Source organism: Lytechinus pictus, chromosome 7 (assembly GCF_037042905.1).
Source record: "Lytechinus pictus isolate F3 Inbred chromosome 7, Lp3.0, whole genome shotgun sequence".
Classification (NCBI taxonomy): domain Eukaryota; kingdom Metazoa; phylum Echinodermata; class Echinoidea; order Temnopleuroida; family Toxopneustidae; genus Lytechinus; species Lytechinus pictus.
This window is the reverse complement of record NC_087251.1, coordinates 14,966,253-15,038,341: the sequence shown is the minus strand read 5'-3', so window position 1 is coordinate 15,038,341 and position 72,089 is coordinate 14,966,253. Positions and strand designations below refer to the sequence as shown.

Sequence of the window (72,089 nt, the reverse complement as noted above, 5' to 3'; positions counted from 1 at the left end):
GTCTAATAATGTTAAAGACAGTGTCTCTTTAAATTCATTCAAACGTAAACTCAAACTTATCATGCTTCATTCCTATAATTCTTCGCAACGGAACTAACAATTCATTATCTTGATTATTATCCTTACATTTTTTTTTTTTAATCTTTTTTTCATCTTATATTGTTCAGTTATATCATTTTTTGTTACTTCACCAGATCAAGCTGGTTTGTGGTCAGCCCTTCCCCGATTCTGACTTTTCCTCTTTAAAAATAATACTCATTATGTTATCTTGTCTTGTACTGTCCTGTCTCTTGTTTTGTCTTGTCTTCTATGTCTTGTCATTCCCTCTCTCTTTCTGCTTTTTCTTCTGTCTATTGCTCAACATATCCTTCACAGCGAAGACCTCTTTGTATGAATAGCTTTGCATTTGTTCTGTAATTATGTTTACATCAATATGATTTCGACCTTTTTGTTCCTTCTCTTTTTTCTTTCCTGTATATACACGGATATATGAATAAGTCGATTATATTTTCTTCATTTCCAAGGGGGATCCACACTTTACAAGCTTTGCTTTTTAGTGGACCCCCCTCATTTCCATTTATGCTCAATATTATACTGTTTTTTGTTTTACGAAGTAAGAGTGCTCGTCTGTAAAATTGTACTTGATTTGTATTACTTTATATCACTTTGTATTATGTTTTGAATGGAAATGGAATAAAGAATTGAATTGAATTAACGATAATGTTCCCTACTTAATTGGTATAGAGCATATCGCTTTAACATACTTCTCCTAGCGCTTTAACGATATGAGAAGTTTATTTTCAGTTATAAAAACTGCTTTACAACTGATGAAAGTTTTCTGTAACATTCTATCACTATTTGTTTGCACCATGGCAACTGTTCATTAATAATGTATGTTGATTGAAATCACCCCGTTCATGATTGTGACGGTTGGGTGCGTGCAGGGCCCTGGGAACGATTTTTTCAGTGGGGGTGCTGAAACCTCTCCTCAAAGGTGGGGGGATACAATTGAGTTTTCCATTGTTCTTTTATACACACACACACACACACACACATATATATATATATATATATATATATATATAATTCGAGCGCGAAGCGCGAGCTAATTTTTTTTGGAAATTTCATGTAATTTGTCCTGAAAATTGAACATTTTGAGCAATGTTTGTGGTCCTGAACAAGATGCGTATATAACAAATAATAACTGCGAGCGAGATCAGCGCGAGCAGATATTTTTAATATACGCTCATGCCTGATCGAAAGGGATCTGTTATGAGGACTGTTTCCAGTTACCCATTATGAAGACAATGCATATATCAACAATCAAATAATGCGAGCGCGAAGCTCGAGATGAAAACTTGACATTCCGACATAATACTGGAAATTCTAAGCACTTTTTTGTAATCATGAACAGGATAGACAATAACTGTACACTTGATATGCGAGCGGAAATAAAAATGAGATTTCAGATCTAAAAACAGGACATCTTAAGCACTTTTCTAGTCATGAACAGGATATGTATTTATAACTATACAATTGATGCCAGCGCAAAGCGCGAGCGGAAACAAAATTGAGATTTCAGACCTAAAAACAAGACATTTCATTCGTGTTTTGTAAATAAAGAAAATGATGGGTAATTGGATATCTTCCTACATTTATAATTTGAGTTCGAAGCGCGAGCAGAATATTTTTTGTATTCAGATCTGAAACTTTATAATTTACGCACGTTTAAAGGGGTACTCCAGACTGAATGTAATATGGTTTGAAGAGATAGAAAAATATCAGACGAACAACAGAATGAAGATTTGATCAAAATCAGACAAGGAATATCAAAGTTATTGCAGTTGAAGGTTAACATTATTCCGGTGAAACAGCTTTAGGCATGTCTTCATTAATATTCAAGGAGCAAACTGATGATGCCATATCCCCACTTGTTCTTTCGTATTTTATTACATAAAATTGGGTTTATTCAATATTTTCCCTTCAAGAACCGAAACAATTGAATTGACAACTGAATTAGTCCATTAGATATTCTTTGCTGAAACTTATTTCATTATAAGGGAGACATATCATTCACACTGGTATGAAAAAATGAAACAATTTTGATTCCATGTAATAACATAACTTAAGAAAAAGGATAGTGGGGATGTGACATCAACCCACCTACTAAATATTCATGACGACATGCATATCACCGTTTTCACAAAATATTGATAAACTTTAGAATTAAATAACTTTACTATATGTAATAAGATTTTGATAAAATTAGTTTATTTTGATAAAATGTATTTGATGTAAATATTTTTAGCCCGGAGTACCCCCAAAACAAGCTGCGTATCTGAATAAACATGCGTGTGCGTGTTTAGCTTCAGACCTAGTATCTGGGCATTCTAAATACATTTTTTAATATAAAAATCAATAATGCGAGCGCGAAGCGCGAGCAGAGAATATTTGATATTACGATCTGAAAAAGGGTGAATTTAAACACTTTCCAAGTACTATGTCGGAAAATTCTGTAGGGGGGGGGGGGGTTCTACAAAACGTCGTTTATTTTCAATACATTTCTGTCATTCATCATACCTACAGATTTTCAAAAGGTACCTATGGAAAATAACACACGCAGCACCCCAAAGAAAATTTTGGGGGTGTTTTTCAGCACCCCCACTTCCGAGGGCCATGGGTTAGGGCGTAAAAGACTGTGAAATTTGATTTCTATTGTCTGACTTGTAATATACAAAACACCGGCGGTCGGGCGCGCGCACACTTGATTCGAGATAAAACCTGCAGTGGAATTTTCAAGTCGAACCACACCCATGTCCCTCTCTGCTATCGAGTAGTTTGCATGGTTATCACGCTGTTATCACGTATTGCGCGCGACCATGTCTGTATCAGAGGGCCGAAGCTTGATTGAGGAGGGCCAGGGATATATGTTATTGGAATATGTGAAAGACAGTAGTAAATGATATGTGATTGACGGATGTGATAATTATGTACATTATAACATATTTAAAAAAATACAGGGGGAACCTGATTTGGGGTGCTGCCTATGGAAAATAATACACGCAGCACCCGAGCACCCCCGCTTTCCAGGTCCATGGGTGCGTGTACCATTACGCTGCAATGAGCAAATATCGTACATCATTGTATCCTTCATCATGGAGGCAAAACTTTATTTCAGCACGTCATAATGTTTTTCCTCCATGATGATGGATACGGGAACAGAGCTGCGGGCGTGCGAAATTGACATGTAAAAAATAATAAAATGATAATTTGGCAAGAAAGGAGAATAGGTGCAGAATAAAGGCAAGGTTTTTTTTTAAAGAGGGGATTACTTTGAATAATGTAAATGAAAGCAATAATTTTTAATCAGTTTTCTTTGATATGACTGGCCATATGACCAATGCCTACCCAAAAACTTTTCACCGGGGGGGGGGGGGGGGGCAGCACGCGTATGCATAAACTTTTTTGCATTGTGTCAAGTGAAATTGTAGGTTTTGGTGCATACTTTTGGTGAATTTTGTGAAAATTTTCAGTAAAAAATTTAAGTTTTCTGAATTAATGGGGGGCAACTGCCCCCTGCCCCCCCGCGCTGATGCAGCTGATGAACATGTGATTTGTGTTTTCATGGATCTTATAGCAAGGTTTTCGACTTATTAGACCACTAAATCCTTCTCTCAATGCTGGCCTTGTGTTTCGCATGGGGGGGGGGGGGTGTACGCATGGGTGTAGGCCTCGGACACACCCACAACACACCCCCATCGTGTGATTTTCTTTAATCAAGACTTATTTTCTTATTAAATGAAATACAAATAATGTTTTGAAAATACATAAAGTCTAATGTAGAAATTTAAGCATATTTTTTCTAAGAACAAAAGATAATAAAATACTCCAGCGCTTTTAAAATGAGTCCCACAAAATTGATTTCGACTGTCGTTGAAATTAGTTTCTGAAATTGAATCGAGAATAGGTGCCGACGCCGATCCGAAACTAACTACCGGTATACGTATAATATAGCTAGGTAGTAGCTAGTACATAGTAGTAGCGGTACTGCATTTAGACATTTTGTAGTCTAGTTCTAGACGATATTAAACGAATTTATTTGCACCGATATATACGTTCTATTCCGTGCGTACGCCCAGCCGAGTGTGCGCGCAAAACCGAGAACCTGTACTCCGAGAAAATATCGTCTAGACCAGTTGCTCCGCGGTGACGTCACTCCCTCAGATTTTTGAGGGAAAGTCGTTAAAAGTGGACACGCCTGCCGTTCAGCTGCTAGTCTTTGTTAACAGCAGGGAAGATTGCTGGGTTGAGAAATATGGTGTGATCTACCGATAAAATGAATATTAATTACCTAAGAAAGGACTTTTTGCTGTAAATAATTTATAAAAGAAATCAAATTAAACACACAAAAACATCATAAATGAATCGTATCGTGTATGTTTCCCCTGATACCTACAATAAGGTTTTTGAGCGTAGACTATCGTATATGGATTACATAATCAATCGGATCGCACAAAGCAGCACAACATAAGCCATAGACTTGTGTACTGTACCGTCTGCCGTGCTGTTGTATCAGGGAGACTCCCAACTCCCTGGTTGTATTGTGTACTGTAGGCCTATACATAATTATACAGCACGCGGTTTCCAAATTCAGTTTCTTGCGTGTTTACCAAATCAGACAAGTCCTGATCACTTATCTTCGTTTTTTTTCATATATGGTGTGATGCCGACGGGAAATTAACGTCATTCTATCAGAGATTCCATCCTGCATATGTCCAAACAGTTGGGAACAACGACTTTGAAGATCCTACAGAACAAAGCTCTCGAAAGTTTCCTCCGAGGCCACGATGTCTTCTTGAATATACCTACTGGGTATATATGGAAAGAGGGTAGCAACTTTATATCCTTCAAAATTGACACTTTCCTTGATTTGGGTTAATTATGTAATTTCTTCATGATGCCAGTTTAATTGAAGTCACATGGCCCCAAGTTTCCTAAATGGAGTCACTTAAAAAGCAAGAAATTCTATATTTCCACATGTAAAATGACAATGACAATTTTACACAGTTCCTCATAAACTTGTTCCACAGAGTTGCTTCTTTTGTTCGCATGACAGTAATATATAGCAGGAAAATAATGGCAAAGTCATTAAAGGTCAAGTCCACCCCAGAAAAAAATGATTTGAATAAATAGAGACAAATCAAACATGAATGATGGTGAAAATTTCATCAAAATCGGATGTAAAATAAGAAAGATATGACATTTTAAAATTTGGCTTATTTTTCACAAAACAGTTCTATACTCAACTCGGTGATATGCAAATGAGAGAGACGATGATGTCACTCACTCACTATTTCTTTTGTTTTTGTTTGAATAATACAATATTTCAATTTTTACGAATTCGACAATATTAGTACCCCTTTGCTCGAACCACAAAATGTTAGAATAATGGAATTACATGTGTTCAGGGAGGATTGAAACTTTGTTAACAGACAATGACGAGAAAATCAAAATATTTCATATTTCATAAAATAAAATACAAAAGAAATAGTAAGTGAATGATATCATCGGTCCCCTCATTTGCATGCTGACTAAGATGTGCATATAACTGTTTTGAAAAATTAAGCGAAACTTGAAATTGTTATAACTTTATTATTTTACATCCAATTTTGATGAAATTTTCAGAGTTATGTTTGTTTGATTTTTCTTTATCTATTCAAGTCAGCTTGTTGGGGTGGACTTGTCCTTTAACTGGCAAGTTTGGTCTGAAATGTACTGTTCTTTCATAATATGGCTGACCAAACAATAATTGGAATTTGCAGTAGAACAAGAATACAGTAATATTGTCTCCCTTTTGCATATATTGAAGTGGACTGAGTAAACTCTCTCTGGAACAAAAAATATCCTAAAGAACCATGACCAAAACAAAACTCACAAGTCGGTCATATTTGTACGTACAGTATAGCACTTTAAACAGTGGCGTACCTAGAATTTTCCACAGGGGGGGGGGGGGCAAAACCGTCCGCCAAAAAAATTGACAAGCAAAAAAAAGTCTTCAATCACAAATAAAGGACTTCGTACCTGGAAAAAAAATTGACAAGCAAAACAAAAAAAGGTCTTCAAGCTCGTCAGGGGGCAAACAAGGCTTTTTTTTCAAGCTCGTCAGGGGGCCAAGATAGTCCTTCGCCCCACCAATAGAAATAATTGGGGGGCAAACATATCGTTTTGCCCCCCCCCCTCCTCCAATAATTCCGCATGTAAAAAATAAAATAAGATGGTAATGTTACACAGAAATCAGCAAGCGATATTGAGCTACACAACTCGTTCTTTGTTTAAAATCGTGCTCAAATTGTCCGCTTTTCAGATTGGAATACAAAAATGTTCAGCTCGCTCTTCGCGCTCGCACCATTTCTGTAGCAAAACCCCACACTTTTCATGATTAAATAGGTGAATAGAATGTCCCGTTCTCAGTTCTTAACCTCAAAAGAAGTCCCGCTTCGATTTGCAATAATCTTTTGTTGGATATAATCTTGTTCTTTATTAAAAACGTCCATTAAACTGTCATTTTTTTCAGATCGAAATATCAAAATTTTAAGCTCGCGCTTTGCGCTCGCATGTTTTGTCTTTTTTAGATACCCATCTTAATCATAGGTACCAAAATGCAGAGGATATCAAGCTTTCTGGTCAGAATATAAAGAAATTTCAGCTCGCCCTCGGCACTCGCATTATCTGTGTAGTGAGATATGTATTCTCCTCATGAGTTACTACAAACAGTCTTTAAAAGGCACCTTTTTCCTATTTTCAGGTCAGTTTACTAAAAAAATTCAGCTATATATATATATATATATATATATATATATATGAGTGTGTGTGGGTTTGTTTGTTTTGTGTGATCGAGCGCCGTTGGAAAGTTGATTCATGATTTTGCCCCCCCCCCAATGTGAAAAAAATATCGACGCCCCTGTGTATATATAGTAAAAAAATTGCATCTCAATTAATATACACAAGTATCGGCCTCATCGCAATAAAAGGGTTAGTACACGAGATTTTGTGTTACTTTTTGCTTGTTTCTTTCTTTAATAAGTTTTTCAATCTCTCTCTATATATGTCTAAGAAAGATTATATGTCTAAATTCATGTATATTTTATGTTGTAATGATATATGTTTAAGTGGACTTCAGGGAATGGTCGTACGCAGCAAGGGGGAAGGGGGGGGGGGAATTCCCGATCAGTTGTTGTGAAAACACATTTTTTCCCTTAACATTTCATGAAAACTATGAAAAATGTGCAAATGTGAGATGTGTACCAAATACTTTTATTACACTTTATAAAAAAAAATAATCGCCACATGAGCAGCTCGGTCCGTTTACTCTATCGTTTTTATTTTTATTTTTCAAAAATATGTTCGAGATTTGCCCCCCCCCCGAAAATATTATCTGCGTGTGGTCATGCAAAATGGCATGACTGGAAATCATACATTTTGAAAAGAGCATTTGACAGGGTCAGACTTCTGTCAAGTCATCATTACTTTAAACTACAATTAAAACATAAAATAATTATTATCCTTTTTTTATAAAAAAAAAAAAAATCTGACACAAGTCCTTCTCAGATGTGCTCATTATTGTGTCTATCCCCTCCTCTATTTTCTCCTCTCCGCTTATCCGCCTTCCTACCGGTTATTTGTTTAACGGCATCAATCACATTTTTCGTGCATTATATTCTTTCCAGGTTATTTTATATATTTTTTCTCCTTTTATACACATCATTGAATCCAGTTTGCTTGAGTCCACGACGGCATGTGTTCTATCTACGTACAGCAGCACCCATCAATCTTCTCAGGGCATTCTCCCCCTATTTTTTTCTTCTCTTTTTCTGGGGGGGTGGGAAGGGTAGATATTTTTAGGACGGGTTGTTTTGTCCTTCACCAAACTGTATATTTTTGATTACTTTGTATTTATTTTGTGAGTATTTCCCTCTCATTTATTCATTCTTTTCTCATTTGATTATCTGTATTTATACTTTGTTATTTTGTTATTTGTTGTGTTATCTATATCTTGAGGGGCCCACATTGTACAAGCATTGCTTTTTAGTGGGTTCCTCCATTTCCATCTTAATTTAATTTCTATTGAAAAATAGTATATATATTTAAAACCTACAATGTGTTGCCCAAATCGTCTAAGTGTTTTTTTTTCACAACATATGTATTATTAATTTTGTTTGCAACGGATACAAATATTTATGTTTATATATGGTATACAATTTGTTTTTGTTTGATGGAAGTGAAATAAATGAATTTGAATTTGAATTGAATTTGACTTTACCCCTTTTTCAACATTTTCATTTATAGTGCAAAAATATGTGCGCCGCTCGGCGGTCCCCCTCCCCCCCCCCCTTTCGCCAAAAGCTGGATCCGCCTATGCAAACTACATGTAAAAGTTACACTGCAATGGAATAGTTACTAGCAATTTAATTAACTGGCAAGGTACATGTAGATCTGAACATAATGCTCTTTCATAATGGCTGCAAAAATATATTTCATAAATACTGTATTTCAAAGGTAATGAGAAAAGGTGCCTTTATTTATAGATCCAGACCGGACCCGAAAATGAAATTGATAAATTATATACCAATCGAAAGCTTATAAGCTACTAAATACAGCAAGGTATGCTATATTAATTTTCACTGCTTCCCAGCTGAGTATTTTGCTTAAGAATATTCCAATTATCGGGCTTCGAACCCCGCTTAGAAAATAGGCTTTATTGTGCTTTTCACCTGCCTCGAGACCGTGACGTCACGTTGTGTAAGAAGCGTCGTGATTCCATAGGTTTGTACACAGAAACACTGGGTGATTTTTTTGCTTTCCAGATAACGCATTTCATTCTCTTCACTTCTATCACAGAGGGATATCACATATATTTTTACCCACAAGCTTGAATTTATGAAATCTACCGTTTTGAACTATAGTTTTTGCCATATTTATTTCCTGCTTACTTGGCGCAAATTTCAATTCTATCTGCATTTAGATTATGTATAATAACTTTTCCTGACATAGCAATTTAGGCCCAATAAGAGCCAAACAAAGAAATCACAAAAAAGGTAGTGAATAGTTGTAGGTTAACAACAATTTGAACAGTGAATAATTTTGAGTGCCATTTTCATCTGAAAACGAAAAAAAAATGGATTCATAACATGGAAATGGAAGAAAATACCCAATGCTTTTGTACACAAACCTACAGAATCACAACCCTCCTGACACAACGTGACGTCATCACTAGCGTACCTACGGGGGGCAGGGGGGGCACTCTGCCCCCCCTGACGAGTCACAACCCATACAAAAGACATTTACCTGCCCCCCCTGACGAGCTTAAAAGACCTTTTTTTGCCCCCCCCCCCTGACCAGCTTGAAGACCTTTATCGCCCCCCTGATGAACTCGAAGACTTTTTTTTTTTTTTTTTTTTTTTTTTTTGCTTGTCAAATTTTTTGGCGGCCGATTTTGCTCCCCCTGTGGAAAATCCTAGGTACGCCACTGGACGTCATCATTTCCAGGGGGCTGCTCAATCGAAGCGTACTTTGGAGGAGTAGTTTCTTTGATTTTTATTTAATATTTTTAACTATTGGAAGAATCATTACCTTTATTTTAATATATGATTGTTTTACACCGGTCAGGGTCTTTATCGAAGAGGCTTCATGTACATCATTGGCAATATCATTTCCTGGCTACATGTAGCTAGATAATAATGTAGCTGAACAACAAAAATAATTGTACGCATTATCTACATGTTCATGTAAAGTAAATAAATAAACTAAAAGTTCCAAGGACAATTGCAAAGATTTTCTTCCAAAATCTGATGCACGCATCAAAATCCACATTTGTGAGATTAATCTACTTTTAAAAATCAATAATGATTTTTATTCTGTTTTCCTTATCCCTTTCACAGCTCTGTACAAAGTACATGTACTTCTCAACCCTTTTTGTCATACTCTCTGACCATGGGTGTCGATCGGTATTCTTGGTTGGGGGGGGGGGGGTGATTGACACAAATGTTCTTGTGGATGGGGATCTTTCAACATTACCCCCACTAAAATTACAAGTTAGGACATTTGAGAGTGGTTGATATGCATGGTGTTCTTGGAAATTGCTTAATTGTTGCAGTGTACTTTACTTATATAATTTTTTTTAATTCAATTTGTGTTACAAGTAAGCTTATTATAAACCCATACGAAAGAAAAATGACAAAAATTGTCTGGACCATGTACAAAGTGATATGTTTATTGAGCATGATGTATACAACTTCTCTCTTAAATCTAACCCGACTGGCAATATCTTTTTTCTTCTTAATGCATGATGATAAAATGCACATTCGGACAAAAAATATAAGACTAGCACAAATTACAAACTGTGTGGCTTCTCGTGTACCATCGGGCTTACCGTCATTCCTTAGACGATTTTAACCCTGGAATTTAACATGTTTTAAATACTTTATAAGTGCATGAAACAAAAACAAACATTAAAACAATCAAAACTCAACTGTCATGTTATGATATTTCTCCAACATTTTCTTGAACCATCAGTGTGTAATATCAGCTAATGTACATTATGTGTTAAAATGAAATTTACGTACCGCATGAGTGTGCTCATATAGAATGTAAAACTGCCATCCCTTTCCAAACTCAAAAGATATTTCTTTTTGCCAAAATAAGAAAAAAATAATCAAGTTTAGTTATTCAAGTCCATAACAATAACAAGAATAACATGAAAAAAACATCCGATGTTCATATCCTCATATCCGCTTTATAAGAGAATGAATGATTATTCTTTCTGAAACCATCAATTGATTTCACTTATTAAAAAAATTGTAAAAATATGATCATATTATATTGAGCTCACTGAACCTCAATATTTTCATGAGAGGTATCTGATGGGGTCACATGATAAAATGTTTTAATATCAATTACATCCAACCGCATACAACAAAGGCACCATATATGAGCTACTGATCACCAAACGACCATTATGACTTTTTTAAAGTGAAATTTTTGCATTTGATGTGGGCTCACTCTTTCATGACTATAGGCACCTCATTTCCACATAGATAGGTAATGAGGACATCAATGCTCTCCTGCAAAATATTATTGACCAAAAGTTATCGTTCAAGTCAAGGTATTTGGATATACAAGTAGGGGTGACTTTCGTTTTGTGCACATCTTGCTTTTGGTATATTTTCTTGTTCAAGTTACTGAATGCCGAACTTAATATATAAATACCATGACATACATCGGTAAAGTGTGTATAACCAGGCAAATAAATGAAGTGATAAGCCTATACTCTATAGAAACGCAAAGGTATTTTTCTTTTTCTCTGAATTTTCTGGGAATGAATAAGAAAAAGGTGAAATAGAACAACATCTATTTCAGGTAGTCTCAATAATGTCCGAAAATCTTTCGCCTCATGTCAGACCTCATTGCAAATAACTTTTTATGACAGCGATCCCTGGCGATTTACTTATTTTACATAACAAAAATGAAGTGATATTCAAAAGGGTTGTAGATTAAATGGAACAAACATCATGCACTTGGATGTGGGGAGGGGTAAATCTGGGAAAAGTTTTTTGTACTTTTTCAAAATTTACCCCTCTGGGATTTACGTCCATGGGGTTTTCCCTGTTTATCTTGCCACCCTTTTACTCCCGTTTATTTTTCCACCCGTTTATTTTCCCACCCTTTTGAATTAATTGATTTATTAAAATGTATTTATTCACCACTGCCTGGTGGGATAGAACACCCTATCAACAAAAGTTGTTTTTAGTTCATCGGAGTCCTTTTATGTCATGTGTTAAAAATATCATATACATAAACATTTAAATTTTTGTCATCTTGAACCTCCACCCATCTGTTTTAAAGTCCTGGAAAAGAATGTTTTTATTTAATAACAATATACACACATTGCGACGGAAACAAACTGATTGATGGCATACTATAATCATCACTATAATTATCATGATCATACTTTTTCATTTTTCATCATCATTATTATAATTTTTCTACCCTAAATTATTGGATGGGATGATAATACAGGCCATCCCCCCACTTGACATATTAGGGGGGATATATCCCCCCACCCCCCCCCCCCCCCCCCGTGATCGACACCCATGTCTTTGACAGTGAAATATGTGAAGAAGACTTTGAAAATGATATATTTACAAGTGCCCACAGTAAAATGTACCGTGATGTGATCCATTCACAAGAATCCCGGGGGGGGGGGCCACTTACATTGATGAGTGGATACCATGCGCGACCAAAAAAACACGTAAAAAGGATGTCTTTTTCACGATAGGGCACGTTACGTACGTAACGTGATAAGGGTGTCAAAAACACAAAAATAATGAAAAAAGGGTATCCATTTCGCTAGGACAATTACGTGTTTAGGGTCGAATTTGCGGGGATGATAAAACAAAATTAAAATGTTTTATAAAGGATGTCCTTTTTGCCCCAACACTTCGTGTTTAGAGTCCAATTTGCGCGAGGTGTAGAAGATGGGGTCGTACTAAACCAAATTAGGTAAAGCCGACGACCGAAGGACCCGTAACAATAAAACATTCCTGTACTTGTTTAGGGGTTCATTTCAGGGAATATTTGCCAAGAGTATCGTTTTGTTTCCAATACTTGTTAAGGGTAGGGTTTCACATGCCAATACTTGTTAAGGGGTGCATTTTCAGAATATGGAAATTACGTGTTTAGGGTGCTTTTCGAGACCCCATGGTCGCGCATGGTATCCACTCGTGAATGGAACTGGCCCCCCGGGACAAGAATGAGAGTTTAATTACATGTATGAGTCTGAATTTTCAATACCCATACTAAGACAAAATGCCTTTATATAATTACATGTGTAGATGAAGAAGAATATAAAATATATCATTTAAACATGTATATTAATTATTCCATCTGAGTAAAGTGGAAAAACTAGTCTGTATTGTTTTGAAGTTTGAAATTTGGTACATTAGCACCTTCTTTCATATATCATGATGGTAACATCATACCCACAGATTTAACCAAGATATGCACATAGAGTGAAATAACTATTATGCATGTAACAGTAATTTCCCAACAATGAAATGTCTATTTGAACTATCTCAAACTGTCGTATGATACATGTACATGTATTCACATCACATAGATCACGGACGCTCACGTCCCTGCATAGATCTACTACATCAATCCCACGTGCACAATGTATGCACACAGCTGATAACGATTGAAAACGTAAACAACGTTGCACTGTTGTTCGGCGCAGCGAGATTGACAAGTAACTCATGCATATTCATGAGCACTCGTCCGTTGACCTTTGACCTCTGACGTCACCGCGGAGCAACTGGTCTAGACGATATTTTCTCGGAGTACAGGTTCTCGGTTTTGCGCGCACACTCGGCTGGGCGTACGCACGGAATAGAACGTATATATCGGTGCAAATAAATTCGTTTAATATCGTCTACGTCTAGAACTTAACTAGACTAGACATTTTGATGCATAGGCGCCTGCAACAAGCCAGGGGTCGGGACAAATAACGTTAAAGTTAGTCTAGTAGTACATCAAGATTTTGGCAAGGAATCAAACGAGAAACCCTGGGAATATTCCTGAATTTGTATCTACATATATCATACATTTCATTTTGCCATTATAGTGTTTAATTTTGAGAAGGAAAGAAACTGGAAGGCGGAACATGTTGCGTTTCTTTCGACATAGTCGTGCCAGGATTCTGTCGCAGCTGGCAACGCCATACGGACGGCGCTTAGCGGGGGCAGTTCCCGCCGTACAACACCAACCATCCCGCTCGTACAATTTTGGTCGCGATGTGTACGGATTTCGACAATCGGCTTGGCAGCCGCTTAATTTGATAGGCCTTCAGCAACAAGCAGAGGGGGAGAATATTTTTACAGGTAAGAAGATAATACCTTAAGAATCCAATGTCATGAAATATGAATCGAATTCCAAATTCGCTATTTATGAAATTATGCCCATCCGGCATCCGCAACGCGCAGTCAAGAAAAAAGTGTTACTGTCTAGTTAGTGTCTAACAACATGTAACGTACATGTAGTCGAAGACCTCTCAGGCTCTGTCAAAATTCATCATCGCCCTAATTTCCATTTCATGTCAATTAGATCTAGATCTACAGTTCAATCTAAATGTTATTGTTATTGTTCATATTATTATCAAGTTACAACTGAAAAAGATGTTATAATTTGCTATCAAGGCTGGGAATCCAAATGTGCAGCGTAGAGCGCTAAGAAACCTGGTGTGTATCATATTAACCTTGTTCATTGAATGAGTGGTGTGGTATTAATTCTAAGATCCATTTCATCTTGGCTGAAATAAAATATTTTATCATTGTTAAAATCAGTGACGTAAAATACCCTTAAATATATCTCAAAATTGGTATTCTGAGAACCATATCATCTTCATTTTATCTGTGTAAGATGTACACTATTGAAACAATATCCAATGAGAAACGCTCTTTTGACTTTTGTAGCACTCTCATTTATTTAACCAATGAATATCCATTCTGCCAGGACGTGTGGCAAAAGAGTGAGATTGCGTCTATTTATTGAATTTAAATGCGCTAGCGCATCTTTACAGAGATTTCTTTTAAAGAAATGAAAATACTCTCATCTGTTGGGGGGATGTCTTTATCGCGTCATTACAAGCATCATTTCAAAGACAATATTGGTCAAGAAAAGCCTTATGAAATAGGCTAATTCGACTACAGGAATAATGTTAAGGTACTATTGCTCTTGATGATTATATTATTTTTCTTCATTTTCAATTCAACACTTGGAGCTAAATAACCTAGAAATATTGCTGAAATGAACATTGCAGAGATGAAATAAACCCCACGCTATATTGATATTTAAAAGGTTTTTTAAGGTTTTAATTTTTCTTCAAATTAACATGGGCGCAAGCATATCATCTGCGTTACAATGGTTAGAAACGCGATGGATATGTCTACATGGGCTTTGCTCTGTTTAGTTATGCAAGATAAAAATTTAGTGCAGATAAAATTTTAAACTTTACCAGAGAGATAAAATGTCTCTCAGAATACAAATTTCATTTTAAAAGACAAAATATTTTAAAGATAAAATTACCTCAAATACCACCCCTGAAATAAGTGAAAACTGTAATTGACCACTCGACCACGAGCAATCAGAAGCAAGTGTTCAAAGGCTTTGTATTTCCTATGCAAAGAATATCCTAGGCCCCTCTGCATCACTCTAGAGTCTGTGTTTTTTATCCTAGGTAGGATTCTCATATATTTGACAAGTACTAGGTATACTTGTTAATATCTAATAGCTGTACCAGTGAAAAACTGGGATAAGTTTGGGCTTAGCCTTAGCCTTTGGCCCAATAATATTTTCTGATCTTTGAGATTCATAGAATGATGTTTATTTTGGCATTTTGAATGGGGGGGGGGGGGGGGGGTTTACAGATCAAGTGAACTTTTCCTAAACTAATCTCCACTCATTTTTGGCAGTCTAGAGGGGGGGGGGTTGCTTCTTGTCTCTCTCTCTCATGAATCATATTTTGATAGCGGGTCATGAAGATTTAGCAGGTATTATTAAGACAGTGCAGTATTATTTTTCATTTTCTAAATTTGATTTGAAGCCCAGATTAATATATTGTCTTGAAGTTTCTAGATAAATTTCGGGAAACTTTGACTTGTGAGTTGCGACTTATTTGTATTGTGGGGTTTGAGCAGGCCCTCATAAAACAGTAAAGACTAGAAAGCTAGCAACTGCCCTTTCACAAATTTTGAGTTAAGGTTAATTTGATTTATCAGATTGTCTTAATTTTCTTTTCAGACAAAGCTGTAATACAGAATAGGATTGAGAATGCCAATCTGCTCCGCCTCGTAATAGCCTACAGGGAACATGGACACAAAAGGGCAACGCTGGATCCTTTGGGGCTGTTGCAACTCCAGTGCGTATTACAGACTCTACAATGATTTTACAACAAAGCTAATAGAAGGCAGACTTTCTTTGAATATAAATTTATAATGTTGATTTTTAGAAAGATGGTGGGGTTGGAATGGCATCGTATGATATTCATATAAATACATGTATGGAACAGAAGTGATCCAAGCAGGACCCTACTAACGCTTCTTTTGTGGTCAGAGTTTGATGGAGTCTATGATCAGTGAGGGTACACTTTTTATGTACAACACAAACTACTTTACAAAATATTATAATTGACAGATTAAATACCTTGTGTTACCTTTTGTGCATTGCCCATTTCACTTGAAATTTGTAATGAAGCATACTTGCAGTTTGGTATGGCTGCACAATATGATGATAGTAACAAAATATCCTGAAATTGATGTTGATGAATAGACAATATTGGGTCCATGCTATTTACTCTCACTGATATTGTCAATTATTTAGTTTTAATGTGTTCCAGACAGCAATTCAGGACTTCCTGAATAGCTGTCCAATGCAGACATTATCCCCATTGCCCCAATCCAATTCACTAGGGTCCCAGGGAAGTGGTCCTACAAAGTGTCGTCCCCAGCCAATATTTCATTTCCATCCTCTCCACATCTGTATTTGGTATTTGGTCTGTATTGTTAATATTTGATTGTGAATACTACTTGACATTGTATTATAATTATTAAATGGGTACATATCACCTTATTGTGGTCTTTATAACTGGTGTCAAATGAATACCCAGTAATGTTCGATATGATAGTAAAGTTATTAATGATCATTATGAGTATAACATTGCATTGCAGCACCGTGATATAGAAGTTAATTTTTATTTCGATTATCATGTTTGTGAATTCTAGATCTGTGCCTGAGTTAGATCCTCAGCTGTATGGACTCTCATCTGATAACAGTGAACTGTACAACTTGACAGGTGAATTTCATTTTTTTACACATTAATAGCATCAATTTTTATTAAAGGTAATTTTTATTAAAAGGAAAGTAATTGCAGCAAACTCTGAATTCATGGAAAAGTCTGTAAAACCAAGGTCAGCTGCCATCATATCATAGTAGATCAGAAACCTAACTTTGTGAAATCATGAAATCTAAACTGAAAATTGACCACACTGGAGATCACCAACACAGGCACATGTAAAAAAGACCAGGGCCCCATCGTACAAAGACTTACGATTGATCCAATCAATCATAACTCTATGGATATCCATCAGTGTCATATTTTTTTCTACAGGAAATTTGCACAATGTCCTTTGTAAACAAAGAGAAGCACAGTGAATTTTCAAGAAAATAATGAATGCATGAATATACGTAGTACTAAATATATACATCATAGTTGGAAAATACTTTAAACAAACACGTATTTTAGATGTTGACCTTGCTGGCCGTCCATAGTTGTGATTGATCAGATCAATCGTAACTCTAAAGACAGGGTGCAGACATTTGGATTGATCATGCTTGTTATGTCAACTTCTCAGCAATGACACATTTTCTATCAGAATCATTTGGAAAATATTTTGAACAAACATGTATTCTTTACAACTGTTTTGCTTCTTGTCATGAAAGAGTAGATGTTAAAAAATTAAAATTGAAAAATCTACGACAGCAATTACCATGATGTATTATTAAAATATTTTTGGTGTGCATGTGTTACTTTTGGCTTGATTAGGAAATCTGTTTTTATATGTATTAACTTGGTTTTTCCCTTCTCATGTTTTTGTTTTTACGTGTAGGTATTGTAAACATTGGAAAAAAGGAAGGAACAATTCAAGAGGTTATTGAGCATCTACAGAAGGCTTACTGTGGCAATATTGCTGTTGAATTTGCTCACTTACTGGTAGGTGAAATAAGAATTATCAGGCAGTTACATGCTTTTGATAGGTAAAGAAGTTATGTTCATGATTTGAATTAGACATGAATGGACATGGAATGTATGTTTGATTTTGATATCTGATATCATCTCTTCATTATACAAGTGATGTGATTATGCACAACCTGTGTTCATGAGGGCTCAGGTCTCCAACAGGTTTAAAATAACATGTTTCTATCTTGTAAACACTGAGTCTGACTATTGCATAAGTCATGTTAGTGGTTGCAGCAATTATTAAAACTATTAGATATATGTCAAATGTGTGATATTTACATCTTCTAAGGGAATTCCCCCTCAAGGCAAACAGATTTCTATGGTCCAAAGAGATAACAGTTATCGGCAGAGTCACCTTTAGAACCTGAAGGAAGTACATGTTTTGTATTAAGGGCCAAGTCAGTGATTTTTACTTTGCTCTAAGTCAGCCAGATGCAAATATTCAGTAGCTAATGATAGTAAAAAAATGAAAGAAAACCACTGTGTAAGACACATTCCTCAGTACTCTCAGTGATTTCATCGCAAGTGATGGTGATATCCACATTCCGTTGAAGAGCAGACACTTTCAAATGAGTTCATAGGAGTAATAAACATGAAAATTATCTGTGTCTTCGCTTTCATTGTAAAACTTTGGTGAAGTAACTATTTTTTTTTATGTGATACTTTCAGACAAGTGAAGAGAGAGAATGGTTTTCCAATGAAGCTGAAGAGAGCCCTCATTGGTTTGTATCTAATGCCACTCGGCAGAGGATTGCACAATTGATGGCAGATGCTCAGGTTAGTCTTGTTTCATACATGTGTTTTTCAATCATGAAAAAATTAACAAAATGAAAATCCATATTTTATTGTTCGAAATAGAAATCTTAAATAGAAGTACTCCAAAAATTCATTTTGCCCAATCGATCATAGGTCCCGCAGCCACTGTGCAGCACCAGATCGACAATGCTATGTCTTCTTGAATGTTGAATGCCAAACAGGGTGATGATGATGATGCACAGCATTTGTATAGTGCCATATATCTGTCAAAGATATTCAAAGGTGCATTAGAGGAGCCAGCCAATCTGGGTCGCCTACAAGGGCGCGCACACAGAACTGTGACCCGTAGGTCTCTCCTCCCGATAACTGGTTTGGGAAATGCAGGTGGACCACTACACCAGGGTTTCCCCCTACTCTTATTTGAATAGTGCTGTGGGTTCTTAACGTGCAAAGGTGGTGATTCTCCTCTACATGATAGCAAAGTTTATTTTAAGTCCTTTCTGGAATGATCCTCGGGTGTATGTAGCTTGTAAGCTTGAGTATCATTGGGAATGGATACTAGAAAAAATTAATTCACATTGATTTTTTTATTCCCGGTATCTGTAGATGCTTTGTTAAGTAAATTATTACTATTTTTTTTTATTTACTGTTTTTCTTACATAGACAATGACAGCACTGGTTTTATATAGTTATATGGAAGCTTAAATCATTAGGTACTTTAGTGAAACATCCTTTTCTGTATATTCCACAAGTGTAGTTTTGAGTATCCAATAAAGATAAAAAGGGGACAGTTGGAATTTGGCCATAATTAAAGAAAAAAAACATCCCTTTTAGATTACAGTTGGTTAATCCCCTGTAACTTACTATTTCTTTAATGCAAAATGTTATTCGCCATGGACAGAATTGGGAAAAGTAGCCCCCCCCCCTGCAATACAGAAAATGTTATTTTCACCTGTTATGACATAGAAAGAATTGTATTTTATTTTGTTTTGTGTTATTTATCCAGGCTTTTGACCAATTCATGACCACCAAGTTTGCGACTGTAAAGCGTTACGGCGGGGAAGGAGCTGAGAGCATGATGGCATTTTTCCATCAACTTTTTACTCAAGCTGTTTCAGGTATCCATTTCTTTTAATTGATTATCATTGATGAAATCAAGGGTCAATTACCTGCAGCCTCATTTTGACGTTTTAGCCTCTTTATCTGCCCCTTCCCACTGTAGATCTACCACTGATAACTGTGAAAATTACACCCCAGCTGTGCTTACTTTTACACCGCATTATGGTAATGATGATGATTACACCAGTTATGATCATATATATGTAATTACTAATGTAATGCTGATTTGTACTGTCTTACATTAAAACTGTTCAAAGTTATTGTTTGAAAGCAAAACAAGCAACAAGAAACCATACGAATTGCATATCATACCAGCTAACTAGTATAATGAATATATTCACTCTTTTGGCTTTTCATATTAACACATTTTTATTTTACTTTTCCCCTTTCAAAATAGATGGAGTTGAAGACATTGTTCTTGCCATGCCACATAGAGGGCGCTTGAATCTTTTAATGGGACCCCTTGGTTTCTCACCATTGGTGATGTTGAAGAAACTCAGGGGCAACCCAGAGTATGCCCCACATCTGCACTGTGTGGGGGACATACCGACACATCTCTGTAAGTTAATTTGGTTAATTATTCTTTTTCATTTTGGCTCATATGCATTTATTACAAAATCATCCTACAGTTTTACTGGCTCTTGTTGAAGGATGGTGCATTAATAGGAATCATGTATTCAACGAATTGTCTTTTGCAAACTACAGGGTTTACAACACCAAATCTGCTACTTCAAGCAGAAATTAATAAATTTATGAGGTAAAAATGACAAAAGTAGAGTATGCTATAATATATAAGGACTAAGAACTTTATTAATAAAATAAGTGCGTAAATTAACAAAATAAGTGCATGAATATGAGAAACATAAATAAATCAATTAAACAGTAAGGCAAATACAAATGGATGAATAATAATGTTTCATCAAGTCAATATTGATTAAACAATGGCTGTGCCTTAATCATAAGTAGAAAAAGTGCCCAAAATAATGGGATGACCTGTGTATTAAATAAAAAATGACAAAAAAATATCAGATTAGTCGATTAGTTTCATCTCTGTTTTAAGTTTTCATAAACATTATGTTTTGTCATAAGGGGTTAAGCGGTTGCTTATGTTAATGTGTCAAAGTGGAAAAACTTCCATAGATATGATGATTAATTATTGTGCTTAAAATTTTTCAGCTATGTTTGAAAAAAAGAGAACATTTTTGTTTCAATTAAAATTTCCTGGTATTAAGAATGCTATAAAATCACTATATATCTATACAAATAACATTTCATAACTTTCACACTCATCTATCAAACATTGGAACAAAGAAGAAAAACTACCTTATTTGGATAAGCTGTAATTGCCTTTCGAATACCGGGAGCCCTTTTTCTGTTATGGTCTAGGGCCACTCCAATGTTTCTGTGTTGTACTACTGTATTCCTGTGTGTTTACACAGGGACGTCCGTGGATCTGGATGTGGACGGAAAAGAATTGCATCTCTCTCTCATTCCTAATCCTTCACATCTTGAGGTAAAGATGCGATGGGAAAAGATATTTTGCCTGTGGCCCTATTTCTCGTCTCTGTGAACAAACAAGAGAAAATATTCGTATCCAGTTTGTATTTTGTTGCTTTGCTGTGATGTGTGCTTTTCTGTAATCTAAGTGAGGTTCACCTCGAAGAGTGTTTCATTAACATTTGTAGTCTGACAAGTTGTTAATAAAAATAGGTGGTAGTTGTGTGCTTTGTTAATGTGTAATTGCGAAGGCCTGTATCCTGAAGTCTGGTTTTGCTTTAATACACCATGGTCTAATTCTGTGTCAAACTCATGGGAAGCTAAAAAATTCAAACTTACATGTACATTTTTATGTTTTAATGATGAAGAGAATTATTTCAGTATTTATTCATAGTCAGTTACGAATGATTTGAGTGCTATCCGTAGTTTAACCAAAACTTTTGACCACAGAGTGTGAATTAAACCCGAGTTCAGAATATGGGCATAACTGTTTAACTGCTAGATTTGTTCAAAATGTTCAAAAGAGTATCTTATCATAATTTTAGGATTTCTGTTTCATGATTCGTAGAGGATTTATTATCTGCAATTTTGAATTCAGTTGACATTTAGCATTCATACATTATTCATGTTTGTTAATAATCTTTTTTTTTAGAAGATGCATTATTACTGAACACTGCTTAAAATGGAATAAACTTATGCATATTAACCATCTCTGCTAATTTAAATCAAACTTAAAAAAAAAAAAAGTTCTACAAAATGCAATCAATATTGCTGTACATCATACAAATGTTATGTTGTTAGCCCATTTACTTCAATCTAATTTCATTTGAGTTTATTCACTACTTTCTATTTAGCAATTATGTCTAAGAATATTGATGGAGTTTCTTCTTATGCCCAAAAAACCTTTTCATATTCAAGCTTATTTGATGGATTTCCCTCGTGTTTTTGTGAAATAATTGGTTTTATAATGTAACAAGATTCTATGTGGTCATGGTAATAATGATAATAATAACGGTATATATACCCAGGGTAGACACTTCAGTTCCGAAAACTATTCTCCCAGTGGGCCCTGCTATTATGGTATGTAAAATTAATACTTTATTTCATAATTCATTTGATTTAACAAGAAGTTATCTTAAACATAAAAGCAAGTCCAAATGAATTCATTTAAATAAAGTAGATAGAGGCACTCTATATTGGTAATCAACTTTACAATATGATTTCACCAATTAATATGATACATGCATATGTTTTCTTCTAGGCTAACATACCTGTTGGCATTGGTAAAGCTAGAGGGCGCCAGATGAGAAAACAAGAAGGTGACTATGCTGCTGATCCCTCATCTGATTGTTGTCATGGCGATAAAGTCATGAACGTTCTTCTTCATGGTGATGCAGCTTTTGTTGCCCAGGTATGTGGTGGTTTGTTGTAATGAAATGAAAATTGGTTGACTTGTGCACAGCATATTGGTGTGAACACACCAATGAGGTTTAAAAAGACTATGTGTGAACTGTGAAAAGAGTGGGTAAACAAATTGCCCATGACACATAAATAAAAATTACCATCATACCTGATTCTATGAGAAACTAAAAATTGGGTGCTTTCAAAATTGATTGATACCTTCACATTACCATTTGGCCCTAACCACTTATTTCTTTGTCGTACTGTATGTGTCAGAGTGTAGTGGATAGGTCTCTGGACTGTGAATAATTAGGTACTGGATTGAACCCTTTCTGGAGTTCTAAAGATGATGATATATATGAGTTACCTCATGGATTACAAACATCAATGAAGAATGCATTACCTTTTTGGAACCATAAAATATGTTTTTTATTAAAGCTGGAATACCTTCCAGAGAATAGACAATGTGCATCAACGAACGTAGAGGGCAGCAACACACAAGCGTGTTGCTATTAGGAAGGTCCACTCGATACGCGCATACAAATGAAGTGCGCGAGCAATTTGGTAGTCATGCCAACGAAACCATGATCCGATACAATACACTCACGGAGTGACAGCAAAATATAGGTAAACTAATAGATTATGACAATAGTAGATTAAAACAATGAAAACAAAAAATATATAAAAAATTAAATAATAATGTACCAAATTCTTAAAATAATATATCACTAAATTATTGTCACAATTTGTTTGTACATCTTCAGTAAAACAGGATTAAATTCTGTCATAAATAAACCAGTCTGCTAATTTCACCCGGATTTAGCCAAGTCATTTTGTGACCACCGAAAACCTCTCAGAGCACTTTTTTAGTAGATTGTAGAGTTGATTTATTTTCATTTCCTCTTTATCATTATTTTTGCTTGAAATGTTTTTACATTAAATATCATGCTTAAAAATATGAACTACTTGTTCCTGTATTTTTCATAAAATATTACATGGTGGTGACAACAGTTTTATGACTTTGCATATCAATATGATAACAAGTATACGTGAGGTTGATACGTCTTCATCTAAATTTCGCTGCACCATAATGCGCCTACACAATCCAGCACCGCCTCTTATACAAGCGCCATGGCTGGCATGACCGCGTCGGCGCCCCGGGCCGGTCGGTGCTGAGGTAGGGTACGGTGGGCTGCATGCATATGCTAACACAAATTTTTGTAAAATTATGAAATGAAAAAAGTAGATGTGACATAGACCTTCGCCCCTTGATAGTTTGTCTCAAGTCAAGACCCGTCGGAATATACATAGCTCGATAATGAACCAGATAATTGCTGTCTAATATTATGTCTAACGTTAGACTGGGTCTGGGACTTGGCTTTGCTGTTTAGTGGTCGTATTCGATCTTGCCTGATGGATTGCAAAATGTGGGTTGGATTTGTGGATATAGCATAATTATTTTAGATTTTCAGACTACATTCTACACTCTAAGTGAAAATTAAAATTCTAACCTTGAATATTTATCGTTGCTCATCCGCCATAGTGCCACATCAATGACAGACCAAGTCTATATCTTTCAAGTCCATATCTAGCTAAGTCGAGTCGCGTCGAGATTATCATGCCAGTGCAGTGCAGTCAGCATTATCATTCACGCAGCGCAGTACGCGCACCGAGGTACAGGTGACCGGGGAAGTTTCGGCGCGGCCAGACCAGAACATCACGGTCTTGGCTCTGGTGTTAGCTTGTGTAGAGTTGGTAGGGGCAGCGAAATTAAGCAGAAGAACGGTAACACAAATGTCATCAGTCTATGTATTTTTATTGCCATGTAAACTACAAAAATCATGATTACCTTTTGTTTTAAAATTTTTAAAAAATACAAATATGCTAAAATAATATTATTTAACATATTTTCTTGGAGGTCTTATTATCAATAATAAATAGTAAAATTGAACAAAAAAAAAAAATCAACTCTACAATCTTCCAAAAAAGTGCTCTGGGAGAAAATGGTCACAAAATCTGAGCGGAGTGGACCTTCCTAAAAGCAATACTGCAAAGTGTTGCTGCCCTCTACGTTCGTTGATGTGCATATAGTTCCTTGTGGACAGATTTCATTGATTTGATAATTCATCCATAAAGCATAATTAATATTATCAATGTAAAAACAGTGAAAAGTAATTTTGTTATTAAAGTAGAAATATATTGAAAATCATAAAAATTAAGAATTATATATCAAATTAAAGGGGAAAATCAGAAGAACACGATGGTGTACATCATTTATCATGGAGACCGATGAAACTCACTTAATTGATAGTTTAAAGTTCTCTCTCTGAATGCTTCAAACAGGCACAATTACGTCCGCGAAATTGGGGTTTTTTGATGGCGTGTATGAGTGTACGAGAGACGTGATTGGCTCTCCCACGTCAAGCTCCACTTGCATGCAAAACCTGTTGCGATGGTACGTTTTCTCCACACTGTCACTGAATACTTTGATCACGAAATGAAAGAAAACCCAGAAGTTTATCTAGATTTTGGATTTTCAAATTGATGATTTTGAAGATGAAGAGAATGATGATGAAGTTTCTAGCTCTAGTGACGTGGATGGTGGTAAATTAGGGGAATTACGCCTATGATGATGAGTCGGACAATTCAACTTGCATGCCGATTCGCTACCAACTGATCATATGCAGCTGCTAGTGCTAGCTGCACGTACCGCAGGCCAAAATAAATCCATGAAAATGAATTCCAGCCTGACCATCCAGACAGAGTCTCTCCCCTCTGTCAATAAAATAGTACTCTAAAGAAGGAAAATAATGATATAACTGTACTTACAAACAAGTGAATATGTCCGAACCTGAAGGCAAATCAACTCAACGAATAGCAGCAGACGATATGCACCGACGATAAACTTCACGTGGCTGGGATAAATTGTCACTCGTTCTGTAAGATATAATTTCTACGTCATTATTTTGACAAAATTACGAAACTCGGGGAATTATTTATCTATATAAAAATATAGTAACACCTCGTATTATTTTTAAATTACGATAAAACCTTTTTTTGAAGCAAAAAGTTGGGGTAAATTAAAATTAGATGTAAAAGATCATCCCCAACATGCGTAGCTCGTATGTGATTGTAAACAAACCATCCAAAATGCCGATTAAGAGCTGTGCAACACGTGCATCTACTCTCTCAGCCAAGGCGAGCAAGCAATGTGTGTTTGTGATGGTTTGTTTACAATCACATACGGGCTACGCATGTTGGGGATGATCTTTTACATCTAATTTTAATTTACCTCAACTTTTTGCTTAAAAAAAAAGGTTTTATCATAATTTATAAATAATATGAGGTGTTACTATATTCTTATAAAGATAAATAATTCCCCGAGTTTCGTAATTTTGTCAAAATAATGAGATAGAAATTGTATCTAACAGAACGAGTGACAATTTATCCCAGCCACGGAAAGTTTATTGTCGCTGCATATCGTCTGCTGCTATTCGTTGAGTTGATTTGCCTTCAGGTTCGTATATATTCACTTGTTTGTAAGTACAGTTATATCCTTATTTTCCTTCTTTAGAGTAAATTTTATTGACGGAGGGAAGAGACTCTGTCTGGATGGTCAGGCTGGAATTCATTTTCATGGATTTATTTTGGCCCGCGGTACGTGCAGCTAGCACTATAGCAGCTGCATGAGTTGGTAGCGAATCGGCATGCAAGTTTTATTGTCCGACTCATCATCATAGTCGTAATTCCTCTAATTTACCTCCATCCACATCACTGACTAGAGCTAGAAACTTCATCATTCTCTTCATCTTCAAAATCGTCAATTTGAAAATCCAAAATCTAGATAAACTTCTGGGTTTTCTTTCATTTCATGATCGGAGTATTCAGTGACAGTGTGGAGAAAACGTACCCTCGGCCTTGCAACAGGTTTTGCATGCAAGTGGAGCTTGACATGGGAGAGCCAATCACGTCTCTCGAACACTCATACACGTCATCAAATTCGAGTCAATTCAGAGACCGATGAGAGGCCTATTTCGGAAAGGCATTTTAGCGTTTTTTAATTGGCGATTTCCACCTTATGTATTACTTTTGTTATTTTTGAATGACCAAATGATAATCTCCACATCATTACCTTTCCACTGATATATAATAAGGCTATATTCATAATCAATATATTTCTCCTTTAAATTTTCTAAACAATTGTTTCAATTCTTTAATTTCTCCACCAGAAAAATAAACCTCCCTCAAAATGAGAAGAGTCTCTTTTAAGTATTTAAGGAAAAATAGCATTCTTGTAGAATGTTTATTTACCTTTCTATTACACCACAGGGAGTGATTGCTGAATGTTTTGCGATGGCCAACCTTCCTCACTATGCCGTCGGTGGATCCATACATCTAGTCGTCAACAACCAAATTGGCTTCACCACACCATCAGAGAGAGGGCGCTCTTCTCCATACTGTAGTGACATTGCCAAAATGAATGGAAATCCTGTTATCCATGTGAATGGCATGGACCCTGAGGTATCTAAAAACAGACTAATATTCTTATTGACCAAGGAACAACTAACAATATGCAAATTTTGTTGCTATCTAAAGAAGGTTAATTTTGGTTTATAGCACAAATTTTTGTGTGACAAAATATCATTGAATCAATGAAATAACAACTTTGTGATATTGGATGCATATTGTTTTTAAACCACATATTTGACCAGCATTTTGAATTAAATTTTAGTTCACAATATTGTTCTACTTTCATGATTGAAAGTATACATGTACATCTCTGTTGGGATTTTGGTAGTCTATATGCCATTTTGTCTTAATTGTGTGATGAGTTTCCGCGCTTGAATGCAACTATATAATTTTGTAATATAATTGCATCCCTGGGGTATGCTTTATTGTCAATATTCCAGGCTGTTCTATCAGCTTGCAGGCTTGCAGTGAGCTACAGACACAAATTCAGGAAAGATGTGGTGGTTGACTTTCTGTGTTTCCGTCGCTGGGGTCATAACGAGCTTGACGACCCCTCCTTCACCCAGCCCATCATGTATGATAACATCCGATCAAGGCTCAGCATACCAGATGCATACATCCAGAAAGCTGCCGTAAGTAGAAGTTGATCAAAATGGTTGGTCCGTGCACTCTTGAGCTACAATCACAAATTAAAATGCAAATTTTACAGATTGTTGTTACTGTGGGCCAGAACATTTATATCTTCAATTTTTTTTTCATTGCAAGCCTAGCCTCTGTGTAGTGTACTGTGCAATTTGACCTAGGAGGTAAGGTCAACTTGGAAATGCAGTGCAATGTACACCAAATGGGAAATAGACAGCTACTATTACATAACAGAAGCATGATTTATATCTATGAAGAATCGCCTTTCAATGCACACCCTTTTTAGCATTTCATGATTACATTTTTTTTTCTTGTCACTTTTCCAACATGTGACCTAATTTTACCACACTGATGTACTGCATTATGACCTGTAATATATTACCATATTGGTATGATAATAACAGCAATGATGATGATGATGATGATATTATTAGGAGGATTATAAAGATGCATGATGATGCAGAGCTGCTATTATGAAAGAAAATAGTATTTTTAGGACAAATATGACAGGAATACAAATGAATCAAAGGCATCCAAAAAGCACAAATTCGGGGCCAAAGGGAGGATCAGAAAAATAGGGGAAAGAGCAACTTAGGAATACAAGTACTAATGTTGTATGTAAACAAATAAGCACTAACATGTGCGCTCGCGTGTGCACTTCAATACGTGAGTTAAAGATGGAGTTCTTGATATTTGTGTTTATGTGCTCTACTTAAGGTAGTTTCGGCAGCAGATGACATTAGAATAAAGTGAACAGGTAAAAAAAAAAAGAAAAGGGGTAGTTCAGAAAAAAGATTTGATGGGAAAAATATAATTTTGGGGATATAGATTACTAATTTTCTCTTTCAATGGTTGGCAGTTTTGATGATGATGAATGACATTTTCTTTGAACATAAGGAAAAGTGAAATCTATTTTTTTATTTTTATCATTTCTAGGAAGAGGGATCCATCAATAAGGAGGAGATTAACACAAATGTGTCAGAGAAGATGCAGGAATGGAATCGATGTCTGAAAGAAGCAGACTCCTCCCCCGCCCATGCCTATGAATCCATACGTCAGGGTCAATGGTCATCATGTGATCCTCCTCCATTACACATTGCATTATGGGATACAGGTGAGATTGGTTGAAGTAGAACACTGGGAGAAGGAATAGAGTTATCATTATGGGAATATATTAATGATTTACGTGAAGAAAATTGTATATGCCAAGGCAGATAGATCTTCTATGCATTTCATCTATTTGTGCATGTGCGAGGGAGCTCAAGTAATCAATCATTGTTGATTTAATACTAGAGAATCTGCTAGGCTAGGTATAGCAAGCTTCAATTTGGCTACAGGTTTTCTCTGTGCACGTGGCTGGGTGTAACAGTTCCCCTACATGTAGGTGTGTATATGAGAGGCCCCCAGAATGAATCTCATGTCTGTTGTATTCAATTTGACTAGAACTAAGTAAATTGCATAAGTTTTCGGTAATCTGGGACTGTCTCTTAAAGAAATCATGATTATCTTTTCCCATAAGGCTTAGCTAAACTACCCTGATGACAGGGTTCAAGGTTTCCATGGTAATTTATTTAATTTGCAGAGTTACCTTAATTGTAAGTTCTTTATTAAACAAGCCCTTGCTCTGAAAATTGCGATGATAGAATCATTTAACCTATCGGATATTGCTCTCAAATTATATTTCAACTGGAGTGTGAAAAGTTTTCAAGGCTTGCATGAGCAGGTGCTTGACCAGGGGGTTCTGCCACTGCCTTTGCATTTCTGCAGGCGAATAGATATATGTGTTTCTTGAAAATGACTTCTGTGCGGGGAACTTATTATCTAGAGAACAGACATTGTGGTCTAAAATAGGGATAGTCAAAGCAGTACATCACCAAACCACCAGTACACACTATTTAATTAATTTTTAATTAACCTTGCATTTGATTTATATGCTTGTATGTGTGTACATGTACTATGCAACTAATGTGCTTATTTTTGCTTTCTTATATCGTTTTGCAGGTGTTGAAACAGATTTACTGAAATTCATTGGGGGAAAGTCTGTAGAAATTCCTAATGATTTTGTGAGTATTATTACTTTATTATATCTATTTATAGAACTACAATACCGTTGAGGAAGTATTACAAAAGAGGTGTAAGGATTATATAAAAATATGTTTATTATCTCAGTGACCAATAAAAAGAAATAACAATATTATTTTATAAAAATGACTGATAAGGAGGGCAGCAGAAGTAAGTTTTGTCAAATCCAAATTGTATGAGAAATATTTTCAACCAAACTTTCACTAAACCTTTTGTTTTTACAGGGTATACACCCGCATCTAAAGAAGACCTTTGTAGATGCAAGATTGAAGAAAGTACAGGACGGATCTGCTATAGATTGGGCTACTGCAGAGAGTTTGGCTTTTGGGTCATTGCTAGTTCAAGGTATTGTTTTATTCTAGTAGGAATAAAGCTATTTACTCCCCCCCCAAAAAAAAAAATGGAAATCGGAATATGTCAGATAATCTTTCCAATCCCACAGTATTAAGCAATGATTTAACTTGAATTCCCTTCAGAATGGTACCCTCTTTGTTATTATATCATAAGGGAAGAAGCAATATTCAAAAGTGTAGGATAAGGTTTGTAGTTACACCATCTGCAGCACCTTTATGTGTTGAACATTGGGGTCAATGTTTCACACAACGCAAATGGTAGACATCTGTCTGGCTTTTCAATACATAGACGTTTCTGCAAAGGACACAGTTACATCCTAACAAAGATTGCATCCTAATATGAATTCTATTTTGTAGTCATTCATGGACTAGTCTTTGAAGCTTGCAATGTTTGGTTTTCTGTCTTGGTCCAGATATAAAAGACCACGTAACGATTTGGCTCTATGTGATTGGTAAAAAATACAAAAAAACCATAACACATCCATAACACAAGTTTAGTCCTTGAGATTTTCCCAGGTGATCATTTGGATCACTTCCTTTATCGATCTGGGCTAGATTAGTCTAGGAAAGCAAGTGTGATTCAGATTATTTTAGGCCATTGATAATATATACTTTGTTTAAAAAAAAGTTTATTCCCAGGCTTTTATATAAATTGTAAGTGCTATCCCTGATAAAAGATCATGAGATTCTGGTTGAACTGTTTTTGTTCACTAATATTTACCTTCCTCCTCCCCCCAATCAGGATTCAATGTGAGACTAAGTGGTCAGGATGTAGGGCGGGGTACCTTCAGTCATCGTCATGCCATGCTGGTTGATCAAGATAATGACAGTATCCACATACCACTCAACCACATCGATCAATCACAAAGAGGTTTCTTTGAGGTAATGATATGATATTGATACTCGGATTATATTGCAGGAATAAGCTTTAGAAATAAAAGGAGAAACCAAAGTAAATTTTAATAATCTACTTATCTTGAATGCTAGTAACCTAACATAGATTATGATTAGAAACAGAAAAATATATTGAAAATATGAAATTATTATATGTGCATTATGTGGTGCCATTCCTGATGAAAAGCCAATTAACATAAGCTGATCATAACACCCTCTGAATTGACAATACAATGAAATGACAGAATCACTGCAAAATGCAAGTTTTTGTTCCAATTGTTCTTCAATAATTAAACTTGTTTTAAATCCATTATTTTTTCATTACAAAAATGAATATAAAATAATGATTATTGCTGATTTTATGAGCATAAAGAGAGTAAATCTGACCTGATAAATGCTGTATCCCTCTTTGGGTTAAAAGTTTCCACTATAACTAAAACCCCTTTCCCCCCCCCCCTTCATACTTACGGCTAGGTTGCAAACAGTCCACTGTCAGAAGAAGCTGTGTTAGGTTTCGAGTATGGGATGAGCATAGAGACTCCTAATCTGATGGTTATATGGGAGGCTCAGTTCGGTGATTTCTTCAATGCTGCTCAGACAATCATTGATACCTACATCTTTCCTGGAGAGTGTAAGCATTATATTATTGATTTTTGTTGTTCACTGACAAATGCAAGAATAATAGAATTGTAATACATCTAGTTGCCAGTAGTTAATTTGTTGTTTGAATGCAGAAATGTTAATTTCATGTACACAGTATTTTTATTTACTTTTATCACTTACGACTGGAACACTGCATGAAGAACTTTACTTTTAAATGTTTAAAGTGTTTGGGTCGTTTTCCTTTAGGTATATTTTCAATATAAATGTGCAGTGTAACTTTCGAAATCATGTTCAGTTTAATAAAAAAAAGTTAAAGAAGTATTTAAAACTAAACAAAGTTATTGCCACACTTTGCCACTCTCACCCAGGTGCTAATTGGGTACCGGTAGGAAACAACCGTCATTGTGGTTGGTTTAGCAAGTTTGCGCCTAACAGGCTGCTTGGAATGCTATGATTCCAGTGACCGGGTAATAATAATTTTGAAGCGCTTTGAACAGTCGTAGATTGATGAAGCGCTATATAAATGCCAATTATTATTATTATTATTGCGGTCCTTCCGTAATCATGTTCAGTTTAATACAAAAATGTTAAAGAAGAATTTAAACAAAGTTATTGCAAGGACCGCAATAGGAGGCAAAGATTCCTTGGACCCAATACCATGTGATGATTCATTTTCATTTGCCCTCACTTTGACTTTTCTTCTTACCCCCCATGCAGTAAAATGGCTTCTTCAAAGTAGTCTCGTCATGCTGCTTCCCCATGGCTTTGATGGAGCTGGCCCCGAGCACTCTTCCTGTCGTCTTGAGCGATTCCTTCAGGCTTGTGACAGCAGCGATGAGAGAGTGGATGGAGACAATGTCAATGTGCAGATTGCCAACCCAACAACACCAGCTCAGTACTTTCATATTCTACGACGACAGGTGCGTATAGGATGGTGGAGGAAAGTTGAGCTACTGCAAAAGTGGAGCAAATTCAGTTGATAACTTTAATGCATTTACCCACGTTGAACAGAACTAGCATCTTCAATTGTTTTGGAGATTTAATTTAAGATTAATTCAGAGGCATTATAGTCATGAAAATTGTGTAGCTTTAACTTCTGAAGGGGGCGAAAAAGAATAGTGTAGTAGGTTTCACAGTGCACCATGTATCTTTCTTGGGCAGGTGTAGGTCCTAAAAAAGGACCACCAAAAGTCATTTTGGGTGGCCCTTTTCAGGACCAGCACCTGCCCCCCAAAAGATACATGGTGTACTGTGAAACCTCCTACACTATTGTGTAGCTTTGTATTTGAGCAATGGTCATGTCATGCAAAACACTGTATCCCTTATGGATATGTTGATTAATAAGCACAATTTTATATGCATCCTCTATAAGAATAAATGTTCATGTCATAGTCTTAAAATTCTTTATTTATTGTTTGAGTTCAGTGAATTATTGTTGTGAAGAGCTGCACTGTATTTCTAAGGGATATACTCACTTTTGTTGAACACTGCATTAACTAATCTGGTGCAGTAAATCTTTATATGGAGATCTATTGCTAATACAAACCGAACTTTTGTATCCTTGCTCTCCTTTTATGAACAAAGGATTTCCATTTATATGTTACTTTTCATTCAAATTCAGATTTTATTTAACACTCATCATGAAAACACATTACAAAGTTTATATAAGTAATATGTAAGGTGAGATAAATATAAGAATTAAAATGACAAAGCACAAGGTATAAAAATAATGAGGGTGTAAGGGTTAAGCAAAAGGAGAATATGCTTTTTTATAATCATTAATGAAGGTCTTCAGTATAATTAGATGGCAAACTTGAGTGATGTTTTGATTGGTTCAATTCTTTCCATGTCAGATGGTCCGTAACTACAGGAAGCCTTTGATCATGGCCTCTCCAAAGATCCTTCTACGTCTTCCAGCTGCCACTTCAGACCTCTCGGAGATGGGTCCTGGAACTAGTTTTAGACCAGTTATAGATGACCAGACTACTGATCCTAAAAGGTATGTGATACAGTAACATTATAGTAATATTATACATTGGAGTGAACTCTCTCGGAACAGATAAGTTATTGAAAAAAAAGAATGAGCATACCTCCATTTGATAAAGGCCATCATTTTTCATTCAAGGTTTTTCTACTGATATGTATAGATTATTATGGAATGCTATTCTTTTTAAATACCAATAACGAATAGTCCACAGACTGGCACCCATTATGTGCAGGCCTACAATATCAACAATTATTTCTCATGCAAGCTCGTATTTTGGTGTAATTTACAATGAAGTTGAATGTATAATACACTTCTCATCTTGCTATGGTAAAGGCAATTTGCGATTTGCGGTATATAAAATTATTATTATCATTATCATTATTATAGATTTGATTTGCCTGCCCTGTGGAGAATCTTTGTAGTTGTTCAGTGATAAAGCATTTAATATTTCAGATTTTTACTGTTTATAAATCAATGTGTGCTTTATTAAGTCTGCGAATAAAGTTTAATTCCGTATGCATATATGGAAATAAGGGTGTTTTTTTGTCATAGTATAAACTTATTTAACTCATTGAGTAAATAACATGATGGTATTTGTATTTTGATTATACTCCAGGTTGCCAATCCAGAATTTACTACCTGGCAGTATAAGAGAAGTTACTACAAGTATAAAATCTCATACCCAAAATACAATTGTCTTCTTTGTAAACATCAGAAAGAATGTTTGTTATGAGGTATCATGAAATATTTGTTTTTTTTTAAAGGAAATATGTTGTATAAAAACTACAGGTATTCAACTGTTCACTTCCTCTTGTTTGAAGTATGTTTATGCATGTATTAACTTCAATTTAATTGAAAATTTTGCAAGTACACTAAAAGAAATATCTGAGTCTGTTATTTGACTCCAGTGATTAGTCAGCCTCTAATTTTTATATCACAACCTTTTTTTTATTGTAAATACAGTATCCAGAAGGTTATTATATGCTGTGGAAAGCACTATTATGCCCTTCAGAAGGAGAGGGAGAGCAGACAGGCTCATGATATAGCCATAGTGAGGGTCGAGTCTCTATGCCCCTTCCCAGCTGATGTCCTGCAAAGTGTTTTAAGTAGATATACTAATGCCAAAGGTGAGATACTGATGGGTGGATGGTATGATTAAATGTCAGACAAAAATGATTGACGAGTGGACAGAATAGCTATATTGTGGTTGTGGGGATAAATTGTCTAGTTGGAGCTACTGTTCTGTGTTTGACAGCTTACCTTATACCAAATATGAGATTCTGATGGATTGTCTCTCAAAGCCATCAATATTATATATATGTTCTTTTGCAAGGAGTTGTGTATCTTGAATGATTCAACAAACACAGGTCAATTTGGAACTTGTCAATTTCAGATTTTCCGTAACTCTAAATCTAGTCATGGTGGTAGTAGTCATTGCATCATGCAATGTGTGATGTGTATAATTATGCTGTCTTGCCAAAGATGAGATGTATGTACTATATTCATAAATAAATAGACATACGCTCTTGATTAAAAGTGAATAGATATATTACTCTGAGAAATTTGCAGACAGGCAATCTTATGTCTTTATGTTGTCCTACATGGAATAGATATTGTTATGCCATAGATCAGATATTGATCAACGGATATAGATATAACATTGATTGGAAATCATCATATTTTTGTTACTGAAATGAATCTATATCATTGATTTTTTTTCCTCTCAGATTATGTTTGGAGTCAAGAGGAACACAAGAATATGGGGGCGTGGTCCTTTGTAGCACCTCGCTTTGAAAACCTTGTTGGGTATAAGGTATGTGAAAATCAATATAAGATAAAACAGCAATGACAAGATAGCTCAGCTTTGCAATGAAGTGGTCTTGTAACACATATAAATCTGAGTTGAATATCAGTGATTGATCCAGAGTTTACAAAGTCGAATATTCTAATGATTTGTGACTGTTATACTCTTCTACATTTATAGCACTCTTGCTTAATTAACATATGTAATAAATCAGTTTGGTTTTAGTTTTAACTTACATATTTTCCCCAACACCTAATTCATTTAAAAAGTTTTGTGATGATAAGGACATTGTTGGATTAGTGGGATATTTTGAATTGAAGCCAACAATCAGGGTGAAATCAGTGATATGAGGCAGTTTTAGATCTATTTCTCTTAAAATTTCATGGAAATATTTTTTTCAACAATGTAAAATGACTTATATTTATAGATTTGACCATTTTGACAAATAAACAAATTGTTTGCCTGGATAAGTCCTGCAAACTAAAAGGATGTTTGAAGGTTGCATTTTCTGCCATACAAAAATATAGAAAGTGTACAAACCTTGTGCACTCTAGAGTCCGGCCTCAATGGTATGGCCACAGAGAGGCAGGCACCCTTCCAGTTATGTGGCAAAATGGAGTGGGAAGCCATTGCTAGTAAGGTTTATATGGTCGAGAGATCTACCGGTATTCATTATAAAATGTGTAATTCCTCCATGCTGGTGATTGTGAGTTATCAATGGTTCTGTGACTTTGAAATGAAAATGGAATGAAATAAGGGGAGTGTTTTGTGAAACAAATAGTGATTTTCACTAACAAATTTACTTTGAACCAATCAGATGCAATGCTTTCAGTAGCTTATAACAATGGTAAGTGAAAATCGAGAGGATATCTGTTTCATGAAATGCTCCCAAGATTAAAAATTGCCCATAAATGGTGCTGATGATTAGTTTTAAAGAAGAAAGCTGGCCTGGGGATATGGCTGATCAATAGAGGATTTAGGATGACCTTTATATATAAAACAAGATTAGACTTTACATTTAGGGAAAATATCAAAATAATAACATCTTGTGTTTTCCTAAAAATTGGTATTTACAGCTTGCGTATGCTGGGAGAGATGTTCTTGGAGTTCCTGCTGTTGGCACGGCAACGCTACACCAAGAAGAGGTCAGACAGATCATGGTGCGGACGTTTGATCGGTAGTTTCTACAAAAATTCTTATTCGATATGAATGTAATGAAGATACAGGTGATATTACATTAATGTTACGACTATGTATGTGTTCAAGATGATCTTATTCTTAAACAAAGGTTCCTTTTTTTTAGCAGAGATGCCAACCTTGTAAAATAAATTGAAGTATGCCTTACTATGGATTAAACAAAAGTATTTTTGGTGGTAAAACAGTATTTTCCCACTTTTGCTGCAATAGACATGTGCGATTTTGGAACGAAGTATAGATCATGAAACCTGCAGTATTTTCAATAAAAAGTAGTTTTAAATACTGCCAACAGGAACAGTTATCATTTCTGCTTTAAGTTACTTACCAAATTCTGTGCCATGTCTTTGAGCAGGAAGTCCACTCAGTATCTAATAGCAGGGCCCGTTGGGAGAACAGTTTTCGGAACTGAAGTGGCTACCCTGGGTAAATATACCGTTATTATCATTATTATATTTCAATGCGGCATTCCTATATTCTCTTTTGTTTTGTGTATGCTGAAAAGGGAGGATTAGAAAGGAAAAAGCCGAGTGTGTTTGCCACTAAAAGATGAAGTTCAGACTTTTGTCTAGGTACCTTTATGTTTGGTTAAGAACATCTCGTAATGCAAACACTTGATGCAAACGGACACACACTGCCATCACATGCTGAATATTACTAGAGTGTCACTGTCATCAATTTTTTCAAGTTCTTAGCATTGTAACTTTTTTGTACAAACCCAGCTGTTTCTTTAACAAAATACTATTTTCTTGTATTTTCTCATCTGTTCTTTTTTTATTCAGGGAAGGGGGATAGTGTGTATGTATATTTTGTTAAAGTTAAAGGAAACTATGATTATTATTTTTATTATCGTTATAATTTTAGTTATTTTCCCATCAGGCCCACAGTCTTATTTGTATTGTGCTTGTTCTTGATGCAGCTTTGTATAATAGAGTAAAGTGAGATTTGTTCTGAGTGCTGTTAAGTTCTTTGTCTGAAATTGTGCATTAGTATTTAGTCATCTTTCCTTCTTGGTAACATGATGAATTGTGAAACAGCATCTACATTGCATGACTGGTGTGCTCTTTTTTCAACTCATGTTATTATGCTGCAGGACTAAAAAAATCATAGGTTATTAAATGTTTAGATTAAACCCATGAGTTACCTAATATGTTGTAAAATGTAAGTTAACTTTCAGATGAATACTGACGGTTGTTATATTCTACAGTATACCTGTATCCAATTATTCTTGAATTTTGAATAGATGTTCATCATGAAAAATACTGATCAAAGAAACAAGATTATGTATTCAAAGAGTTCTCAGAAATACACCTAATTTTACAAACCTAGAATACTTAGATCGAGTATATATACGTCTACAAATATTTTTGCAAATAACCAAGATGATCACAAATGGTTGTCTGTAATGACATGTTATCAAAGTATTGTTTATAGTTGCCTGTGTTGTTAATTCTGAAACGTACTCTCTGAAATATAAATATATAGATAAGGATTCAAAGATTAATTCAAATTACTTGTTGACATATATATGTACACTGTAATAACATGTTTGTAATATTGTTGAAGACCCTTCGCATAACCTGTTCAAATGTGTGCAATATGATAAAAGGCATTTTCTTTGAATTCAGAGTCTCAGAGCTGCTACTCATTGCCAATAGAAATTGGGTGAGTGGTATGATTGGTATCTGTATTAAAAAAATAGGTTACTATCAATGTTAAAAACTGGTTTGGAGATATTAGTTTGTAAACACCTTCCTTCTCTTCAATAGTGGCATAGTATATGAAAGTCACAATATTATGACAATATGGTGGTGCATTGCTTTGAAATGTGGGATTAAACTCAAATTGACAAGTTCCATATTGACCTGTGTTTGTTGAATCATTCAAGATACACAACTCCTTGCAAAAGAACATATATATAATATTGATTGGCTTTGAGAGAGATACCATATATATTTCCTGAAGTAGTCTCACAATGCCCGAGTCTTGACGAGGGCAATATGGGCCTATTGATCGAAATATATGGCTTCTCCCGAAAATTAAAGCCAGTCATTATTATTATTATTACCTATAGGCCTGCAACTGTATGATGTGTAATTTAAGCTTTTATTTGCAGCAATTCATGCCTTTTTGCCGGTTGGTACTTCTGAATTCAGGTTGTTCGTGAATTTGATGATGTAATCCTGGCTAAGTAATTGTGACGTGAAGTGTAAAGCAGCACAGGTGTGCATCATGCATGGCATGTAGATACACTTTATGCGTACAAGTCTTGCGCTTGATAAAATGGGAATACGGATATTACGGACCGATAATTTACTACATAGGTGCAATAGGAAAAAGACAAAATTCGCGAAGTAGGGTGTATGAATATTATGGTCCCTAATCATTCAGTTGAACCCTGGCTGGACCATTGTGATGTAATTTGTGTTGAGTTAATCAATCAGACAACCAAAATACATGTTTATATCTTGTCTCCAAAATGCCTCATTCTGGTAATAATTGATACTTTCATAGCACTAATTAATTCACCTCAGGTAGACAACAGTTTTCTAAGGTGCCAGAGCTCTCATTTACTATTTAAATCATACAGTAAAAATAAATTGCCAAAACTTGTTATTTAAGGTAAAATGCAAAGAAAATGTAATGAGTATACATGTACAAGTTTTGATTTCAATGAAATCTTTAGTACATTATCATATTTATTTGAATTAGGATACCGAAAGCTAGCATTCCATGTGTGGACTTCAATTCTTGTCAAGCCTAGAGTTAAACCTAGGTATAATTATGTAAAACCCCCCAAAATCAACTCGCAACTTTTACATTTGTTCCTTACGCTATATTTTTGAAACCACATCTCCAATGGCTAATCAAAAGTGAGCTATCATGTGGAGGGTCACAATTCCACTTTCATGGCAATCATTTCGGTTATCTCAATTGTCACAAAAAATGGGTCACCAGTTGCGTGTAAAGTTATGCGTAACTCACAAACCACAAAAAACCTGAGATTTCATGAAACTCTGTCCAGATTCGATATTGTTTTTTGTGTAATCATACACAATATATTATTCATCCTCTATACGAGTATGTGTGCAAATAGCCATTATAAATTGTGTATTCTATATAAAGAAGTTATACACCATACATATACAGGTAGCTATGTACACTGATGTGTGTGTATGAATTACTTTTCAAAATGTCAAGGTATAGGTGGTTAGCTGTTTTTTTCTATCAGATTTGTTTTATTTTCGTATGGTGTATATATGCTATATTTCATATTCATGTTATTTCTACAAATATATAGTACTGTGTTATGTTTTAGAATAAACTATTCCTTGATTCAAAGTTTACAAGTACGTTGGCTGAAAATTTTTGCAGAATTTTAGTTTAACCCTTATTGCATCATGTTTGTATCGAATGGAATTTTTTATTTGAAAATGTATTATATAAATACAAACAATACTGAAAACTGCTTTGCCCTTTGGGTGTTGAAATATCTAGGCACTGTTGTGACCATTAGTGTAATAAAAGTATAATTACATCACAGCTTTATATGGCATGTCCAAATATTCTCTCTGACTCTGCTATAGCTATTATTTTTTTTTTATAGCTTTTTGTGTACTTTGTCTTGACAAAAGTATTGGAGCTTATGCAATTTCAGCTATTTTCATTTGTGATCACTCACATCCATGCGTAGACCACAAGTACATGTATGTGTTAGTATAGATATCTGCTTTTTCAAGGCTCTGAAGAGGTAACACAATCAGAGTGAAGAATACACAGAAATTCTACAGGATATTATACACGGTCTACTCTAAGCATTCAAGTATTTCCCAGAAGTGCACCAAGATTATTTTCATGATTTTTTTAATGTTATCTTATATGTTGTTGAATGGGTCAGTCTAGTTGTCTCGTTTCCTCTTCCTACCCCCCCCCCCTTCTCAGATATTATTTTGACTCTCTTTCGTGAAATACTCAACATTTTTATACATCTGACCCCCATTTTTCTCAAGTTTTACTTCACTTCATAAACTGACCAAGTCATGATCATTTGAGAGCATTACACTACAGACTGTCAAAAGAACCAGAAATGGCATGTTATTTGTTAAAATTGAATTGTGTGTTTCATATTGCCATTCCTGTTCTATGTAGGTACTGTTTTAATCGTGTTATGTTGTATAATTATTTGTATTTCAGCCAGCTGCCAGTGATGATGAGTTCAATAATTAGCATTATGATTATTTGAATGAAGATACTTATATTTCAATAAGTGAACTTCTGAAATTACCAAAATTATTTCTTCATGGAGGAATAGTTATTTATTTCATATAGCTTGAAATATTTTATTTTTCCTTCAATTGTGAATCTGCACCTAAGATCTGACAATCTAGAGTTAAATTTGATGTAATATTCATGTACACAATGTTCATCAATCAGAAATGTATGAAAAGGAAATAAATACTAAAGATGAATATTTTATAACAAACCAAACTAGTCGATCTGGGTTTTTTCTTTCCTATATGTACAAAATTTCTTGGATATTATAATGGTAAGTTTCCTCGTGGGAAATAATAACATGTGGGCATGAGACAACTTTCTCATGAAAAACCATATTCAAAAGCAATACAGGTAATAATCGGGAAAAACGGCAAAATTTTATTTTAATACCATACAAGACAAGTTCTCAGGTCCTCTAATTTAATGTGGACATTTTGGAGTTCCTTCAACTTATAAAAAAAAGTGATGTCTGCATGAGTAACCTTTTTTAAATTTGAAATTATGCCATTGCATAAATAACATTTAAAAAAAAAAGTAAAAAAAAAAAGATGGCCCTCAAATTTGCAGACATAGTTCTACTTCTGAGCAGGGGCGTTGATCCATTTTTCAGATTGGGGGGGGCAAAATCATGAATCAAGTTCCAAAGGCGCTCGATCATACAAAACAAACAACCTCACCCACGCACACACACACACACACATAGGCATATATATGTATATATATATATATATGACTTATGAGATACCGACACATATCTCACCAACAAACTAATGCGAGCGCGAGCTGAATTTTTTTTAGCATACTGAACTTAAAACAGGAAAAGGGTACTTGTTTAGGACTGAAATTTTTTTATATTCTGACCTGAAAGCTTAATATTCTAAGCATTATTGGTACCAATGAATAAGATTGGTATCTAAAAGAACAAAAGATGCGAGCTGAAAATGTTGATATTTCGACCTGAAAAAAATTGACAGTTAATGGACGTTTTTGATAAAGAACAAGCTATATATCCAACATAAGATTATTGCAAAGCGAAGCGGGGGTTCCATTTGAGGTTTAGCATTGAAAACGGGACATTCTATTCACCTATTTAATCATGAAAAGTATGGGTTTTTGCTACAGAAATGATGCGAGCGCGAAGCGCGAGCTGAAAATTTTTATATTCCAATCTGAAAAGCAGACATTTTGAGAACGATTTGAAATAAAGAACGAGTTGTGTATCTCAATCTCGCTTACTGAACATTACAATCTTATTTTAATTTTGCACATCCGGAATTATTGGGGGAGCAAAACAATATGTTTGCCCCCCAATATTTTCATTGGTGGGGCGATCGCCCCCCCCTGCCCCCCCCCCCAGGATCGACGCCTCTGCTTCTGAGCATAGAACAAATTTACATTGGATTTACGTGTAAAGAATTTTTAAGAATGTAAACTGTACCTCACATGGAAAGGGTAGGTACTAACTTTCTGCAAGCGCAGATTTCTTTAATGCTACCCATTAGGCTCATAATAAGGTTCAAGAGAATGAATATTCACTGCCTTATACCATGGAGCTATTATGCTTATACCTCGGTCACATTTGCTTTACAGCAGCCGTACGGCGAGTCGAAAACAGCCATTCATTATTATTCAAACCACCAAAATGTAGCTCTTACAAAAAATGTTAAAACGGCTGTTTTTGACTCGCCATGCAGCCGCTGTAGAGCAAATGTGAATGAGGTATAAATCTCACTGAATTTATGGCTCACAGTATATTTGAAGATGTGCACTATACTAGTACATGTATGTTACACCTCAAAGAGAAACTAGCACATCAATGATGTGGAGCTCATCCGGCATCTCGCAACTAAATTTAACACAATTTTAATTTGAGCCCAGTTGACACTGTAGTGAATTATATTGGTGACATAAATTGAGGATATAGAATTGAAATTGATGAAGAAATGACATAGAAGCATTTTTTGTGATCTATGAATAAATTTCATATAAATTAAGCATAATTTTCTAGTTAAAATTTCTAAACTCTGTGTAGAACCTTGGTGAACCTCATGTAGCTCTCAGATGGAACAAAAATAATCAAAATCAATCAACAAATAAATAAGTATTTTTGTGAGTTTTGAAAATATATGAATAAATGAGCATATTTAATGAGTTTCAAAATTCTGTGTTGAAATTTTGTATCACCACCTCGAGCTATCATATAAAGCAAACACAATTGAAATTGATCAACAAATGAAGAAGAAAAAATATTTTTTGTGATTTATGAATAAATTTTGCATAAATTAGCAAATTATTTCGTAGAAAAAATTTCAAAATTTTGTGTACATGTTTGGTGAACCTCATGCAGCTCTACCACATGGAAGAAAAAAAAAATCAAAATCGGTCAACAAAGGTGAAGAGGCATTTTCTGTGATTTATGAATAAATTTCGCATAAATTATCATAAATAATTTTTACTGAAAATTTCAAAATTCTGTGTAGAAGTTTGGTGACCCTCATGAAGTTCTACCAGATGGAAAAAAAAAATCAAAATCGTTCAACAATTAAAGAAGCATTTTATGTGAATTTTTAAAAATACGCATAAATTAGCATATTTAATGAGTTTCAAAATTCTGTGTAGAAGTTATGAATCCCCCATCTAATGCTATCATATAAAGCAAACAGAATTGAAATCAGACTTGAAATGATGAAGAAGAAGCATTTTGAAATTCAGTCAACAAATAAAGATGAGGCATTTTCTGTGATTTATGAATTTTGCATGAATTAGCATAAATAATTTTCTACTCCAAATTTAAAAATTCTGTATAGAAGTTTGGTGAACCTCATGAAGCTCTACCAGATGGAAGAAAAAAAAAATAAAATCAGTCAACAAATAAAGAAGAAGCATTTTATGTGAATTTTTAAAAATATGCATAAATTAATTTCGCATGAATTAGCATAAAAATTGTTCTAGTCAAAATTTTAAAATTCTATGTAGAAATTTGGTGAACCTCATGAAGCTCTACCAGATGGAAGCAAAAAATTCAAAATCGGTCAACAAATAAAGGAGCAATTTTTGTGAATTTTTAAAAATGTGCATAAATTAGCATATTTAATGAGTTTCAAAATTCTGTGTAGAAGTTTTGAATCCCCCACCTAGTGCTATCATATAAAGCAAACAGAATTGAAATGGCAAAGAAGAAGCATTTTTAAATTGTGGATGGATGCCACGCCACGGTATAAGCTCATCTTGCCATTCGGACTGGATGAGCTAAAAATGGCACATCAAATGAGCAGGTATAGGGCTATTTTTTGGCAAAAAAAAAACTCCATTTATATTGGGTTCAACATGAAACAGAGATTAGGAAGAGTAAAAATCACCTTAAATAATAATCAAATATATTACGGTATCTAGCATACTATAAGAGGGAGAAACCACAAGAATCCTCCAAGAATTTTGTGGCAGGTCAACTTGCTTGCTGACAAGCCAGCAAATATACATGCATATATATTACAATTCAATAACATCTGCTAATTAAGCAGTAATTAACCATAAAATGAGACTTATGAAGTTAAAATGACAAGCACAATTCATCTACATTTTTTACATACAAAATTTAATCATAAAGAAATTCACAGTACTATCAATCAATATGACATAAATAATTACATGTCACAAGGTATATCAAACACCCTCCCTACAGAGTCTCTGGCAGGAAAACAATTCACATCTTGAAAGGTATAGTAACTTAGAAGTGAGATAAGTCACAATGACTCCTTCATCTTCATATAATACAATGGCCGAGAATCAACAAAATAGATTCCAATTGAATTTTTAAGAACTACCAAGTATTGCTGTGGGACTTGACTTTGTTTCTCATCATGGCTAATATACTGTAGTATCAGAATACTGAAGGGTATTCATCAACACTTTTTTCATCGGACAAATGCCTTTGCTTTTGATTGACTTAGAGGCACAGATATCTGACTGCTTCTATGTTAACTATCCAATCTCCTTCACATTTATCCAATAATAATAACTTGTCGGTGCTGAAAACCTTCATGAAATGGTTCTCTGAAGTAAGCTGGAAACGCCTGGCATCAAGAGAACACAGTGGCATCATGAAATCAGGTTGAATCTGACCACTAGTATTCAGGTAGGTGTAAATTGGAACGGTTGAATTTCATCTACAGCCAGCTACACTGCCCTGGGATTCCAGGGATGGCTTATCAGATGATACAGGACTGTGTATCTGAAGAAAAAAAAAGATATTAATGGTTTATCATTAAATACTTTTTTATGATCAGTAGACAATGGCTGAATTACACATCTTTACAAACATTAAAAATACTTTAAAGCCCCCTCCCCTTTCTGGTTCTGAAAACCATGTGAGACACTTTTTAATCAAGCATTCATTATTTGACCATTAACAGCACCTCCATGTACTTCACTAATGTTAAAAAAATATATAAAAACACTATTCCTAGACATTATGTAAGATAATTTTTCTTCACAGATTTTTCCCTTTCTCAAAAAATATTAAGGAAACAAATTCTTTATACACAATTGAAAAATCTGCATATTATGAATTTGTATGACATTTTATACTTGCATTGTCTTCTCAAAGATTTTTACTTCGAAATGGAATGTTGGAAACCTATAAAACTCACTGCAGAAGCTATATTGGTCCATGCCAAGGCTCGTTGAATCGTGTCATTGGTAGAAGGTGCTGTTTCCAAATTCCAGTAGGTAAACTTGTCAAAACTGTGGGTTGCTTTTAAAGTACGATCCTTCATTGAAAGAAGATGTGAATCAGTTAGGATAGAGTTTCAGAATGATTAGATTTAAAAATTTGGTTTACAAAAGGTGAATAAAAAGAAATAAAATTATATTGAATATTTCAAATCAGATGTATCATAATTTCTTTAACAATTTAATTGCATATAATTAACTGATACTTGCTGATAGTAAGAAAAAAAAAAAATTCCTTGAAAAATTGTGAGGACTTTACCTGTAACAGCTAGGCAGAGATAATAAGAGCACTTTGAACACAACAGTTTGGTTGAAAATGCAGTTTATACTTGAAAATTATAAATATCAAATATGACAATACTGGTCATTCACCATTGGTAACATACAATAAACCCTTCTAGTTATGAAGAATATGAATCCTTTTCCACAAGTACCTGAAAGGCATGCTAACTTACCTCATCTTCAGTGAAAGGTTTACTAGGCTCTTTCAGAATAACACCTATTAAATCAAGAGTCAAAATACAAAATAGGATTAAAACATATTAGTACATAACAGCCAACTGTAAATAATCTGTTATACACCGTAAAAGGACAAAATATTAAAAACCGACAGTCATTAAAGATTGTCTGTTTATAAATTAATATAATATTTTCTGATACCCTAAATACTGGAGCTTGTACTACAGAACTTGTCAAAAACAAATACTGCTAATAAAGACAATTATCTTAATTTCCTTTCAGCCCCAGGGGGGGGGGGGGTCACTCTCCACATGGCCTGCTACGCACCCGTGTTCAGAAAAAGCGTCGAAAAGGGTCCCGTTTCAGGCACTCGGGCGGCATCGACGTCTTTGGCAAAAAGGGTTGCATTTCAGCACCATTCGCTGGTAAATCGCCTATTAGGGTTGCTAATTTGGTATTTAAGATTACGCCATTTAGGGGTGCAAATTTGAGTAGATCTACGCCATTTCGGCTTGCAAATTTGGGTAAATTTGAGGAGACCCGAGAGCAGACCTAAGCCATAAACACTATGAAGGGCGTGATTTTAAAGGGAATCCTCGCACACGCTGGCCAGCGCAGCACTTATGAAAGTTACCCCCGTACAGTCCTATAGCTAGATACACAAGATTACCTGTATATGTATAGGGGAAATGTATTATGTTGGTAATGCTGGGTTTTTGTTTTTTGTCTTTTTTGTTTGATTCATAATATTGATTGGTTTTTCATTATCAATATTTTTTAAAAAGAAAATACAGGTTTAATTAATGTATGTATTTTTCAACACATTAACTGGTAAGATGGATTCCATTTTTGGCAAGTTTTGATAAAATTGGTAAAACGAATGGTAAATGATGCATCAGTCAGTCAAGCAACATTTTTCACTTGCATTCATTAATTTAGGCTAAAAGATTGCTATTCAAAGTGGCTAAGAGAGGTGTCCTGTCCTTGAGAGTAATCATGTTGGCCTTACTTTCAATAACTTCAAAAAATTGAATTTATGCCTGTTGTATTCAAAATCAATTTAACATCATCAGTAGGTGTCAAATTAATCGATTTCGATATTTACGCCATTTAGGGTTGCAAATTTTATTAATGTAGTTACGCCATTTAGGGTGAATTTCTTTATCTTTCTTGAAGTATCAAGAACCTCCACTCTTGAAATATGGAGGCTTTATTGTGTAAATGGACTAAATTTGAAAGATAGTAAACTAATAAATGTTTTGTCTGTATCCTTCCATTTCATTTAAATATATAAATATGTAGGCAAACCATCGAGTACCATTAATTGTTTTAATTGATGGGAAATTTTTCCTGTAATATATCTTCTTGTTTACCTTTATATCCCTCAGGGATTGGAATCTCTTGACCTCTAAGGAGTCTCCCTCGGAATGATACCTGCTGACCTGAAAGAAAACATTTTTTATTTAATACTAAACATGCCTGCTGAAAAAGCAAATAAGATACTTTCTTTTTATATTATTTTGTATACTTATTTCAAAATCTTTAAAAAAAAATTTTGGGGGGCATAATGTTCGGAAGAGAACAGATATTATTTGAAAAATATTTATTGTGTCGCATTTCACAGGAAAATAATCTTCCAAAATACTGACTCTCTAAACTTTCATTCTATTGAGGTATATTATAAATATGAATATTATCAATGTATATAATTGTGATTTGCTCTTGATATTTCATTAAAAACCATTGTTAAAATTAATGTTATCATATTTATCATCAATATCATTATTATCACTATTACTTTCGTTGAATTATTATAACATTATCATCATCATCATCATCATGACAATCACCACCACCACCACCACCACCATCATCATTATCCCCACCACCACAACCACCACCATCATCATTATCACCACCAAGAGAGGGACAAACCTGTTGTGCCTGGGCTTTCCTCATTCTGTCTGATAGCAGGTGTAAAGAATTGAGATACATTGGCCTCTCCATCTCCTTCTATCGTGCATGGCATCAGGCGAAGGTCTGCGCATCCAACATTCTCAAGTGATTTTCCATCGACACACAAAGCCATGCTGTCACTTAGTCATAGAATCTCTGATCTGTGCTAGTCTGTCAGAAAGGAAAAGAGAAATTATGAAATAATACCTTATTTTGCCCACTCATTCAATGAACAACGTTATATGATATATTGCCACACATGGAGTAGTAACAGAGAACAAGGTTATATCATAAAACCATTTTCATTGAATGAGTGGCTGCGGGCGTCGATTATATTTTGATACTCTATGGAAATCGTACATTATATTGTCAGCTGCTAGCGTTCGCATGGTCGCATCCGGACAATAGCAGTGCTATTGCCCCCTTTTCTATCCCATGATCCTTTGCGTGAATCTATTTGCGATAAGGTCTATAGAACTGTTTGCTTTGCCAGAGTTTATCCAAGCCAGTTTTGAAAGCGACAAGATTGCGTGCAGTCACAACACAACCACAATCATCGCAACAAGTCAATTGACTCAATCATCAAATCATGAAGGATCAATCATCATTAGACCTATCAAAGTATCATAGACAGGAATATAGTATCATCATCATCATCTGGTACAGGAAGAAGGCGGTGGCCTGTAATTCCTGGTCACTCCATCTAGATGGTTTTACTTTTAGTCTGGTGAATTTATTATTACTGTATGCATGCAGAGTTGTTTCTGCATATCTGGGGATTCATTAACAATTTCTAACATTTTACTATGATTCCCATTTTAGTTCAGCGGAACAACTAATGTAGAGAGACTCAACTTGAGACTGAAGCTTTTGGTCTAAACAAGTTAACTGTTCGTTAATCAATGACAATTGACAATCCATTCCAGTTTCCATTTCTGGCTTCTGCCTGACATTTTTTTTTCAGGTCAGGATTTGAAAAGTTTAACATTAGAAACTAGGCCTAACATTAATCAATTACTGGTCATGATCAAGCGATCAGTTATTCACAATAAGATTCAAGAATACGTGTGGAAACATGAAAAAATGTTAACATACCGATTTCTGGGATCTCTGGATTTGGAGCTAGGCCGGGGAGCGGATCGGAGCTGCTGATGATGGATGCAGTGATGAATTTCCCGCGATACCAAATACAAAGCGCGCGCCAGCTTTGTGTACAGTATACCCACAGGCATAGAGTTGACAGTACCGTACCCGATTCGCTTCCGTGTCACCTCTTTACACTTTGTAAACATGGAAAGTCCCCTGTCGAGCGAGCTCCAGCTCTAGCGCTCGTTATTATTATTAACTCAACTGTTAACAAGCAAGCTCAAGAGAGGATTTACCTACCCCTCATCCATGCATTCAACTGTGAGAAAGATACTTTATCGCAAAATCACACATTCCATACGGATTTCGGTGGTGTCTACTTCGCCAGGTTTTCCCGATCCCGTTGCTGCTGTACGTTGGCGCTGGCCGCTCCATCTCCGTTCAAAACACTGCAGCTATTTTCGACCATTCGTCAATCTTGCAGGCATCTGTTGTAGCATCCTCGGTCCACTTACATCAAAAGTTGGTATCATGGAAGACTTCTTGCCCCCAAGTCTCAGGCGATTCTACACTGACGAACCAGCATCAGGATCGCTGGCCAAAGTTAAGAAAACAAGAGGTAGGCCTAAAAAAAAGGCTAAGTATATTTCATCACTAAATCAGGAGAAGGTTTAGACTTTATTTTTTATTTATTCATTTTTTGGGGGGAGCTAGGGGTGTGATCACTCTAGGCGACACCGCAATACTTACCCGTGTTAATAAACTGGGACTCCACTCACGCGCATTTGGGCCGCCCTAGCTTAGAACTAAGCACTAATATCACTTTCAAAACTATATCTACAAGGTATGTATAATCTATTAACTACTTTAATAATGTTTAATCGGTACTCACCGGTTCTTTTGATGTATTTTCTCAAGAATTCCCACGGATTTGTCTCAAATCTTGCGACAAACCACGTCGCCATAGACAGCTGCATATTCTTTTTTATTTATAAATAAAGCGCCCCTTACGATGGTTGTTAACAACGCGGCCAAATCGTTAGGTTTTTTGCACTGTCTCCAAGGCTTTTTTATTTTGTTTGATTTTTTATTTTTTAATAAATATTTTGCTTAATAGCGATTTTTACGTCAAATATTAAATTTATATCCCAAAATATTTTTTAATTGTAGAAATATATATAATATCATGCAATAATTTATTCTATATATATTTTATAATAAAATTTATAATTGTTGCGGTCTTTAAAAAAGGATAGTCGATCGATCAGGTGATGACTACACGTATCACGTGATCTGAAAATCAGCTTCATACCGCTTTGATCGCACTCGACGGTGACCGGACTGACTGCCAAAAAAAGATCGAAAAAGGACTCAAATGTAAGTTTCCCTTTATTTTATTAAATTTAAATTAGGAATAGGAATATATTTAATGGGCAATCTTTTAATAAATGATAAACAAACGAGGACAAAACTCATATTTTGGGAGTAATATCATACTTGGGAGCAGAAAACAGTACGGTTAGAAGTTCTAACCTGTTTTTAACGCATTGTCGCCTATGAGGTCCATACATGCTAATGTTTGGACCTCATTGGTACTAGGAGTGGGTGTGATATGGGTGTGGCCTTAGTGTACTCATTAATATAGTCAGCTTTTTTTTATTGCTTATCATGATTAATACTTTGTCATTGTGTTTAAAATTGTTAGAGGTTCATTTTTTTTCTTTAATTAACATAAGACATGTAAGATAGAATCAAAGATTAAAGTTTACTTCTAACAGTAAGTCAACTTCATTCTATTAAAAGCAAATGATTAATGAAGCTTTTTATATTCCATCATGGACGATTGCTCATTATGTAATCATGAGTCATCAGTGAATATATGGTTAGTATTTTTTTTGTACATGCTAATTTTATCATCATTGCTGATTTTCATTTAAAACTCTTTTTATGCAATATTGTATTGTCATTTAGAACTCTTTTGCAGTGATATATTGTGTATAAGGATAATTTCAGCTGTCTTTGTTTATGACGCATGGTGATTGGTTACTGAAAGTTGCAAAATACTTTTATATATATGTAGCAAACCTATTTTCATCCCTGTTTCCCTTTCGGTAAAAACTTATTTGATGAAACTTATTGCATATACTCTAGGGAAAAGAAGTTATGTGTGAAATACACCTTTTCACCTCTCTGTTTTGAGTGTAATGAGCTTCTTGTTTGTACCATTCAAGCACAAAGAGATTTAATCAATTTTAAACATTTGAGGGCCTATAAAGGTGGAGGCAGAGAATGCTCTTGAGGGTATAAAAATGAGGATTACTGTAAGAGTGAGAAAGGTACATGTACGGTGTATATAGGGTCTCAAAGATTGATCAACCAATTCTTGATTGATTGAGTAAGTAATTAAGAGAGTTAGAGAGTGAAAGAGAAAGGAAAAGAGGGGGGGTAGAGAGACAGATATATATGGAGAGACAGGTAGACAAACAGACAAAAATGTCACCAACTTCAAGTTTGAGTTTGGTTCTTTCTCTCAATATCTTGATATTCACATGACCAAAAAAGGTGGAATAAAGTTCAAATTCATTGGTAGAATTTTTTTGATAAAGAAACGAGGTTGTACTAGTTCTACATGTATGTCCTATAACTACATAAATTTGTGATTTTAATTGACAAAAATTGCTCAATCAACAATTGATAAATGGATAAATATTGGTAGATATACGTTCAATTGTCATAAGCATGTCTTGTACTGTAAGAGGTCTATTTAAAACATTACCGGTACTTAAATTATAGTTATCTTTTGATCTCGAGGGTTATTGATGAGATCAACAATGTTCTATAATTGATCATGATTTCCACAGTAAAACAATTTATGAATTGATCATTGGATATATTGTGTTGATAACACACCAGCACTATTCAAGTTTTTTTCCCCCTATGCCCATTGGCGGCAGAAGCCAAAAAATTAGGGGGGTCCACCTGAAATTTTGGGATGGACACAGGTAAAAAATTTGACAAGCAAAAAGAAAGGTGATCAACAAAAAATTTAGGGGGGGGGACCGTCCCCCCACCTCAAATTTAAGGGGGGACAGGTCCCCCCGCTTCCGCCTCCTATGCCTACATGTATATACTCATATTTCTTTTTTACATAATTATTTTTTTTTAAGTGCATAGAGGAACATCATGTTCATTATGGGATGCATTATTATTATTACTATTGTTAGTATGATTGCTTCTCAAAATTTTTTCTATTGATTCTATATTTTGCTCTTGGTGAATAATCTTCCTTTGCATTTGAATTTACTAGCTCTGTATCTGAGTAAGACATTGGATGAGAAGGCTGAGGAAGCAAGGTGGTACAGACAAGATCTGGTAGATCTGAGAGACGTCTTAACATGGCCAGAGTATGCAGATGACATGGGACTGGATGCCCCACAGGCAAAGAGTAAGTCCTATACCTTTATTTTTAACTCCTGTTTATTAACTTAATAAGCTGTGGTATACATGTACATCTAAATGGCTAGAATATGCAGTTGAGATAGGGCTGCTACGTGCAAAGAGTATTAAGTCTCATATCCTCACATCTGTAGTACAAACTTATGTTTAACAAGCTGTAGTCTAAATCTAAATGGCCAGATAATGCATCTCTTGGAACATTTGGTGAAACATCCACCACACACATTCTAGCAATGCAGTGATATCAATGCCTAATTTTTCTTACTTTGTTAAGAGAATATTAATATGATAGTGACATTGATAAAATAGCAGAATAAATTTCTGCTCTTTATTGTTAATATTGTATAATGTAGAATACAGTATTATTACAACAAGCTAATTACGATGGTTTCATACTGCTAGAATAAATAATAGATATTTGTATTTATAATGCCTTCCATCTAGATACATGTACTAGTCTATTCCAAGGCCCACTATTATTGTTACCTTGGCGTTAGCTCCAGCTGCCATTTCCAGTGCCCAGGGAACTTTAAATAATTCTGCCAGGCACCCAGGCATTTACCTTACCTGGGTTGATTGCAGCACAGTGTGGGTATATACCTTGCTGAAGGAAAACATGCCATGACTAAGATTGAACCCTTTGCCCTGTGTTTGATAGACAAGAGTCCACAAGACCACAAATCTCCCAATTGTAGACCCCCCCCCCCAAGAAAAAGAGTTGTTCAATGAGGGAGTATAACAATGCTTGGTGGTGAGGGGAAACTGACTGGGGGGGGGGGGGGCGAACAACCATCAATATCTAGGACTAAATCTTTTGATGATTTCATCTACAAATTTGTCTCCTCTCATACTGGGTATGTTTTTTTTTAATAGAGTCCACATCAGCAGCTAAAGCCAACCTGAATAATAGAGTGAGTGTATGGCAAGGAGATATTACAAAGCTAGACATTGATTGTATCGTTAACGCAGCTAATAGATCACTACTAGGAGGCGGAGGAGGTAAGATTCTTGTTTTAATTGTGCATAATTTAGCTAATTTTACTATTTGCTCTTTACATTTATTTCTAATCTAGTTTTTATTTCTATATGATATTAATTGATGCAGAAAACATAAAACCTTGTTTTTATTTGAGCATTTTGTATAACTTTATTCCCGTTTTGGATCAATCAATTGCAGTAACATTAAGAGAATAGTTTGTGTATATTTCCATCTTCTGTTAATTGTATTCAAACATAAAAAATGAAAAAAATCAAAACTGACACTAAAAGTGAAAGTCACACTATCACAGTTATGTGTGCTTTTTTTAATTTGAATTTTGAAATGATGAACTTAATCTGTTTCAGTTTTCTGATGTAATTATTTGGTTTTCCCTTTGTTTTAAATAGGAAAACAGCAAACTATATACAAACTCTTAGCCTATCAATTTACCTACACTGTATAAACGGTACTGATTGGGGTTGTACTTGGATGAACATACCAATAATACTCAGACCTCCTATTAATTCTAGGTTCTATCATTTCTTGCATGATGTGGTGGGTTTCTGTTCCTGGCATGCATGAAGCCTTAATAAACATCTAATGACCAAAAAACACACTGTTTTTCTTTTATAACGTCTTTGTGATTGTAGTTGATGGAGCAATACATCGAGCTGCTGGCTCAAATCTCCTTCAAGAATGTAAGAAATTAGCTGGATGTGAAACGGGAGAAGCTAAGCTTACTGCAGGTCAGTACCTCTCCTTCTCTTTCTCTGTCTTTCAGTCTGTCTCTCTGTTTGTCTCTTTGTGTCTTTCTCCCTCTCCCATCTTCTTTTCCTCTCTCCTATTCTCACATTCTCTTTCTCACAGATACTCACCTTCTCTCACTCTCTCTCTCTCTTAATTTCTCATTTGGTGAAGGTACTGCAGTATGCGGTTATTCTAAACCATCATCTTCATCGTTATGATGATTTGAAATAATTTGTTTTCCTTCTTATTGTAATTGCATGTACTATACCATTTGCAATTTTCACCATGGATTTATTTTGCTCAATAGCTTTTGGGAGATGGCGCAGTACAATGTTATGTTCTGTGTTTCATGCAAACTGTATGCAAATGTATGTGTGGAGGTATTTATTATTGATGGCACCATCTGTAGCATACCTTTCAAACCTTGTCAGGAGGGGGAAAATTTCTTACGAACAAAAAAAGTCATCAAAATTCTGTTAAGAGGGTGGGGGGGGGGGGAATCCTGCCCCCTGTCCCCTCAGGTATGCTACATGTATACCCGGTATCTCACCTTTAAACATCAATGAACATGACAACAAAATGAATAGAATGGGAAGTTTTGGTTTCGTATCATTGTGAAGATGAAAGAATAAGTACTCTCAGCTATACTGTATACAATTACAGCATGTAGGCAGGTATATGTTTGCTATAAAGAAAGTATTTCAGTACTTTTCCATTTTAATTGTTTTATTAATGGGGGTAAATATTACAGTAATAAAAGCATTTCATTGAATTTCTTAGCAACAAAGAAATGAACCCAAAGTACTGCATGTACATTTGTTCTCATTTTGTTGACGAACAAGCATCACAAGGATATTTAAAGTTATTCTGTGAAAGATCATGTACAGATGACAATTTTATTTAGCTGTGTTGTTAATAAGCTCAGGATACTTCAATATAATGTATGTCTGTCAATTCCTATACTGCCATCTGTTGATGTTATTCACAATAACAATTTGTTTCCTTTATTTTTATTTTCTCTTTTTTTTTGCAGGTTATCTCCTTCCAGCTAGATGTAAGTACATAATACCTATAATTACATATGTCCTCTGTAATTTTAATAAAGAATTGCTTTGAAAATTCAGGAATGTAGCTTTGTCATGCCCCCCCCCCTTTCCCTTGAGTTTCCTATCTAAAATAAAATGAATAAACATCCATGGAATTAAAGGTTTCCATAAAATTCCTTGAATCACTATATCTATGTCTTTCAGATTTTAGGATATATCATTGCTTAAATCTGTAAATCATCATGAAGGCATGTTTTGTTTTTACATCTAATATGAAATTCATCTGTGCTGTTTACAGATGTCCTTCACACAGTGGGCCCGATCGTCTACGGCAACCCGAGCCTAAACCACAGGGAAGCCCTAACTAGTTGCTATGCAACGTGCCTCCAGCAAATCCTCGAACACAACAAAAACAACCGTTCAAAGATGGAGGCAGCCAGGAGGAAACGGGATGCTGCAAAGGGTGATGGGAAGAGCAGAGACGAGACGGACACCAAAGAGAAAGAGAGCAAAGAGGATGCTTCAGCCAATGGGAGGCAAGCATCAGAAGAGGAAGGGGATAGCGATTATAAGACGCTACAGGAGGATTTGGAAACAGCAGAACCCTTGATCCGATCAGTTGCCTTCCCCTGTATATCAACAGGAGTGTATGGTGAGTATGTTTTCTTGTATTACAATCAAACCTGGGAGTGTTTCACAAAGAGTTAAGTATGACTTAGAGTCGCACTTAAATGCTTAGTTGTGTGCAGTATAAGAGGCATAACAGCATTGGTCAGATTATGCCAGAAGGACACAAACTACTGTGTATTGATCAATAAGATTGCATGTTTCATTTTGTGTACACGTCACATTTAATTGCAACTCTAAGTCATACTTGTTGTTATTCTTTGTGAAACACCCCCAGCTGTAGACCATTTTACTTATCTCCCTTTGATGGTCTTTAGAGACAGGTTTGACTGAAGTATGTAGCAGATTGAATGTGCATTCCTATTGAAATGGGGTTTTAAATGATTCTCTTCATGTCAGAATGCTTTGAGTGGTACATTCATAAATACTTGTATATATTTGTGCTTGATGCTTTATTTACTTACCTGTATTTGTGAATATTGTATCAGTGAATATTGAATCAGTGAATTTATGACAAGACTTCCAGAAACAGTTATTTCCAGATAAGAAATCCCCTTAGGACACAGACCACCTCACCCCCTTCAAATAGTACCCTCTGGATAGCAAGTGTCCCTAGAGACCATGTTACCAACAAGACCAAAATGTGTATCTGTTAGATATACAGTTGAGGCCAAAAGTTTACATACACCCATGAAATTTGTTCGCTTGCCAAACATCGTAAAATTTACTATATCTTCAGAAATATAAATATTATTATATGACAGCTAGATAGATCCTTGTGATTTGATTGGTTGTTTGATATCGTTCATTCAGCCCATTTTACAATGACGTCATCAACCGTGCAATTTTGGATCCATACGATTTTGTCCATTGCACGCGCGCACGGAGACTGCAGCTCAGGCACCAGCAGTGCGCGTGTTGTAATGATCCATTCAACTATACGCCTCGTTGAATGGATCATTTCATCTTTCACCTCATGAAGTATTTTGTTCATTGCACTCATAAACATTCATTATTTGTACATTATGACAGCTAGACAGATCCTTGTGATTTGATTGGTTGTTTGATATCGTTCATTCAGCCCATTTTACAATGACGTCATCAACCGTGCAATTTTGGATCCATACGATTTTGTCCATTGCACGCGCGCACGGAGACTGCAGCTCAGGCACCAGCAGTGCGCGTGTTGTAATGATCCATTCAACTATACGCCTCGTTGAATGGATCATTTCATCTTTCACCTCATGAAGTATTTTGTCCATTGCACTCATAAACATTCATTATTTGTACATTATGACAGCTAGACAGATCCTTGTGATTTGATTGGTTGTTTGATATCGTTCATTCAGCCCATTTTGCAATTACGTCATCAACCGTGCAATTTTGGATCCATTCATCGTGCAATTTTGGATCCATACGATTTTGTCCATTGCAACGAGACTGCAGCTGCAGGCACCAGCAGTGCGCATGTTGTAATGACGTAATAATCAACAGACCGAACTCGCCTTGCATGAGCTGGTTTTGCATCGAAATTCATAAATTTCATCTGAAAAAAAAATCAATCCTTAGGTGTCATATAAACCAAATAATGAATGTTTTTTCATTCGTGCAATGGACAGAATACTTTATTCGGTGAAAGATGAAATAATGTTCCATTCAACGAGGCGTAGCCGAGTTGAATGGATCATTTTCATCTTTCACCTCATGAAGTATTCTGTCCATTGCACTCATAAACATTCATTATTTGTATACCATGACTAACTTGGTATGAAATGAAAGAGCCTATTAAGCTCTTTCGCTTAATTGGGATGCCGTTGGGATCGAAATATATTTTGGATGGAATTTTCTTTGAAGAAAGAAAGTGATATTCATGCTAAATGTATTCTATTGTTTGTTATTATATTTTCAAACATCGTTTCAAAGAAATATATAAGTGTCAAATCTATTATTTATATTACATTTTCTATCATGATATGTCACCACTGAACCAAAAAGTGTGATCTGAAATGTTTGTGTTGAGAAGTAACTAGCACAAATATGAAATGTTTTTGTCAAGGTTTTATTTTTAATTTGTGTGAAATATGAAGATTTTTTGTCTCGCCCACCAGAGGTGAAGGCGAGACTTAGGGATCCAAATGTCGTCCGTCCGTCACAAACCTAATGACACATAACTCCACAACGGTAAGTCGCTTTTCAACCAAACTTGGATGGTAGGTGGACTTGGATATTATGCTGTAGTCGGAGGTCACATGGTAAGGTCAAAGGTCATTTTCAGGTCAATGTTAAAGTTTACATGCAAGACTCTCTTATGACACCTAACTCCGCAACCGTAAGCCACTTTTCAATCAAACTTGGATGGTAGATGGACGGGGGGAGCTGCATATTATGCTGCAGTCGGAGGTCACATGGTAAGGTCAAAGGTCAATTTCAGGTCAACGTTAAAGTTTACATGCAAGACCTCTTATGACACCTAACTCTGCAACCGTCAGTCACTTTTCAACCAAACTTGGATGGTAGATGGACTTGGGGGACCTGCATGTTATGCTGCAGTCGGAGGTCACATGGTTAGGTCAAAGGTCATTTTCAGGTCAACGTTAAAGTTTACATGCAAGACTCTCTTATGACACTTAACTCCGCAACCGTCAGTCACTTTTCAACAAAACTTGGATGGAAGATGTACTTAGGCGACCCGCATGTTATGCTGCAGTCGGAGGTCACATGGTAAGGTCAAAGGTCATTTTCAGGTCAACATTAAAGTTTACGTGCAAGGCTCTAAATGACAAGTGTTATTCCATCCCAGTCATTTTACAATGAAGTTTCGATACAATTCTGTTGCGTGCCCTCGCAAATCACAATATTTCTTGTTATTTTCATAAGTGGGCGAGACACAAAATCGCTTTTGCATTGTGGTGAAAAATGACACCTAAATATTTTTCAGCTCCTGATGACAAAGCAATGAGATGAAGGGGCATGACATACTAATTTGTTTGATATCAAATTTGTCATGATAGCACAATTATTTTATAAGATACAGTAAATGTTATGATGTTTGGCAAGTGTCAACTTTTCTTTGAATTTCCTGGGTGTATGTAAACTTCTGGCCTCAACTGTAGATACATAACAATTACCTTTGCGATTTGATTCAATTTTAAAATGAAATTATTCATAAAAACCCACATGCCAATCTAAGGAATCCATCTTCAATTTGTCCTACCAATGTACATTATCCAACTATATTCTGATTGTTAGAATTCGAACAGAATGGAAATGAAAATGAATGATTGAAATTGGCAACTTCCCAGTTGCTGAGGGAGATCCCTTTATCAGCTTGTGTGTGTGTGAAACCAAAGAAGTGTATTTTATCAAGGTTTAACTGTCGTGTCGGGTTCAGGTTAAGTTGAATCCATCAGGACTACAAAATCTATCTGGTTGAGGTGAATTTTAGCTCAGAAGACTAATATCAATGCCTAGGAAGGGTAGCGTTTCATGAAAGGACTTTATCTGACAAAGTCTGTTTTATCTGACAGTTAGCATGAAAACAGAACTTTTCACTCAGTCAAAATTAGGGAAGGTTGTCAGACAACAAAGGTTGATGAACACTCCCCAGCGGCCCATAACATGAAACTTAGCAATTATTGTAGAACATTGTTTAACGATTGATTGCATAGACGAAAATATACAATTAATCATGAATATCAAGCGTACGATTGATCACCAACCTTTGTGTTACAGGACCCTGGTCTCAATTTTTCTCCACTTCCCCCCCCCCCCCCCAATTGATTTGGCTTAAGGACGTTCCACAGTTATGTTTGTGCGCATTATGATCTGCGCATATTTAACACTGCGCGCTGACGTCACAATGGATGAACAGGTGATTAATTAGCTGTGGGTATGAGCTGATTTTTCTCATCATCTGCACCCTAACTGCAGATCCGATGCGTTATTTTATGAAGCTAAAAAACTGGAATTATTCCATGGATCATTTAAAAAAATATTTCTACTATTTCAAAATACTTTACTCTGCAGTACTGCCAAGAATCACGAATATGACCCCGAGTTTGAATAAATGGTAGAGTGGTTTTGATTTTTCTTCACATAGATACCGCATTTGGCGCATTTTTGGTGTTTTAAAAAGCACATTTGCTCTAATAAAAATGCTGATAGTTTGAAAACAAGCACATGAACCCCTATTTTTTAATGTTTGTACCTCTTAGGTATAGCTTCCTCTACAACTTTGCAAATTTTGGTGAAAATGACATGGATTTTGAATAAAGTGCAGCATTTATTGTAATTTTGTAGTCTGTTATTGAAATTTCACATTTTTGAGATTGGGTTTTTGTTATCTTTTACGCCATTTTTAAGAACTGACTGTGCTGTTAGACTTAAAGTTGCAAACAAATAGCACTATAAATAGACTCTTCATTCTAACAATACAATTATTAACTCTCTTGCGAAATTTGATGACTTTTTCATGTATTTTGACTGAGTAATAGAGGTTTAAACTCATTGTAGTATTCTTGCGAGGTCTAAAAATGCCAAATTCTTTTGAATGCGCAATTCTTAAGAACATCAATTTGGGTGAACTTTGAAGCTCTATAGCAAAAAATCAAGCACATGGACCTATGTTAATTTTTGTATATTTCGAATATTAAGGTTCTAAAGTATCTATGTGCAAAGTTTGGTGTAAATGACATGGATTTCACTTTAACTGTGGAACGTCCTTAAAGCATGTTGACTTGGGAAGATTTCTCTGTGCTTATAATCCCTTTCTCTCAAACTCTGATTTTTCAGGTTACCCACAGGAAGAAGCTTGTAGGGTGGCCCTTGGTACAGTCAGAGATTGGCTAGAAGAAAATCATGAGGAGGTAAGCATTCAAAACATTGTGGGTGGTCATAATGCTGTTCGTAAATTATGCACAACTTGATGCATGGCAGGTTGCATGTTCTTGTGTTAAATGAGAAACCCAGAATTTTCTATGCATCATGCCATCCTTAAATCATTTTTGACAAATAAACTTTGCATTCACATGCTGTTCACAACAATGATTTTGATCTACAAAGATTGGATTCCACTTAAGATGTGAATCAAAATGATCGGGAATCTGATGTAGCACTCAAGAACATGTTCCAGTTATTTGTGGAGTCGTGCATAACATACAATTAGTTTTATAAAGACCCTTTGACATTTTTAAAGAATTATTTAAAACTTCTAATCAAATACAATAGGAAAAGCCTATCATACGATAACTTGTATGGCACCCATGTCATGCTTGTAAAGTTCTGAGGAGAGGAATTAAGCAAAGCTCTAAGATGCCATAACTTTCTTAAATTCTTTCAGAGTTTGATGAAATTAAGAGATATGATTTTCAAAAAGTTGTAATCTCTACGTACCTACTTGTATGGGACTCCATATTGGCCCCATAGGTGATACCATTGTTATGTAGGTAGACAACTTTTCCATTTGCTCCAATACTCAAACTAACCAAATGTTCACCTTTTTCAAAATGATTATTTTTTCATGCTGTCTACGTTATATTTTATTACTCTCCTGAGGGGAGAAGTTCTTAGGAGAACAATCACAAATTTGTTGTCCCTACCACTTCCCACAAAGTGATACCGAATTGCCAGTATGAGATTTACATAGTTTCAGTGATCAGGTTTTAAATGGCCATATATTTCTTGTCCAATTTCTTTCAAACATTCTCCATCCCATTCTTCATATTTTTATTTTGTCATCAGTCATTCTGTTACCAATGTTGAATTAACATCTAAGCCTCTACTCCTATAATCTTATTTTTCTATCCACAGATGGATAGGATAGTGTTCTGTGTATTCCTTGAAAAAGATCTCAAGATTTATGAGAGATTGCTTCCAACTTTCTTCCCCTTGGAAGGTAAGATGATATACAAACAATGCACATCACTCAGGGCATTAATAAGAATTGCCCACATGAGGTACATTTGGAGCAGTTCTAACATGCCCGAGGCAGAGCTGAGGGCATTTAGACTGTTTCAAAGGTAATGAGTGGGTATAATTGTTCTAATGCCTGAGTGAAATGATATGTATTATTTGTTTTATAAAATAGTGATGTGGATTCTTCTTATTTGATAAGCCAGCCTCATCTAAAAACCATGACCAGTCGATGAAACTAGTCATTAGTACCAGTCAATAGTACCAGTCTTTAGTACCAGTCATTAGTACCAGTCCTTAGTACCAGTCATTAGTACCAGCCATTAGTACCAGTCATTAGTACCAGTCATTAGTACCAGTCTTTAGTACCAGTCATTAGTACCAGTCCTTAGTACCAGTCCTTAGTACCAGTCATTAGTACCAGTCATTAGTACCAGTCCTTAGTACCAGCCATTAGTACCAGTCATTGGTACCAGTCACTAGTACCAGTCCGTAGTAACAGTCATTAGTACCAGTCATTAGTACCAGTCTTAAGCAAAATTCTTGTGAAATAGTTAAATTAAATGCAGGGCGCGACAAACCCGCTTGCCTGGGGCAAGTGAAAATGACGTGCGGGCAAGCATTTCTCAAAGTCAATTGCCCGATCGGGCAAGTGGTTGTTTTGAAAATGAACAAGATAAATTGACAGTAAAGTTTAATAATTTTTTGATCAATTGCAATTATCGGCCAATTATCTCTCATACAATGTCATACCAGTCAAAAAACAGTGGAAACATGTCAAATCAGCGCCAATTTACCGACAAAAGGCGACAATTTATCGCCAGCGGTCCCGTTCGATGGAGGCTGCCATCTTACTTTCTGAACTACAATGTGCGCATGCGCAACTAATCGACGAAGGAGCTAGCTGGGGAAACCCCTCTCTCGCCCTCTGAGCGCATGTACGGACGTACACGAGCGATCGCGCCAGCCGAGTCTCGGGCTAGATCGCGCTGAATGCATGCAAGCTTCGGAATGACTCGGCCAGGACCAGACGTCCCGTATTTTATTCATTTCTAAAACATTTTAGTTTTTATTTTATTTTACAAATATATAAAAGAAACACCAAATATCATTAGGATTTTTGTTATATGATTGGATTGTTTTTATTTGCTTGAAGTTTGAACTTTTTCCTCTTTCTTTCTTTTCTATCCTTCTATCTTTCCTTCTTGCCCGTTTTTGTTACATATCTATTTTTATTTCCTGATCCTTTCTCTCTCCCTCTCTCTGTTCATTTTCTTTCTTTCCTTCTTTATTACATTTCCTTTTTTTTATTTCCTTCATTCCTTCTCCCTTCCACTCGTTTTTATTTTCGTTCTATCTTTCCTTCCATTATTTTCTTTTTTTTTTCATTCTGGCCTCCCTTCATTCTTTCCTCCCTCTCTTTCCTCCTTTCTTTCTTTCATTATTTATTTCATTTTGTCCTTATTCTTTTCCCTTATACTTTCTTTCCCTTTCTTCCTTCCTTCCTGTTTTCTTCTTTCTTTCCAAGAATGAAGGCCAGAACAACTTGAACAAGAGTCAAGAAAAAGAAATGCAAAGGGCAGCGCCAGTAAATCAAGTTCAGCCAGGACAGAAAAGAATAATTAAGAGCAAAAGAATTTTTGAAAAAAAATCGGGCAAGCAGTTTTGTCTATCGGGCAAGCAAATTTTTTTATCACTTGCCCGACAGGGCAAGTGATTAATTTTTTTTTTGTAGAGGCCTGTAAATGTCTGGTCATGTGATAGATTTCAGCCAATCACTTGATTAGGATGCAAATCACAATTTTATAATAGACATAATAGATATGCAGCAAAACCCTTTGAAAAACACTTACCAACCATTTGCATGTCCATGGGATGTGATGTGGAAAAAAAAGGCACTGAGACCAGGAATCATGATTATGAATGCCTGTCTATGTGTCTATGAAATGTGGGCACAATTTTTTTTAATGCAAAATTCATTAAGCTATTCTATTATTAACAAATTTTTCAAATTATGAATCTATTTGTGCAAATTTATAAAATTATTTGTTGTAAATTTTGTCAAATCATTCACTCATTAATGCAGAATTTTTTATCAATGTACAATATTTCTTATGGTTGTCAGAATGATATTGAGCCCATGAGCATTTTTTTATATTTATCTAAGATATTAGTGAATTACCCCTAGATCAATGAATTATCCAATAGTCTAAATGCCTATATTTTTATATCATCTCCAACTTATATTTTGACCTTATTTACATGTATGACCTTTTTACAGGTACATCACCGAGTTCAAGAACAGAAGAAGAGGATGAGACCTAGTCTTGACCTTTGAACCTTATAAATACTTTCAACCAATGCAGCGTGTGCCCCCAGGGGCAGTGTACAGATAGTCATGCATAAGATAAATTGATCGCAAAGTCTCACCTAGGCCCGGAAACACAAAAAATAGCAACTGATTGTATTTGCTTGAATCGTTTGCAAGTAAACCCTATCAACTTAAAGCTGGACACTTAATTCTTTTCAAGGGTCAACCAAATCCCCTTTCATTGGACAATAAACCATCAAAGCTACCATCACCATGGAAACATTCAAATAATACAGACAGTTTAAAGTAATTGGGTTTGACAATCAGTTGCTATAAAGCTTTGTGATGTGGGACAAATTTCTTGATGTACAAAGAATAATAGTGAACTGATCTCGATAAGAGGAGACATGACGTGGTCTTTTGTACTTCCAGTAATATTATTCATTTTCTATCTCTTCTGCTCTAGGGAGTGGACACAAATTGAAACATGTCTGCTGTTTATGATGGTAATCATTTAAAGATTGTTATTTTTATTATGCAGGTACCTGAAATATATATATATCTCTTCCTTCTACATGCATATTCATGAGCTGCATATGAAGTTGTTAGTAGTGAAGTAGACTTCAATTTTATTGGTGTTTTTGTTGAATGTTGGTCTGTTTCTTCTCCAAAATTGGAGAAAAAAAACCTTACTGATGCAAATATATTGCAAAATAGGACAGAGCTATAACAGCAATATATATGTCAACAGGTTGCCCACAGGTTGTACATATTGCAATTTTTTTTTTAAATTGAAATTCTTCATTAATTTTCAACCTCATCTTTTGCTTTTGTCTTTTCATCTATCACCAATTCTTCTGCTTGGAGTTAGATGCAGTGGTGCCTGAATTACATGTAACTGAGTGGACATAAGATTGGAAGGGCAAGCCATTGTGTTCTTGCAGTGCTGTGCCCCTCCAATCCTTTACCTAGTCTATTCTTTCCAGGCCCACTGGTTGGATGTTTTGCTTCTCAAATGCGTTCTTCCGAGCCTATTTCACTTGGGTTTGCCATTTAATCACATTTCAACTTCAGAATAAGTTACCAACTATCTTCTTGCTGTAATCAGCTACACGAAAGTGTTGTTAAAAGCTCCTGTTTGGTATTATGCTGATGAGTTGACAAATTATCGCTCTGAAATTGGTTTATATTTGGGACAGGATTAAGTGTAAAAATACAATACTGTATCAATTATAGTTGGTTATGTACCTGAAAATTATTTTCTACCCAGGCTAGAGGCCATATAATTTCATTGCATGATGCTATCAACATGGGATATGCATAAATGATATCTAAATATTTTCTTCATTTATCTAGTACAAATTGCTCAGGATATGTCAGAAATTATTACTGTAGAGATCAGACATGACTAGTGATTACCTCAGCTTATCAATGAAAATTACACTCAGATTTTGCTAAAAATTATGCGTATGCAAAGAAACAGCCTTACAAATATGCCTATGCCTAGATTTGCACTGCATTGCTATATATGAATGGAGTGCCAAACTTGAAAACTCTGTAAGCATCAGATAATCATTATTGGATTTTGTGGTTGATATTACGAACAGCAGTTTAAATCCGTTAATATAGCTGCGGTGAATACGATAGGGAACTAATAATTCATGGCTGGGTTGTTAAAACCTTGTATCTCAAAATTTAAAAATTTTGAGGGCAACATAGAACAAGCTGTATTTTAGAAATATGGCAATGGTGATCATCTTATATTGTATGATAACATTCTCCTGTTAACTGTAAAAAAATCTTTCTAGGAAAAAGCAGGTTGCTACCTATGTTATCACAAAAAAAATGAAGCTTATTCTGAGCTGTCATCAAAATATTTTTATTTTGAGATGCAAGGTTTAAACAGCCCAGAGACGAATTGCCAAAATGTTTTACTTGTGCTATTCTTTTTCTGACGTTCTGGTCTCACACTGCTATGGTCAAGAAATTTACTACATTTTTCATTGGTAGGCCTATATAGTTTAAGTACCGAAATGCAGGTAACAGGTCCCCAATGCTGAAACAATGCTCATTCATAATAATGGTGCGCCTCAGAAAAGAAGGTTTCTAGATATATGGTACCATATATGCTCATTATTATCATCATTCATTCATTTAAAGAAAAGGAAAACATTTCTTTTGACAGAAAAATCATCTGCCTAAAGTTCTGGAATACTTGAATTGCCTCATAAATACATGTACATAGTAAATGAAATGAATACATGCAAGTCAAAAAATCAATGCATTATCTGCCAAATGAAATGGACAGTTGAAGTAGTTTTCTAATCATTAGGGATATTTGATTCAACATGATTTGATTGTTATATACCAAACATACATTATCTACAACTAGAGGTTTAAATATAATGATGATGACAGAATAAGATGAATTAATAGGATGTCCTGTCAGTAACTAAACTGAACCACTCCTTGGCTCGCAGCATTTTCTTTGTGCAAACAGAGACGATGTAATTGAAGCATATTTGATCAGCTGTAATTCCTCAAATTAACAACAGAAGTATTCACTTTTGCTGTATTTGTAATTGAGAATATGTTTTGAGGTTGGAGTTATTCTGATTTCCATTGAGAGACAGTGATTTGGAGCTTTCACATTGCCAGTTTGAGGATTTTATCAATTGCTTTCCATTATTATTATTATTATTTCAATAAACATAATAATAATAATATAACATTTACAAGGTGCCAATTACGTAGTTGCCTATTCAATGGAACAATACATATTAAATGAACAAATATAGTAATAAAGATGTCTCTGAACATGGATGATTGTTCTTTGGTGAAATGAGCTAAAAATCATGTACATTAATTTTATAGCATGGCCTGTCATATCATATCATATTGCTCACTGCAGTAAATGGTATCTAAAAAAATGTATACATGTAGGTGCATTAAGACACTAACCCCAAAAAAGGGGGGCAAACTAAAAACAAATCATTTGATAAGACATTCATTACTTCATGCCAACCACCACCAACTAGTGGCTGTCATGTGTTAATCCTTTTCATTGCAGTAGTGTTGAAGCTTTCCAATCAACAAAAGAAATATGGTTTATACATATAGCTAAAGCTCGGCCTTACCTATGGTGTCATTAAGGACTGATTATTTGTGGTACTGTTTTGTCTATTATTGTATGTATACTATGTGCTTTGTATGTTTTAACAAATGCAGCTGATAATACTATACATAGATAGGCCATGTCACATATTGCCATCAAATAATACTCTCCAAGAAACAAGATTATTTAACTTTTCATTTGTTTGTCTTGGGTATAGAGGTATCTAGATATATACGGATGACACAAGCAGTTTTAAAATGTGGACAGTTCTTTTCAGAGCTAACATACAATCAAGAAAGAATAAACAGTCCTTTTCAGGACTACATACATGGTGTTTACTGTAAAAAAAATATGGACTCGTTCAAAGCATATTTTCGGGAGTCTTGACACAGTCTGATGAAACACTGTTTATGGGGCAGATGTTGTCTTTTAATATACAGCACTATGTGACATGGCCTTTATATATTCAAGTTGACAGAAGTATTTCAGTTGGCAATAGTACTTGTGGATGATTTATAAAAATCATATTTTGTTCATGTATGTCATCGTCCAAGGCTTTTTACCTCTGTGAATGCGTTAGTGTTATCTGTTCACCTTTAAGGTTGCACTCAGGCTTCTTGCAAAAATACCCTTAAGCCTATCAATTAGGCAGATCAAGAAGTAGTCACAATCTGTCACAGTTTATCAGATTTCCACTGCAACAAAATGATTTGATATTGATCACAAATATTGACAGCAAGTTTAGAATGGTCGTTCACTATTTACTATAGCAAATCAAATTATACCCTCTACTGTAAGTAGCAGACCTGTAATATATTGCAAATTTGCAATTCATGGTAATACTTGGGATATACTCATTGATTTAATATTGATTGTAATTGATTGCAAGTTTCATTCTACTACCTTTCTGAATCATTCGACTTGCAGTATTATTGTTGGTTTGTCCCACGGTCATACCAACCTTGACTTATTGTCGTTTTTATAATTTATAATAATGTTCTCATAAACATACACCTTTAACATTGTTTTTCCTGTGTTTAGTGACCATTTCAACTATGACCAGTTTGTCAAGGGGGGAGAGGGGGGGGGGGGCTGGGTGTTTCACAAAAAACTAAGTTTGACATCCATTTTTTCTCAAGTGGAGATATATGCATTAACAGATAATCTCATTGACTTGGTCACATACATGTACAGCCCTTGGCCATTATATACTACATGCAACTAGGAATTGAAAAAGGATTTTTGTCACACTTAAATCTTCATGTAGCACTTCACATTTAAACCATTACAGTACAAATTCTCAAGCAAAGATACAGGAATAACAAATATCTCCAGGCTTATTGTATTCACAAAATCTCTTCAATAAAAAAGTGTAATTGCCTCTGAATGTTCAAGCTCCTTGCATAGGTCAGTGTGTTGTTATTTTTCTATAATGTAGGATTTGAATTTTATAGAAAAGCAGACAAGCAGTAATAATTTCATATTTGGCACTATGTTGTACGTGCTTTGGTACCAAAATGGAGCAATCTACATTGTAAATATCATTGTATTTGAAATCCCAGGCATGATATAGGATGTATCATGGAATGGAACTGTCAGTCTGTGTGATCGCAAATAGGTACTTAATGAGGATTTTATCCTTTTTTTTCTTCAAAACAAGCCATACAAGGTTGATAGCAAAGCTTGGAAATCCATATAAACATGTGTGCATCACTATTGAAAACTCTTCTTTTTTTTACAATTTGAATATAATTGAAAATATTCTTTAATGATATAAAGAAGCAAGAGGTATTATTGTGCTGGTATAAATATCTGTTAAATCAACCGCATACATTCGTAATTCCGAAGCTTCGTTATTCCGAAGGTTCAGATATTCCGAAGGTTCGTTATTCTGAAGGTTCGTTAGTCCGAAAACGAAATGAGGTTCGAAATTCCGAAGGTTTGTTAGTCCGAAAACGAAATGATTAACGAACCTTATTTCGTTTTCGGACTAATGAACCTTCGGAACAACGAACCTTATTTTGTTTCGGATTACAGAACCTTCGGAACAACGAACTTTATTTCGTTTTCGGATTATCGAACCTTCGGAATAACGATCCTTCAGAATAACGCCACAAATGTTCGGATTAAAGAACCCTTTTACGTTTTCGGATTAACGAACATCGAGGTATAGGCAATTTACGTGTTCCGGAATTACGAACCTTCGGAATAAAGAACCTTCGGAATTACGAAGTGTAACCAAATCAACATGGGAGCTTGGTGTTATGTAACTTCAAATAAATGTTGTTCACACCTCGTTTCATTGTCCAGGTATTTCCATTCCAATCATGCACCCTTAATGATGATAATTATATATAATTTTTGTATAGTAAAGATCATATTTTGAAAGTGATCAATCACTTAATAAGGATTAAATGATTAACATTAGTCAGAGATTGTTTTTTTATCAGTCAAACTATGGTCTTTATAATGTCAGTTCATCAATGAACTAACATAGGAAATGTTTACCGATTGGATTAGTACGATAAGATGGTATCAAATCTTGACTCAATTCTGGTAGTAGTCACTGTGCAATCTTTGTAAACATTAATGCTACAGTCGCACCTTAGCGTAGATTGCTTCCTTATTCCTGTTTATTTCTTAAAGGAAGACGTGGTCAGGCATACTCAATGAAGCGCAATGAAATTAATGTGCTCAGTTCTTAGGTGCATAGACCTGCTCACGGAGTTCACGCTTAATGAAAAAAATCCTTTATTCATCGTTCACAAGCATTTAGTAAAGTTACATAGTTTATTAGCGCATTTTCATGGTTTTATGCACAGCTTACTCAGAGCTTGTATTTTCTATGAGTGCATATATTGTTGCGCTGATTGCTTGCACAGCACTTGCAGCAGCAAAAATTGCTTGCCACACGCTTCAACTCGAATTCATTTTGTATGAGCTACCCGAGACAGTTGCATAGTATTGTGACCGGCAACTGTTAATTTTGGGGTAAGGCTTTGTATCGATGCTAACAATATATACAAGGAGTTGCTCTTGTTTACATGAGTTTGGATATGAAGTCAGATTATTCTCTGTATTTATTTGTATACAGTATGTAACATCAAGGTAAACATCCATTTTGTATGTTCAGTGTGTTCTGATTTGTGTATTTAGTGTACATGTAATGTTTTAAATTGGCCAGCTTCACATGTTCAACAGATGTAGTAAACATCAACTATGAGATTTTAAGTTATTTTGTGATTATTCATTTTCTGAATGGAATGTCTAATAACTATCACAGTGTGTGTGTGACTGTAATTCAAAATGTTTAAAAGATAACTTGATTTATCCATCAAAATTAAAGCTTAATAGATTTTATTAGAGTATGAAAGTTTCTGCATATTCATTATAAGTTTTGTTTGTTATATTATACAAATAATGAATGTTTATGAGTGCAATGGACAGAATACTAACGAGGTGAAAGATGAAATATCCATTCAAAGAGGCGTAGCCGAGTTGAATGGATCATTCATTTCATCTTTCACCAAATGAAGTTTTCTGTCCATTGTACAAATGAAAAGAACATTCATTATTTGGCTTATATGACACCTAAAAATAGATACTTTTTCATTTGAAATTTATGAATTTTGATGCAACATAATATGTTCATGCAGTGTGAGCTCAGTCTGTTGACTGTCGCGTACATACATGTACAGCATGCGTGCTGCAAACACAAATGTTTTTACTTGTGGTGCCTGTGGTCTACGTGCGTGCGTTTTATGGACAAAATTGTATGGATCCAAAATTTCATGATGAATGGATAAAAAATTAAGAATTAAAGAATTAAGAATTATCAATATCAAACAACCAATCAAATGACAAGGATCTATCTAGGTGTCATATAATTCACTTTACATTCCATTTCGCTTTGAAAATGGATTGTGGATTAAATTTAAGGAAACAGATGTGGGGAGAAAGGACAAAGAAGAATAAAAAAATTATGTTTAACTGCTGATATTTGGACATCAGCTGCTAATACTGAAATGGATGGCTTAAAAAACCTGAACATCTGAATTGTTGATGGGATACTTGGTCCAATTTCCAGGAATCAAGGAAGAATATTACATAAAAAGAAAAGAAGAGAATGAAAGTAAGAAGGAATAAAATATGAACAGGGAGGAGAGAATGAAAATGAATGGGGATAAGAAATAACCAGAGGTAAATAAGAAGGGAAAAAATGATAGAAATGTATTCCGATAACGGGCATGTAGAAAAGAGTAAAATGAATAGGAGGCCAGATAGCGAGATGGAAGAATAAGAGGGGGAAAAAGAGACGTAAAGTACATGAAGGGAGTGAAAGGTGGAGGAGAGAATTAAAGAAATGGAAAGAAAAATGATCAAGTTTAATTTCTGAAGGAATCAATATAAAATACAACTCTTTAAAAATATCTCAGACAAACTGACATCATTGCAAGAACATTATAAATTTGCATGAAAAATTATTTAATATACAATTTCGAAGTTGAACATCAATTTACATACAGAAATTCATCACATCATAATGAAATTTACAAGAAGTGAATGAAGAAAGAATTATTTCCTTTTTCCTTCTTCAAACCCTTAAATTGACATTTTACTGGAAATAAGAACATTATCCCCATAATGAGCCATTATTATCACAATATCTGATTTTTCATGCTCAACAGCATAATCAGAAAATAATAAATGATACATTTCAAGCAAATTGAAAAAATAGTAA

General features: G+C 35.1%; 4 protein-coding genes across 6 annotated transcripts in view; 2 read left to right on the top strand and 2 right to left on the bottom strand.

Moving 5' to 3' along the window:
- The first annotated feature begins 13,391 nt into the window (after positions 1-13,391).
- LOC129264900 (2-oxoadipate dehydrogenase complex component E1-like) lies at positions 13,392-41,135 on the top strand. Its single transcript, XM_054902860.2, has 21 exons — positions 13,392-13,934; positions 15,853-15,970; positions 16,833-16,903; positions 17,718-17,821; positions 18,518-18,625; positions 19,611-19,722; positions 20,121-20,282; positions 21,163-21,236; positions 22,482-22,631; positions 26,951-27,142; positions 27,532-27,723; positions 28,670-28,847; positions 29,735-29,796; positions 30,040-30,160; positions 30,911-31,050; positions 31,537-31,693; positions 32,383-32,585; positions 33,519-33,664; positions 34,616-34,779; positions 35,380-35,465; positions 36,533-41,135. Exons 1-21 carry the CDS (start codon positions 13,718-13,720, stop codon positions 36,635-36,637), a joined length of 2,862 nt encoding a protein of 953 aa, XP_054758835.2. The 5' UTR covers positions 13,392-13,717; the 3' UTR covers positions 36,638-41,135.
- Positions 41,136-41,280: 145 nt separating this feature from the next.
- On the bottom strand, positions 41,281-49,672 carry LOC129265475 (ribonuclease H2 subunit C-like). The gene is made up of 6 exons (XM_064102030.1): positions 49,167-49,672; positions 48,051-48,242; positions 47,489-47,557; positions 46,112-46,155; positions 45,575-45,694; positions 41,281-45,156 (listed from the first exon to the last, which is right to left on the bottom strand). The coding sequence occupies exons 2-6, from the start codon at positions 48,202-48,204 to the stop codon at positions 45,088-45,090; spliced, it is 456 nt and encodes a 151-aa protein (XP_063958100.1). The 5' UTR covers positions 48,205-48,242; positions 49,167-49,672; the 3' UTR covers positions 41,281-45,087.
- Positions 49,297-66,289, top strand: LOC135154720 (ADP-ribose glycohydrolase MACROD1-like). The gene is made up of 9 exons (XM_064102029.1): positions 49,297-49,776; positions 52,465-52,602; positions 53,487-53,612; positions 54,243-54,338; positions 55,373-55,393; positions 55,684-56,037; positions 60,804-60,877; positions 61,821-61,905; positions 64,204-66,289. The coding sequence occupies exons 1-9, from the start codon at positions 49,467-49,469 to the stop codon at positions 64,245-64,247; spliced, it is 1,248 nt and encodes a 415-aa protein (XP_063958099.1). The 5' UTR covers positions 49,297-49,466; the 3' UTR covers positions 64,248-66,289.
- Positions 66,290-71,809: 5,520 nt separating this feature from the next.
- LOC135154719 (estrogen-related receptor gamma-like) overlaps positions 71,810-72,089 on the bottom strand; it is a 24,940-nt gene continuing 24,660 nt past the window's right edge. For all 3 annotated transcript variants that reach the window (XM_064102027.1, XM_064102026.1, XM_064102028.1), the window contains exon 9: positions 71,810-72,089. This exon is cut by the window's right edge and continues 4,567 nt beyond it. The gene's annotated coding sequence lies outside the window, so the exon portion shown is untranslated.

What these genes read in the sequence shown, in the direction of transcription:
- LOC129265475 (XM_064102030.1), bottom strand. Translation starts at nt 48,204, where the DNA reads ATGGCTTTGTGTGTCGATGGAAAATCACTTGAGAATGTTGGATGCGCA. An exon ending in GGAAAGCCCAGGCACAACAG is followed by an intron (nt 47,558 to 48,050) that starts GTTTGTCCCTCT and finishes GTTTTCTTTCAG; the next exon opens with GTCAGCAGGTATCATTCCGA. An exon ending in AACCTTTCACTGAAGATGAG is followed by an intron (nt 45,695 to 46,111) that starts GTAAGTTAGCAT and finishes CTTTCAATGAAG; the next exon opens with GATCGTACTTTAAAAGCAAC.
- LOC129264900 (XM_054902860.2), top strand. Translation starts at nt 13,718, where the DNA reads ATGTTGCGTTTCTTTCGACATAGTCGTGCCAGGATTCTGTCGCAGCTG. An exon ending in TTTTACTCAAGCTGTTTCAG is followed by an intron (nt 19,723 to 20,120) that starts GTATCCATTTCT and finishes CTTTCAAAATAG; the next exon opens with ATGGAGTTGAAGACATTGTT. An exon ending in CATTGCATTATGGGATACAG is followed by an intron (nt 28,848 to 29,734) that starts GTGAGATTGGTT and finishes ATCGTTTTGCAG; the next exon opens with GTGTTGAAACAGATTTACTG.
- LOC135154720 (XM_064102029.1), top strand. Translation starts at nt 49,467, where the DNA reads ATGCATTCAACTGTGAGAAAGATACTTTATCGCAAAATCACACATTCC. An exon ending in GGATGCCCCACAGGCAAAGA is followed by an intron (nt 52,603 to 53,486) that starts GTAAGTCCTATA and finishes TTTTTTTAATAG; the next exon opens with AGTCCACATCAGCAGCTAAA. An exon ending in TTATCTCCTTCCAGCTAGAT is followed by an intron (nt 55,394 to 55,683) that starts GTAAGTACATAA and finishes TGCTGTTTACAG; the next exon opens with ATGTCCTTCACACAGTGGGC.